This window comes from Tasmannia lanceolata, unplaced genomic scaffold (genome assembly GCF_043159265.1).
Source record: "Tasmannia lanceolata isolate RefF3 unplaced genomic scaffold, GAP_Taslan_0.1 ptg000015l, whole genome shotgun sequence".
NCBI classification, from domain to species: domain Eukaryota; kingdom Viridiplantae; phylum Streptophyta; class Magnoliopsida; order Canellales; family Winteraceae; genus Tasmannia; species Tasmannia lanceolata.
Window position 1 is genome coordinate 4,391,771 of NW_027518692.1, and position 72,089 is coordinate 4,463,859.

At 38.3% G+C, this 72,089-nt stretch overlaps 2 protein-coding genes, 1 long non-coding RNA gene and 1 pseudogene across 4 annotated transcripts in view; all 4 read right to left on the reverse strand.

The window, feature by feature from the left end:
* The window catches only part of LOC143845582 (indole-3-pyruvate monooxygenase YUCCA2-like), a 3,442-nt pseudogene extending 1,199 nt beyond the window's left edge, over nucleotides 1-2,243 (reverse strand). The window contains exons 1-3 of the transcript XR_013234479.1: nucleotides 1,169-2,243; nucleotides 156-404; nucleotides 1-61 (exon numbers count right to left, since the gene is read on the reverse strand). The exon at nucleotides 1-61 is cut by the window's left edge and continues 62 nt beyond it. The product of XR_013234479.1 is annotated as an indole-3-pyruvate monooxygenase YUCCA2-like (transcript). The remainder of the gene's footprint in view (nucleotides 62-155; nucleotides 405-1,168) is intronic.
* Nucleotides 2,244-39,101: 36,858 nt separating this feature from the next.
* Nucleotides 39,102-40,681, reverse strand: LOC143891658 (uncharacterized). Its single transcript, XM_077396202.1, has 6 exons — nucleotides 40,565-40,681; nucleotides 40,034-40,138; nucleotides 39,662-39,940; nucleotides 39,520-39,594; nucleotides 39,208-39,432; nucleotides 39,102-39,125 (listed from the first exon to the last, which is right to left on the reverse strand). The coding sequence occupies exons 1-6, from the start codon at nucleotides 40,679-40,681 to the stop codon at nucleotides 39,102-39,104; spliced, it is 825 nt and encodes a 274-aa protein (XP_077252317.1).
* A 586-nt stretch (nucleotides 40,682-41,267) lies between these two features.
* Nucleotides 41,268-44,177, reverse strand: LOC143891659 (uncharacterized). Its single transcript, XM_077396203.1, has 5 exons — nucleotides 43,217-44,177; nucleotides 42,674-43,109; nucleotides 42,286-42,585; nucleotides 42,096-42,195; nucleotides 41,268-42,011 (listed from the first exon to the last, which is right to left on the reverse strand). The coding sequence occupies exons 1-5, from the start codon at nucleotides 44,175-44,177 to the stop codon at nucleotides 41,268-41,270; spliced, it is 2,541 nt and encodes an 846-aa protein (XP_077252318.1).
* A 33-nt stretch (nucleotides 44,178-44,210) lies between these two features.
* Nucleotides 44,211-49,387, reverse strand: LOC143892905 (uncharacterized). The gene is made up of 6 exons (XR_013255654.1): nucleotides 48,208-49,387; nucleotides 48,042-48,116; nucleotides 47,881-47,950; nucleotides 46,039-46,140; nucleotides 45,179-45,217; nucleotides 44,211-45,080 (listed from the first exon to the last, which is right to left on the reverse strand). It is a non-coding gene; the product is annotated as an uncharacterized LOC143892905 (long non-coding RNA).
* Nucleotides 49,388-72,089: the final 22,702 nt, after the last annotated feature.

Sequence of the window (72,089 nt, forward strand, 5' to 3'; positions counted from 1 at the left end):
CTATCCTCCCATTTACAAACTCAGCTCCTCCCTCTGTTAGCCTCTTTATAGCGGGCAATACCTGACATATTGAACAAGCGCTTTTCGTTAGTTCAAATGACAAAAGGGGACAGATCAAATGATATAACAAGAGAAGAGATGATTCTATGACAGACTTTAATCTCTCTGGCCCGGATCTTTGCGAGGGTTCCTACATCCAAAACAGGTGTCTTTCCAGTGAGGTTCTTGAGCTCAAGTGGGCCCAGCCGAGGCCGGTCAAGCCCTAGCTGAGCCGTGTCACCAAGCATCAACCACGAAATGAGTAGTAGCAATCGATCCACCATTCTAATAGGGAACCACTTGAGCAACCACATGGACAGCCCAAAAGTAGATCTCCCAAGCATCTCTCGAGGCAAAACGTGCACCTACAATCAGGAAAAAGTAAAGGAGTATGATAATGATGCCCACTCCCTTCTTCTATCCAATGATGTAATGGGAATAGCCACATCCATGTTCTTCCCCAAGTGTGAGCTATCGTTTCCTGTTATATATATTTATAATTTGGACGAGTTCATATAAAAAGTTCTTTAATCATCTTACCAAGAAAAGAAGGAAAAGAAAGAAAAACTTCGCGTGCCGACCAAGCCCAAGAAAGTAATGGAACAGAGGAGGAAAATAGCAGCTGACGGTGCTGAAACTAACTTCTTGCAGTTAAAACCGTCGCAAAAAGAAGGGTCGAAATAAGAACTGTCAAAGTACACTGAGTAAATCCGTATCAAATTTAAGTAGAAACCCAGTTTTTTTGTTTATGCCCATGATCTTATTATAGACAGAAAAAACTGTATTGTTGGAATCCAGAGACCAAAAAAATCCTGGTTGGTTTTTGTACATATTTCTGTGAGGAAGAGAGAGTATGACATATCGTATTTCTTCTTTTTTTATTTTCTTCTACATATTTCTGGGATTTTTCCACTGCGAAATCCTTGCTGGGTTTTATTCATATTTTGGAACAATTTTGTTCGAATGGCTCATATTTTGGAAACATTAGAAGAGGGAAAAAAATATGTTTTCTTCAGATAATATGGAATTTGTGATTGAACATATATAACCATATGGAGAGAGAGAGAGAGAGAGAGAGAGAGAGAGAGAGAGAGAGAGAGAGAGAGAGAGAGAGAGAGATGGTTTATACCTTGTCTCTAACAACAACGGATGGACGAGCATTGTGATTGCAAAGATCAAGGCAAACTTCCATGCCGGAATTTCCACATCCAACCACCAAAACCTCCTTCCCATGGAAGGCGTCTCCACACTTATACAAGCTTGTGTGAACAACAGGCCCAATAAAATCACCAAAACCATCAATCTCTGGCCTCACCTCCTCAGCATTCTCCCCAGTCGCCACAATTAACCATCGACAAACACACTCCTTTTCCTCATTCTTCACTCCCATCGTTTTTACCGTCCAGAGCCGTAGCGTCCGATCATACTCGGCACTCTCTACCGATTCATTGAAGGTCGGTTCTATCTCAAAGTGCTTTGCATATTCCTCTAGGTAAGCAATTAACTCCTCCTTTGTTGGGTACATTGGGAAGGATTGAGGGAAGGGCATGAGTGGTAGCTCACAGAATTGCTTAGGAAGATGGAGTCGAAGGCGATCGTAAGTCTTGAGTTGCCACAGCGAGGCTATGCAATTGGCCCTTTCAAGGATCATGCTTGGGACACCTCTTTCTTTTAGGCACGCTGCAGCCGCTAGGCCAGAAGGTCCTGCACCAACAATTAGAGGGCCGGGCACATACATACACCTCACTGTTTTCAACATCCGTTTACCCAAAGGATCATGAATGCTTTTGCCTTCAATTTCTTTCAGAGAGTCCATGAACGGAAGAGAAGATATTGAGATGAGTGTAACTTAATTTCTACCTGATTTCAGTCATAAAAATCAAAAGAAGGTAAGCTAAGCTAGTCGTTCTTGGAGCTGATGGTAGTCATGAAATAGAACCTAACGGCTAACGCATGAAAGATTCTAAGCCCAGTTTTATAGGAAGGAGATTATGGAGAGTTTTGAGTCTCTCTTATCTAAATAGGATTAGGCTGAAAATATGTGGCTCCTGATTTGGTGGGGAGGATTAAGGAGCCTTATCCAAATTGGAGAACGGGTTTCTTTCTCTCTATCTCTTTGTTTCTCCAGGTGAGGAGGGAGCGGAGAGAAAGAGAGAATGGTAAAGGAGGCAGAGAGAAACGGGGAGAGATTGTGAAGAAATGGGATTTGTATTCCTTTTGCCAAGGGCCCTTGCCAATTCAATTCAATATATATATATATATATGGAGGTAGTAAGTGGAAATGCTAGTGGGGCATATCTATATAGTTATTAATAACAAGTAGTATCAAACAGCTCCAGAGAGAGAGAGAGAGAGAGAGAGAGGTTCTGCTCTAATTTGGATTTCAAGAGAGATATAACTGTGACATGTTTTGCTAATGCTTTTCAGAGATTTTGGTCATATTGTTTTCCCACGTGAGTTTTGGATTTTAGAGAGGGTATGGAGATTTGATTTGGTAAGTTGGATTTAAATGGAGAGTCAAAACCCTCACAACATATGGCTTTTATTATTTCGAAATGATAGAGAGAGAGAGAGACCTTCAATGGTTTAGATATCTTGTATTTGTTTATAAATTATTGAACCTTATGGCTAGCTATACGGGAACTATATAATATTCTTTTTTGGTAGGGCATTTAATGATAAAATAAGATACATTGATCGGTCCCAACATAACATCCAATATTGCCCTATTTTTTTTCTTCCGACCATCCATTTCTATTCAACTTCTCAGAAACATTTCGACTAGTGCATTTCCCAATATTTTTCCATTATATGTAAAGAAAATTGTATATTCGCCCCCTTTTCCTACTTAGGAAAGACCCCTAGCCTAAATCAATATTCGGAAATACAACAGAGGTTAGGGGTGTCAATGGATAAACATTGGATCGGATCACCTGTGTCTTAGTCCTGATCCATTCAAGGATCGGATTCAAAGTGTTACTCTGATCCTAATTCCCATGTCTAGGTCATGATCCATTTCAAATAAGACCGTTCATCGCAGTATCCTACTAGCTCCTACTTACATTTTACAAAATTAAAAGAGGGTGAGGAAGGGCGAGTGTCAGCGTGAGTAGTAGCTACGAGAGTTAGCGGCAGTGGTGGCAACACAATGGGCTGGGGACTTAAGGTCAATGGTAGAGAAGAGAAGAGGGTGACTCAAGACTGGTGTGATAGGGGTGTCAAAGGATCGAGATAGTCTGATGGACTATCCGAGTCCGAAGTTAAATGGACAGGACCACTTCTAGGAACCATGGGCATATTTTGGATCCTGATCATAGGATCCGAAAAAATTACCGATCAGATCCAAACAACTAATAAATGCCTGCGAGACCATCCGAAATCCGATATTATTATATTATTTTACAAAAATACCATTCACTTTTATAACATTAAGTATTATTTCAAAGGTATTTTAGTAAAAATAAGCCATATTTATTTTTCGAGCGATTTTTATTTTCACTATTTTGTCATTCATCTATCTCAAGTCCCGAGTCAGCCTCTTCTTTTCCTTCTCTAACCATTGACTTTTGTCTCTAATCTGCTGCGTCATCTCTGCTGAAACTTGCCCTTACCCTCGCCCTCTTTTCAGAATTTTAACTGTGTACAACGTAAGTATGACATACTAGGACGGTCCGAAAGTATGACATACTAGGACGGTCCGATTTGAAATGGATCGTGACTGAGACATGGGAAGTAGGATCTGAAGAACACTCCGATTCCGATCCGTCTGATAAGGGATTTGAATGGATCGTGACGGAGAAGTAGATGGATCCCATCCAATGGGGATCCGTTGACACCGCTATTGAGAGATGAACGAAACAAATGCTAAAAGTAGAAATTGTTCAAAAAATGCATGACTTATTTTTACTAAAATACCCCTGAAAAAATAACTAAAAGTTATAAAAGATTGGAGGGTATTTTCATAAAATATTATACTAAATCGGATTTAGGACTGTCTCATCGGCTTTTCTTAGTTGTTTGGATCCGAACGGTAATAGTTTGGGATCTTACCATAGTGTCACGAATTAAGTCCATTGATCCTTATAATGTGTCCTGATCCTTTCCGTTAAAATTTGGATTCGGATTGTCGATCGGACATCTGGTTCCATTGACACCCCTACGCGAGGTGGCTGACCCTAGTAAGAAGAGGAGGCTAATATATCACTTCCCTATATAATGGTTCATATGAAAATTTATATGTTGGGTGGCTGTTCATGGGTTTGCCAAGAAAATCTTGTCCACAGGCTGATTCTAACCCTCCAATTTGTGAAGGTATAAATTGGACGACACATCCTTCACGGATCGAAGGGTTAAGGTCATCCTATGGAGAAGAATTTTCGAACACATCCTAGCTATGTCACGGCCCAACAAATGAATGGTTTAGATCACACAAGCAATTCGGGCCCACTGTAATTTTGGGCAACCCGTGCATGCACGACCTGTCTGCCATATAGAATCTCTTTAAAAGCATAAGAAAAACAAAGAAACCAATACAGCTTCATCCGAGCAGATGGAGAAGACTATGGACAGTGTTGATAAAATCCGCGGGGCAAATCCGATCCGATCATGCACAAATTAAACAGAAAAGTGAAATAAACTAGCAAGCCACAAGATGAATACCAATATTTTACGTGGTTCGGAAAAGCCTACTCTGCGGGCAAGAAATATGATCTCCATATTAGAAGGGTCGTATAACCCAAGGGCAAAATTGCTATGCACAGCGGAATCTAATCGCATAGTATAGTAATTATTTTTCAATTTCGCCCTTAGCCCAGGATTTCTAGGAACAAGATTATATTTTGGTGATAAAATAAAAAGATAAAATCATACCTTTAAAGAAGTTACCACGAAGAAAATCTTATGCTTGATCTACTCCCCGAATCGTCACGAGCGAACTCTTCTTCGCGAATGCCGCAAGTTGATCCGATGGGATCCGTTGATTTTGCACAACAAATAATACAACATTTGTTCTACTTTTTGTAAACTGCTCCAAATCAGTTCTTTGGATGGGCAATCCAATAGTAGAGGATGGAGCTTTAAAGGTGATTAACTAGAAGTAATGGAGATGGAGAAAGAGAGAGAGGCTTTTCACTTATGAGAGAGTGAAATTCCAAGGGTGGTCCCTAGTACGGCAACTATGAGGAGTGAGAATTAATTAGGTTTCTAACAAGTTTTAATCTTTTGAAAACTCAAACCTAAATTGGAAATTAGATCAAAATGAAATTCAAGCACAAAAGTTAAATCTAGAGGTGCAATGCAAAGTAAAGAGCTAGAGTTCAAGAGAGAGTGCACCCGAGATTTAAAGTGGTTCGGTCCTCAAAACGCGAGGCCTACTCCACTCCACCAACAAAGACCCGTTGATGGCTTCACTAAGAGATCTTCTTAACTTCGGCGAAGATCGGTGCCGATTACAAATTCCGATCACCTTTAACCTTGGTGGCAATCCTCACCACGGAGAGTGGGCTACGCTTCTCCGAACACTCGCCCGAATACAATTTATTGAATAAGAAAGAAAGAACAAAAATCCCTCACAAGGGTTTACAACTTTGCAGAAGATGTACAAATATAGCCTATAGATCCGAATCCTAATCTTAGATGATGAGAAGCATAAACAAGTTTGATTCACTCTAAGGATGTTCAAGTAGGTTTTTAGAGTGTTAGGATTGATGATTGTAATGTTTGGAATGCCCATATATATAGGAAAACCAAAATATGACCATTCAATGGCATTGTGGTAATTCCAGCAAAATTCCCAACGGCCATTTTTCCGACCGTTGTAGTGTTCTCAGAGTTCCGAGAAAAAATCTCGGAGTTCCGGGAATTCAAACATAAGATGAAAAAATGTCACTGGACCATTTCTCGGAGTTCCGAGAAAAACTCTCGGAGTTCCGAGAAGCCTATGTCTGAGCAGATTTTCATTTCTGTTTTTGGGCTTCCAACTTAACACCAAGATGGGATTGCTATGAGGGTTCCAAGGTGTTGGAACTCCACAAATACAATCACTTATATTTTTAGGGTGTGTGTTTATTTACTTAATTATGCCTTTCAAATCTAAAACTAAGATTGGATCTTAATACAATCTAATATAACTTGATCTTCAATGGATTCTTCAAGTCTTCATTTGTCTTGGATTTTGATGTCTTTGGCCTTCATGAAGTGGTCCAATGAGTGCTTCTTGGCCTCAATCTAAGCAATGTTGTCTTAGCACCAATGTGATCTACAACTTAGACAATCAAACACATTAGTGATCATAAATCACTTGTGTATTGGAATCATCAAAATAAGATGGGAATGCCAAGGTGGAAACCATTGGGCTTACAGAGAGTTTCCAAAAATAATACTTCTCCCCAAAAACAAACATCCAACTCTTTAAATAAATTTAGAGTTTTTGTTTGTTTTGCCTTTTTTAAAACCTATAATATCTCACTTAGATATTATCCAACAAAAGTTGCAAGTTTTTAAAACTTGTAAAAACTTAAAACCCCCAATGTTTTTAACGATTTTGGCATGCCCAATATAAGCGTGTAGCTTTTTCCTATAAAATTCGTTTACAAATAAAACTCCTAAAATATCTCCTATAAGATCTCCCATCTTTATCTCCAAGGAAAGAAGTTTCCTCTTACAACTAGTATTCCTTTTTATTTTGTTTTTTATAATAATATCTTTTCTATCTAACCCTTAATAGTTGGACAAAATTCCAAATTTTAAGGGCACTTTGAGTAACAATCTCCCACTTGCCCTGAACATGGAATTTTGTCCAATAGGGTTAAATTCAAATACTTGTTTAATTCTTCTAATTAACTAAACGATTCCCATCCAATGGGAATAAAGCTCCATCTAAACATTATATAGCATCTTTAATACCCTTTTAGTTAACACTTAACCAATTTGGTATCCCAATCTATCCCATAGTGTATATACACTATGATATCGTTTCCCTTTGCATCAAATCTAACAAAACAAGTTCGTTTGTGCAATCAAATAAATGTGGGACCATATCTAATAGGTACACTTGGTCATTTGAGTTGTGAGTGGGATCGTTGCAGGGATCCAATGGTCAATCCTGCAGAACCCAATGAAGAGTCCCACTGTGATCCTTTTCCTTAGTTCGAAAACCACAATCGCATTGAGTCTGTGGCCTCCATCGAGACGTAACCCTGAAGATGCCTGTCAAATCATCTTACCCTTAATCACATCCAATATGTGCAAGTCCTTTCTCCGTTCTCCATCTACCGAGTTGAGTCCTACGGGGGGGTGGACATACACTACCCCCTGGCCCACTCATGGTATACCTTTCAGTCAAGCAGCTTAGGCCCGCAAATGCATTTACTAAAACCATTCAAAATATTTTCATAAAAACATTTGATAAAACATCTATCAAATCCACCTGGCCTGATATTTTATAGGCTTACTGCTCTGACCATAACTGTAGATGGTACCCTCATGTATATAAGGCGGAGAATTCCTTGTCGGGTATCACTATTAGTCTCATAGGTTTGTCAACGATTCCAGTACCACCTTCAAATGATTCCTAAGAGAACCATTGTAAGATGGAACAAGATAATGGGACCGGCCTACAGACCAATAAGATCCCTCAAGTCAAAGGACATGTAAAGGGTCATGTCTGGTGGAATAGCCTTACTATCTCCTATCCACAGGCTATTCTAATGACATCCAGTTCAGAGCACCATCTCAATCGTCGCTCTCACTCTTCTTGCTTAGGGTCCACTACCCAAGTGACTGAGATAAGTCACCTCACGACACGTGCATGTCAGCAAGACCGGTGCTGGTTGTGTACAGGGGGAGATGTCCAATCCCCACCTCAACCAGGAACTTTTAAGGTTTGTAAAGAACCGGAATTCTATATCTCCCTAGGATCTGTGAATCCTTGAGCATGGTATTCCTACTTTGCTACCTAAGGACTAATATATGTAAAACAAGCACATCTCACATACTAACAAAATAACACCCAAAGATGTCATGAAATAATTCTTTATTAATAAAAATGCAAGGTACAATGGAATTTAAAGTAATCTCCCACTGACTTTAGATCCATTCTTTATCTAAGACCCATTCCCACTACATACTTGTCAAACACATTTTGACTAAGGGACTTTGTGAAAAGGTCTGCCACGTTATCTGTTGAAGCCACCTTCGCTATGGAAACATCTCCTCTGTCTATGATCTCCCGTATCACATGATACTTCCGAAGGACATGCTTAGAATTTTGATGAGACCTTGGTTCCTTAGCTTGAGCAATAGCCCCGCTGTTATCACAATACAGCGTAATTGGTCTCTCAACAGAGGGAACGACGCCAAGGTCATCCGAAAACTTCTGTAGCCATACTGCCTCTTTTGCCGCTTCACTAGCAACGATATCTTCTGCTTCAGTGGTAAAATCTGCTGAGGTGTCTTCTTTACAACTCCTCCAAGATATCACTCCACTAGCCAAAGTAAAAACAAAGCCTAAAGAAAACTTCATGTCATCAACGTCAGACTGAAAGTCCGCGTCGGTAAAGCCAAAAACGACTAACTCGTCTGCCACATAAACCAAACAATAATGTTTGGTTCTCCTAAGGTATTGGAAAATATGTTTAACCGCCATCCAAAGCTCAGGACCTGGGTCTGACTAATATTTGCTAACCACACTTACAAAATGACAGATATTTGTCCTTGTACATAACATGGCGTACATAAGACTTCCCACAGCCAAAGCATAGGGAATTTTATTCATCATTTGCTTGTCCTCAGATGTCGTTGGAGACATCTTCTTGGATAGCTTGATTCCATGCCTAAAAGGGATTAATCCCTTCTTGGAATCTGCATATTAAACCTTGCCAATATCTTATCTACGTAAGCCTCCTGTGATAGCCCAAGTTTCCTACCTTTTCGGTCCCTAAAAAATTTAAGTCATAATATATAAGAAGCTTCACCCAGATCTTTCATTGCAAATGTACTAGAAAGCCATAACTTTGTGTTAGACAACATTCCTACATCATCCACGTATAAACCAAAAAGGTTACGGCACTCCCATTGACCTTCTTATATAGACAAGCCTCATCAACATTTTGAGAGAAGCCAAACTCTTTGACCGCTTGATCAAAACGATGACTCCAACTACGAGATGCTTGCTTTAATCCATAAATGGATCTCTGCAATTTGCACACTTTTTTATTATCCTCTCCAGCAACCTCAAAACCCTCTGGCTGGACCATATAAATATCTTCCTGAATGTTTCCATTCAAGAAGGTGGTTTTGACGTCCATCTGCCAGATTTCATAATCATAATGTGCAGCGATAGCTAACAAAATCCCGATGGACTTTAACATAGCTACAGACGAGAAGGTTTCCTCATAATCAATTCCAGCCTTTTGAGTATAGCCCTTTGCCACAAGCCGTGCCTTGTAGGTCTCTACCTTTTCATCAGGGCCTTTCTTCCTCTAGAAGATCCATTTGCATCCAATGGGCTTAATACCCTCTGGTGGATCGACTAGAGTCCAGACCTTGTTGGAATACATAGAGTCCATTTCATATTTCATAGCATCTAACCATTTGCTCGCATTGATGTCTAACATCGCCTCTCTATAGTTAAAGGGATCTGTTCCTTCCATGTTTGGATTAATTTTCTCACCCAGATAGAGATATCTACGGGGTCTTCTGATCTCTCTAATACTATGTCGAAGTGTCGGAGTAAGCTCATTAGTTCTTGCTTAGTTTTCTCATATCTCTCTATTGGATTATCATATTGCTCTTCCAAGGCAATCCTCTCCATCTCACCTGCATCTTGGATGAACTCTTTTTCCAAGAATGCGGCATTCCGGCCTACAACACAAATTTGTTCTCCAGGGTTATAAAACCAATAACCCTTTGTTTCCTTAGGATATCCAATAAAGAGACACATTTCGGTTCGAGTCTTTAACTTGTCAGCACTTATCTTTTTAACATGGACAGGACAACCCCATATCCTCATGTGATTCAATAAGGGTTTTCTACCCGTCCATAACTGATATGGAGTCATTAGTACCGACTTAGTTGAGACTCGATTAAGGATATAGAGCGCTGTTTCTAAGGCATACCCCCAAAGAAATAGCAGTGCCTTGGCAATACTCATCATGGATCGAACCATGTCTAATAAAGTTTGATTCCTTCTTTCTTACACACCATTCAACTCGGGTGTGGCAGGTGAAGTCCATTGAGACGTTATTCCATGTTCTTTCAAGTAGTCCTTAACCCATCCGAGAGATACTCTCCTCCCCTATCAGAGCGAGGAGTCTTGATTTTCTTATTTAACTGGTTTTCTACTTCATTCTTGAACTCCTTGAACTTTTCAAGGGTCTCAGACTTACGTCGCATTAGATTCAGATATCCGTACCTTGAATGGTCATCCGTGAAAGTCACAAAGTAGATAAACCCTCCTCTCGCAGGATGAGAAAGGGGTCCACAAACATCCGTATGTATTATCTCCAACACACTTTTGCTTCTTCCACTCTTGCCTTTTAAAGGAATTTTGGTCATTTTGCCCTGTAGACGTGATTCACAAGTTGGAAAGGGTTCCACTTGAATAGAATCCAATGGACCATCTTTCACTAACCTCGTGATCTGCTCTATGCCAATATGACCTAATCGAAGATGCCGAAGTTGAGTTGGAATTGCTGTGTCTCTTGCCCTTTTGAGGTTCAGAACATCAACGCTTGGAACACTCTCAATGTTACTCACATTCTCTTTGGCGTTACAAACCATCTAGTAATGCACCTTCCACAATAATAGAATTTTCCTTTTTAATAAAAACTGAACTTTTACTAAAATCTACTAAATATCCATCTGAAATAAGTTTAGAAACAGAAATCAAATTTCTTCTTATAGAAGGCAAATAAAGACAATCTTTTAATAGTAAGTATCCCCTAGAAAATACCAAATAGTAATCACCCACAGCCTGAAGTGCAACAATTGCATCAGTTCCAACCTGTAGGTTGTGTTCGCCATCAGTCAGCCTTCTGCTTATCCTTAGCCCCTGCAAAACATTGCAGATGAGTGAGGTCGCACCAGTATCTACACAACAGGAAAAAGCAGGACTAATCATATTGGTTTCAGCAACAAAAAACTTGCTACATACCTTGAGAAGGCTTGTCGCCCTCCTTGCTAGCTAAGTAGCTCCTGCAGTTCCGCTTCTAATGTCCAGGTTTGCCACAATGGAAGCATGCAGTTGCTTTTGGTTGACTTTTTCTTGAAAGTTTTCTTATTCTTAACCACTGGAGCCTTTTCCTTGGAGGCTTGGCCTTTTCCGCTTCTTTTTCCTTTACCTTTCGGTATGGAGACTGAAGGTACATTATCTTCAGCTATGAAGACACTCTTCTTTTTTACCTTCTTCAGATCTTCAGTTGACTGGAGTTGGTTTAACAGCTCAGTCAATGTCATTGTTAACTTGTTCATATGATAGGTCATCACAAACTCGTTGAATGACCTTGGTAGGGAAGGAAGAACAATGTCTATCTGCGTTTCTGCATCCATGATGGCCCCCAAGATGTCGAGTTCATTAAGAAAACCCATCATCTTTAACATATGGTCCCTGACCGGGGTTCTCTCTACCATCTCAGTGGATACCAGGCCCTTTATCGCAATCAGCTTGGCTGTGCGATTCTTCTCTCCAAATAATTCTTTTAGATTACGCATTATTTCTATGGCTGTAGCCATTCCAACATATTGCTGTTGCAGCACATTGGACATGGAGCCAAGGATATAACACTTAGCCATTTCATTATCGTCAGTCCATTTCATTATCATCAGTCCATTTCTGCCTCCTGTCCCTTTCAGCCTGTGGGGCATCAACAGTCTTTTCAGGTTCAGTAGTGGTAAGAACCCAGTAAACTTTTGCAGCTGTTAAAACCAGCCTCAAATTTCTTTTTCAGTCAATGTAATTAGGGCCGGTTAACTTATTATCTTCTAGGATTCTAGCTAGTGGGTTGAAGGAAGCCATTGATCTACATTCAATGAAAAAGAGAGACACACATTAGCAAGACTACCAAATTTAAGTTCATTAATTTCATGACAAATTTCCATCGGATCTGGGTTTTCGATCTACGATGGTACCACCCATTGTACGTCTCATTCACGGGTCCCCCAACCCCGTGAATCAAGAAAAATCAGTGATCTCTCCAATGGGTATCTGAAACTAATCCAAATCTTTGAATAAGTGGATTCTTGAAATTCCACTTAGCAACCCAAGAGGGGGTGAATTGGGTTTCTTTTCTAATTTTAAGATTTTTGAAAACTTAGATTGCACTAGTTTTAGATTGAATAGGAAATCCAAAATAGTATTCAAAGCAATAGTGAAAACTTACCACACAAGAAGAGGAGAAGAGGCAAATAAGCTTTGACACAAAGATTTTTATAGTGGTTCGGTCTTAGCTCAAGACCTACTCCACTCTTCTCAAGTTACTTTCCTTGAGGATTCCACTATCTTCTCCAAGGAACTTAAATACGGCGTTCCTTCCGCCTTGTACAAATCGAGCTCCACGCTCCAAGGGTCTTCTACGGCGCCCTTTGTGCCAAATACAAAGAAGATGAAATGAAAAAGCTTGCTTGCCTCTAGATAGGCTAATTTAAGGTAAAGCTCACTCACTCTCACAAGAACAAGATTGAACAAGTGAAGGTCCTAAGGTCTCTCAAGAATAATCTAAGGTAAATGGCACAAGAGAGAGATGGAGAGTGAAGATCTTCAAGAGAAGGAGAACAAATGGCTTTTTGTGCTCTTGAAATCTTTGTAATGTCCTTAGGTGAAAAACCCAAGAGTCCCTAGGTTCATATAAATAGAGGGGACAAAAAACACAAAATTTTTGCACCCCAACGGTCGTCTCGGACTCCGGGCTCGGAGCTCCGAGCAGCTATTTTTTTGAACCTGGAACAATTCTCGTAGCTCCGAGAAAATTCTCGGAGTTCCGAGAAGCCTACGGCCAGCAGATTTTCCTTATATTTTTGCTGATTTTGTTTGGGCTTTTGGAACTTTGATTTTTCAAGATAAATGGAGTGTCATGAGGGTCCAACAATGTTGAGACACCACTATGAACATTCACAAACCCAATAAATTCTATCTAGGTTGATTTTAACTCTCCTTTGTGCCATAGACCTAGACTAAACATTGAGGACCATTTACATTCTAAATTTACTTGGTCTTCAATCTTGTTGGCACCTTGTAGAGGCTTTGACATGTCTTCACTCAACTCCATTGATGCTTGAGTTGATTTGCCATTCTTGTGCTTGAGTTCAACCTCGAGTTCAACCTTGAGTTCAACCTTGTCATGCACTCTTGAGGATGGTACACTGTGAACATTATAACTTTGCCAATGGAAATCATTAGTGCATAAAACCTTTAAAACAAATTTAGTTTGTTAATCATCAAAACAATTCAATAGGAGTACTTGTTGAACCCTTGGGCTAACAATCTCCCCCTTTTTGATGATGACAAACATAATTTGTTTTAGGGTAGGAGCTCCCCCTTTAGGGATGAATAAAACACTTTGGGCTCCCCCTAAGAGTTTGATTTAATTGAACATTTAAGGGATTACTTTAAGGATGAAAATTTGATTGCAAAATTTTATGCATAGAGCTTTGCTCCCCCTTAATATATGCATTGGGAGCTCAAATATTCTCCCCCTTTTGTCATCACCAAAAAGGTGGAACAAAAGGAGTGAGGGTAGGTGAGAGCAAATGAACAAGTAACGTGAAATGCGATAGAGAGAGTAAGCATAATACAAGGTATGCAAGCAAAAAGAATGAAACATAGAGATATATATAGAGGATGTGAAATGGCATACAGAAAAGTGCATACAATCAGTCAGCGTACATAGCATTCATGACACAGCATAATGGCGACAGATGTAGATAAACCTAATACATCCCAAAAAAAAAAGGTCCATACAACCAGCGTATAGTCCAAATACTATCGATACAAAACAGAAACAGATAGATACACCGAATAGAAATAGAAATCTGAGCATCAGAGAACTCGAGCCATCTACTGAGGCGGAGGAGGCGGTGGCTGATGAGAAGAGCTGCCCGGCGCCTGGCCCCACTGGTCACCGGAGAGGTAGCGATAATAAGCGGCCCACTGCTCATCAACGTGGGTAGTCATGGTCTGGAAGCGAGCAGAGATCTCAGAGTCAACATGGGTAGATAGCTGTGCAAATTGTGAGGCCATGGATCGTTCAATAGCCTCCTGCATCTGAGCCAAATCTTGGCGAGTGCAGTATGAAGATGTATCCTGTGATGGCTGCGGGGCCGGTGCAGCCTGAGCATCGGCTTCATAGCCGCCTTCAGCGGCAGGAACAACGTCAACCGCTACTTGATTCAAAGCCATGCGGTTAAAGGTCTGCTCATCAAACGGGGCAGTCGGAGTCATGGTCAGTTCACCATCCAAGGTGATGCCAAAGTGACGGAAGACACGGGTGAGGACCATGCCATAGGGCAACGAAGAGCGGTAGCGGCCAGGGGTCTGAAACATGAAGCGGAACATGATGTACGACAGACAAAGCTGGCGGCCCTCAAGGATGCTATAGATAAGATAGGCCTCTAAGGGTCTGAGGGCTTCACGCATCCCAGCACGAGGGATGAAGATGTGGTACATGAAATTGTGAAGCATGCGCGCTACTGGTATGAGGTCGCCGGATTGGACGGGCATATTTGAGTGGTAGCGCCGCGTGATCCGACCATAGACCGTGTCATGATCGATATCATCAAGTGAATGTGTCCCATCTTCCGGCCAGAAATAGTGGGTAAGGCCATCAGAGCTGATCCCAAGAAGAGTGGCAAAGGTGTGATAGTTGAGTTTGATAACTGTTTTCTTGATTTTGGATTCAATTTTGAAGAAGGAAGGAGAAATTGTGAGATTGGCGTAGAAGAGACGCACCAATCGAGGGTATACTGGTTCATTGAGGTGTAGGATGGATGTCCAGTGAAGGGCATCAAATTTGGCCTGTAAGTCAAAATTTTGAAGGACAGGAGGATCAATGTACCTGCCGGTGAGGATGCCCCTAGTGCCGATGTCGGCCCAGAGTTTCTTGGCTTTATCCCCAGTAAAAAATGAGTTAGGCACAACCTCAGCCGCTACAGCCTTTCCCTTTGCCTTCTTCCGAGAAGGCCCTTCTTCCTTGGGAACTTCTTCAGGAAAGTATTCAGGGTCTGCAGCTTGGGAGGAGCCTCCAATGTTGAGATTTTTGGTTTTGGGAGGCATTGTGAGAAGAAATGTGAGTGGAGAGATAGCCCTAAAATGAAGGAAAATAAGAGAAATAGAGAGAAATAGAGAGTAATAGAGAAAAATAGAGAAATAGAGAAGGATAATGGTTTAAAAACAAGGAAATAGCCCTAGAATGGAAGAAAATAGAAGAAGGGGAGAAAGGAAGAAGAAAAAAAAACGAAAAAGGGAGAAATTCTAGGGTTTGAAGAAGAAAAATGGTTTGGTAGGAAGAAGAGAGTTAAAGGAAATGGTTTGAAGGAGGAAAAGGGGTTGTGGAAGGAGAAAAAGGAAGAAAAAGAACGAAAATGGAGGTAGGATTTTAGGAGAAAGGGAAGGAAGAGGGAAAGGGGAGATGAGAAAATGTAAAAATGAACCAGATCCAGGGGTTTTAACGCTCCTGGACCGATTCTCGGAGCTCCGAGAAATAGTCTCGGAGTTCCGAGAACACACGCACTTTTTGATTTTTCTACTGTCCGATTCTCGGAGTTCCGAGAACACACGCAATTTTTTATTTTTCTACTGTCCGATTCTCGGAGTTCCGAGAAATTTTCTCGGAGTTCCGAGAAATTTTCTCGGAGTTCCGAGAAGCCTGGAAGAAATCTCGGAGTTCCGAGAAATTTTCTCGGAGTTCCGAGAAACGCTCCAGAGCCCTCTGTTCATTTCCTCGGAGTTCCGAGACAAAATCTCGGAGTTCCGAGATTTTTTTTTTTTTATTATTATTATTTTTTTTGAATTGAATGGGAGGAGAACATAGTTACATGTGATATTTTGAATTGCAAGTTAACCATGATCCAATGCATGAACACACAGATGACTTTCCGAGGGTTTTGATGATGGCGCAAGGCCAAAGTTTTAAGTATCTTAATTTAGGGTGATGGTACCGACTCCCCCTTGAAATGAAGTGGGCTATGGGTACCAATTGAGTGATTTTTAGAGTTAGGGTTGGATCATCAAAAACCATGTAGTCAAAATCAAAATATGAGATATAGATATACAAAGATAATTATGTCTTCTATTCATGCTTCATGTGTAAACTCTTTCATTTGATCTAGACTCCAAATGTTGAGTCCACTCCTAAGGTCACAAAATCGATCCTCATTAAGGGGTTTTGTGAAGATATCCGCCAATTGTTCATTGGTGTGGATGTACTTAATTTCAATATCCCCTTTTTGAGAATGATCTCTTAAGAAATGATGCCTTACCTCTATGTGCTTAGTCCTAGAATGTTGAATTGGATTTTTTGTCAAGTTGATGGCGCTTGTATTATCACAATGGATTGGAACATTACTAAATGCAAGATTATAGTCCATGAGAGTGTTCTTCATCCATAGGATTTGTGCACAACAAGCGCCGGCCGCAATGTATTCTGCTTCGGTTGTAGACAAGGCTACCGAGTTTTGTTTTTTGCTAAACCAGGACACTAGAGACCTTCCTAGAAATTGACAAGTGCCACTTGTGCTTTTTCTATCAATTCTACAACCGGCAAAGTCGGCATCCGAAAATCCTACTAGGTTGAATTCATTCGATCGTTCATACCATAATCCTAAAGAAGGAGTTCCTTTGAGATATTTGAATATCCTCTTAACGGCACTCAAGTGAGACTCTTTAGGACCAGATTGAAACCTAGCACAAATGCACACACTAAACATTATATCGGGCCGACTAGTGGTCAAATATAATAGAGTACCTATCATTCCTCTAAACTTTTTCTCATCAACCGGTTTCCCACTTTCATCTTTTTCTAATTTGGTGGAAGTGCTCATAGGGGTTGGCTTGATTTGGGAGCTATCCATGCCAAATTTCTTAAGGAGTTCCTTAGTATACTTCTCTTGGTTGATGAAAATTCCATTTTTACATTGTTTGATTTGAAGTCCTAGGAAATAGGTAAGCTCTCCCATCATACTCATCTCAAACTCTTTTTGCATGGATTGTGCGAATTCTTCACACATCTTATCATTGGTAGCACCAAATATTGTATCATCTACATAGACTTGAACAATAAGCATATCTTTTCCTTTTCTTTTAATGAACAAGGTTTTGTCAACCGTGCCCATTTGAAAGCCACTCTCTAATAGGAAGGAGCTAAGCCTCTCATACCAAGCTCTAGGAGCTTGCTTTAGACCATACAAGGCTTTGTCCAACCTATATACGTGATTAGGGTATTTGAAATCCTCAAAACCGGGAGGTTGTTCAACATAAACTTCCTCCATAATATACCCATTTAGGAATGCACTCTTCACATCCATTTGATACAACTTAAAGTTTTTATGGGATGCAAATGCAAGTAGCATCCTTATGGCTTCCAATCTAGCAACCGGAGCAAAGGTCTCATCATAATCGATATCTTCCTCTTGGTTGTAACCTTGGGCTACCAATCTAGCTTTATTCCTTTGAATATCTCCATGCTCATCGAGTTTGTTTCTAAACACCCATTTAGTCCCAATAACCGGGTGATCACTAGGCCTAGGAACTAACCTCCATACTTGGTTTCTCTTAAATTGGTTTAGTTCCTCATTCATAGCAATCATCCAAAATTCATCCTTTTCAGCTTCTTTTATGGACTTGGGTTCTATTTGGGAGATAAAGGCCATGTTGGCACAAACATTCTTATAGTGAGATCTTGTCTTAACTCCTTGTGAGGTTTCACCTATGATTTGAGTAGAGGGGTGACTAGACATGATTCTACTATGTTTAGGAAGACTTTCTACTTCAAGTTCTTCTATAGGTTGACCTTCTAAATTAAGATTTTCTAAGGGTTGGACAATGGACTCTACTTGACTAAGAGGCTCTAGAAGATTGACACCATCATCATCTTCATTAATGACATTCGGAGGTTCAAATGACTCGTCAAATTTGACATGCACGGATTCTTCCACAATTTGAGTTCTTTTGTTATAGACTCTATAAGCTTTACTATGGGTTGAATAGCCTAAGAAGATGCCTTCATCGGATTTTGAATCAAACTTATGCAAGGTGCCTTTCATGTTTAATATAAAACATTTACAACCAAAAACTTTGAAATAGCTAACTTTGGGGGGTGTTCCACTCCATAGTTCATAAGGTGTTTTGTTAAGGTAAGGTCTAATGAGCACTCTATTTAAAATATAGCAAGCCGAGTGAACGGCTTCCGCCCAAAAGTTTCTTGGAACATTGTGCTCATTTAACATGGTTCTAGCCATTTCAATAATAGATCTATTTTTCCTTTCAACTACCCCATTTTGTTGGGGAGTTCTTGGAGCCGAGAAATTGTGCTTGATTCCATTTTCATTGCAAAAGGTATCAAACTCAAAGTTCTCAAACTCGGTTCCATGATCACTTCTAATTTCATTTATGAAAACCCCTTGTTCATTTTGAATTCGCTTGCACAAGTTGACAAATTTCTTGAAGGTTTCATCTTTACTAGTTAAGAATAATACCCAAGTGAATCTAGAGTAGTCATCAACAATCACATATACATATCTACTTCCTCCTCTACTACTAGTCTTCATGGGACCAAATAGGTCCATGTGAAGGAGTTGGAGTGGACAAGAGGTAGATAATACACTTATGGGTTTAAAAGAGTTTTTAGCATGTTTTCCATGAATGCAAGCACTACAAACTTTATCTCTAATGTATTTGAGTTTAGGTAACTCTCTCACAAGATTCTTAAAAGATAATCTTGAAATTAAATCCATATGAGCATGACCAAGTCTCCTATGCCATAACCAAGGGTTATCATCCATGGCGGAGAGACATTGGATGTTTTGATTTTCAAGGTCTTCTAATGCTAATGAATACATATTGCCATCCCTATATGCAACAAATTCAACTTCATTATTCTTGGAATTCAAAATTTTACATCTATCTTTTTCAAAAAGAACTTTGTGACCAAGATCACATAGTTGACTAATGCTTATCAAATTAAATGAAAGACCGTCAACGAGCAAGACATGTTCAACCTTAATGTCCTTAATTTTAATGGTACATTCACCGAGGATTTTGCTTCTTGTATCATCCCCAAAGGTGACATTTCCTTGATCACTCATGGTGACAAAGGCGAACTTGCTTACATCTCCCGTCATGTGCCTTGAGCAACCGCTATCCAAAAACCACTTGTCCTTTGAGGGTTTTCCTTTCAAGCACACCTACAAGAATCAAAGCTCATGTTGAAGTTTTAGGTACCCAATTTTTCTTGGGTCCTTCAAGGTTAGCAACATCATAAAGCTCATTCTTTTTAACCCACACAAATTTTGTTGCTTTTGATTTCTTAACATTGCATGCAAACCTTAAGTGTCCTATTCTACCACAATAGTGACAAGTGGGAATTAAGGCACTAGTGTTAGCATGGATGTAGGAGAAATTTCCTATAGCTTTATTTTTTAATGAGGCTTTTCCTTTAGAAAAGGGTTGGTAACCAAGACCATTTTTTTTTAGAGAGACAAGCTTATTTTCAAGAATTTCATCTAGTTTATTTTTGCCACATGAGAATTTTTTAAATGTTAAATCAAGTTCTTTGCATTTCAAAATAAGTTTCTCATTTTCTTCTTTTAAGCTTTTGTTTTCAAAGATTAATTTGTCTACTTCTTCATTCAAAGCTTTGTTTTCCAAAATCAATTTTTCACTTGTATTGGTTTGCAAATCGAATTCCTTTTTCAAGAATCCAAAATCCCTAGTGATATTTTGTAAGGATTTTTTCATTGTTTTGTTTTTTGCGAGTTGTAAATCCAAATTTTCATGAAGTTTTTCACAAGCAAAAATTAGTTCATCATTAGAGAATTCATGAGACATATCATCAACATCATTTACCTCGGATAAGGAGATATCTTGTGTTACATCGGCGAGTCCCATGAAGCAAAGGTCATCTTCATCCTTTCCGTTGGATTCATTTCCGGATGAAGCACTCCCTTCATCCCAAGCCGCCGCACACAAAGCCTTTTTGCCATGTCTTCTATTCTTCCTATCCTTGTCATTGTTGTTGATGAGTGGGCAATTTGGCCGTATATGACCAACCTTGTTGCACTTATAGCATCTCATCTCCTCTTTGTTTGAGGGCCTATTTCTTCCTTGGCTAGAGTTGCCTCCTTTCTTGAATTTGAGAAATTTCTTGAATCTCTTGGTGAAGAGAGCAAGATCATCTTGTGTGTCTTCTTCACTCTCTTCCTCTTCACTCTCAACTCTTGCTTTGAAAGCTATTCCTTTCCTTTTTGTATCTTCCTTTTGTTTGTTTAAGGTTTCTCTTCCTTTTAAAATCATTTCATAAGTTATTAAGGAACCTATTAAGTCTTCTAAGCCCATTTTTGATACGTCTTTTGCTTCTTCAATGGCGGTGACCTTGGGATCCCAATCTTTAGGTAAAGACCTAAGTATTTTGGTAACTAAGTCCTTGCTAGACAATTGTTTACCTAAGGATCTCAACCCATTTGTTATGTTTGTGAACCTAGTATGCATTTCGGCAATGGTTTCATTTGGGTCCATCATGAATAGCTCATACTCTCTAAAGAGAAGATTCATCTTGGACTCTTTCACTTGATTTGTCCCTTCATGAGCTACCTCTAGCATATCCCAAATCTCCTTAGCGGTTTCAAGAGTAGAAACTCGATTGAACTCCTCGGGAGATAAGGCACAAATCAAGGCATTCATTGCTTTTGCATTGATAGTGGATTCTCTTCTTTCATTTTCATCCCATAGTTCCATATCAACACTAGGTTCATTATATCCATTTTGGATACTTCTCCAAACATCAAAATCCAAAGATTTTAAAAACACTCTCATTCTAGCTTTCCAATATGGATAGTTTGAGCTATTGAAGAAGGGAGGTCTAGTGGTGGATTGCCCCTCATTGCTATGAGAAAAGGTTGCCATTTGAATCTTTCCCTTGTAGGTTTTCAAAGAGAATTCCTATGTAAGAGCCTATGCTCTGATACCAAGTGAAATTCCACTTAGCAACCCAAGAGGGGGTGAATTGGGTTTCTTTTCTAATTTTAAGATTTTTGAAAACTTAGATTGCACTAGTTTTAGATTGAATAGGAAATCCAAAATAGTATTCAAAGCAATAGTGAAAACTTACCACACAAGAAGAGGAGAAGAGGCAAAGAAGCTTTGACACAAAGATTTTTATAGTGGTTCGGTCTTAGCTCAAGACCTACTCCACTCTTCTCAAGTTACTTTCCTTGAGGATTCCACTATCTTCTCCAAGGAACTTAAATACGGCGTTCCTTCCGCCTTGTACAAATCGAGCTCCACGCTCCAAGGGTCTTCTACGGCGCCCTTTGTGCCAAATACAAAGAAGATGAAATGAAAAAGCTTGCTTGCCTCTAGATAGGCTAATTTAAGGTAAAGCTCACTCACTCTCACAAGAACAAGATTGAACAAGTGAAGGTCCTAAGGTCTCTCAAGAATAATCTAAGGTAAATGGCACAAGAGAGAGATGGAGAGTGAAGATCTTCAAGAGAAGGAGAACAAATGGCTTTTTGTGCTCTTGAAATCTTTGTAATGTCCTTAGGTGAAAAACCCAAGAGTCCCTAGGTTCATATAAATAGAGGGGACAAAAAACACAAAATTTTCGCACCCCAACGGTCGTCTCGGACTCCGGGCTCGGAGCTCCGAGCGGCTATTTTTTTGAACCTGGAACAATTCTCGGAGCTCCGAGAATTTTCTCGGAGTTCCGAGCTCGGAGCTCCGAGAAGCCTACGGCCAGCAGATTTTCCTTATATTTTTGCTGATTTTGTTTGGGCTTTTGGAACTTTGATTTTTCAAGATAAATGGAGTGTCATGAGGGTCCAACAATGTTGAGACACCACTATGAACATTCACAAACCCAATAAATTCTATCTAGGTTGATTTTAACTCTCCTTTGTGCCATAGACCTAGACTAAACATTGAGGACCATTTACATTCTAAATTTACTTGGTCTTCAATCTTGTTGGCACCTTGTAGAGGCTTTGACATGTCTTCACTCAACTCCATTGATGCTTGAGTTGATTTGCCATTCTTGTGCTTGAGTTCAACCTCGAGTTCAACCTTGAGTTCAACCTTGTCATGCACTCTTGAGGATGGTACACTGTGAACATTATAACTTTGCCAATGGAAATCATTAGTGCATAAAACCTTTAAAACAAATTTAGTTTGTTAATCATCAAAACAATTCAATAGGAGTACTTGTTGAACCCTTGGGCTAACAATTCTTCTAATCCATTATGTCTCACATAACACCCGATTTACTTTTTGGCCTCTAAGCATCGCGGTATGTTTATTCTTTGGGCATCAATACCCTTTGCTTGGTTAAGTTGGACCTACTGCGGCAAAAAACCATGAAATCTACAAAGGCTTTTACTTTGGCATGTGACATTTGTATTTTCACACATTCCTTTTATCCCCAGGAATCTAACGGTTACTCTAGTCAAGGGAATGGAATCGGCTTCTGCTTTGGTATGTGACCGTTCTATTCTCTTGACTAGCCAACCACTAGATGGCTATGGAAGGCCATGGAGTTTAATTCTTTCAATTTGAACTCCATTTATCAACTTAATATCATGATGAGCGTATTTTTTTAGTGGGAGTGTAAATATAACATTACTTGCATGTTTTAAGCAAACAACCATCCAATGGAATAAAACATGCACATTAAACAAGCATAAAGCAATCATAAGGCATCCATCACATGAACACATCCATCCAAACCATAGGCTCAATTTGGTATTTGGGTTATAGGGAACTCCCACTAACCTTATTACAATAAGGGTATCCCCACAACTCAACGGTACCAAACCGAGGGTGAATTTTGGGCAACTTAGTGTTTTTGCACTAGGGATATTTGCCAACCTCAAGGCGAATCATCCAAAGGGGCAAAACTCAGATATATGCCTTATCACATAAGTCCATGTAAATCAGCAACATTGATGTATAATTCCGTCCTTGGTCGAATCAAGAGCCGCCATCATCTGCCAGACCATCTGAAGCATCTCCATGCCACAGTTGATTTGATCCGTCGCCGGCCTCCAAATCAACGATCCGATCATCAACTGAGCTTATTTGAACATGAAATAAACTACCCTAGTGTCCTATACTAGCCTAAGTAATCTATACATCATGATCAAATCTCCATGGGAAACCAGTTGTCCGCACAACTGCCCAGAGGGAGTATAACAACTAAATAAAATTAAAATTAATACATTGCGGACAATATGTGGAACAATCACGAATGAGAAGATAAAATCACTTTCACATCAACACATAAAATCATAAAACAACTTATGCTTGTAGTGCACAAGTCCGTCCAAACTCCCTTTCTGCCCAATATTCACCTTAAGCGATTATTTCACACTTTGAATAGGTTGATTAATTTTTAATTAATATGCAACCAATCTGATTTCCGTTAGAATCATCATGAAATAATTTTATATGATATAATAAATCACCATAAAAAGTTTTGGGTGAAAACAAGATCGTTTGATAGGAAAAATAAAAATTCGTCCTCTGCCGGGGACATAATCCGGATAACATGACATTTCGGATAATTTTGAGTGGGATTCAATTATCCGAAAGACCTATCTTGGTTCTGATCATGGTACAAACTCCCCAAGACATTGCTTAAAAAATTCATGCCTGGGTTACAGGTTTTTCAAACTTGTTTAGGGTGAAAATCAAAAATCGGTTTTGATTTTCGCACCAAAATTTCAGCAATTCTAGTAAATTAAATGCAACTTCAAAAAATCATATCTCCCAATCCGCCCGTCGGATTTTGATCATTCTTGATGCGTTGGATTCTTATTCGAGTGTACTATCCAACCATGTAAAGCGATCATCTGAAAAATCTAGCAATTAGATCAGATCCGCTGTTTTCTAAAAATAGTCTTATGTCTATTAAAATTACATAATGACTAGGAACCTCAGATAGCCAGGATAAACGTCCGGGCTCACAGCGGGTAACCGCATGATCTATCTTTGGTTCGTTAGCCTTCTAATATATTCTCTAGTTTGCTCTTAAACCACTTGTTAGAAGGGTCATATAACCCCAGGGCAAAATTGTTATGCGCAGCGGAATCTAATCGCATGATACAATAATTAATTTTCAATTTCGCCCTTAGCCCAGGATTTCTAGGAACTAGATTATATTTTGGTGATGAAATAAATAGATAAAATCCTACCTTTAAAGAGTTTACGACGAAGAAAATCGTCTGCTTGATCTACTCCCCGAATCGTCACAAACGAACTCTTCCTTGCGAACGCCACAAATTGATCCAATGGGATCCGTTGATTTTGCACAAGAAATAGAACAACCTTTGTTCTACTTTTTGTAAACTGATCCAAATCAGTTCTTTGGATGGAAAATCCAATAGTAGAGGATGGAGCTTTAAAGGAGATTAACTAGAAGTAATGGAAAGGGAGAAAGAGAGAGAGGTTTTTCACTTATGGGAGAGTTTCCAAAAACAATACTTCTCCCCAAAAACAAACGTCCAACTCTTTGAATAAATTTAGAGTTTTTGTTTGTTTTGCCTTTTTTAAAACCTATAATATCTCACTTAGATATTATCTAACAAAAGTTGCAAGTTTTTAAAACTTGTAAAAACTTAAGCCCCCCAACGTTTTTAACGAGTTTGGCATGCCCAATATAAGCGTGTAGCTTTTTCCAATAAAATTCTTTTACAAATAAAACTCCTACAATAACTCCTATAAGATCTCCCATCTTTATCTCCAAGGAAAGAAGTTTCCTCATACAATCCTTTTTATTTTGTTTTTTATAATAATATCTTTTCTATCTAACCCTTAATAGTTGGAAGAAATTCCAAATTTTTAGGGCACTTTGACTAACACTCCACTATGAGAAAAATAATATACAAGGATTACAATGGATTTGACCCAAACTCACAAACCCTACCCTTTGTTATGTACCTAAATCGCTTCGCAACAGGTTGATCTTATTAGAGGGAAGATCTGCCTCTTGACCCACTTCGAGGGAAGGGTCGTTCCTCCTTTCTATGCAAAACCATAATTTTGGGGATAAATTTCTTCATTTCTCAAGAAAGCCTAAGTACAAGTTATTTGTAGAAAATCCGTAATCTAGATAATCCTTATCATTAAGAGTCCTATTTATCTCAAACAACTACAAACCAAATCCTACAAACTAATAAATCTAAACTAATTTATTCCAGCACAAGTGGAACCCATAAGGGCACGTAACATTCCTACCCTCTTGGAATTAACCTTGTCCTCAAGGTTGGATATTGCGGACCAATTTGTGAAAAATCAAATCTTGTACATTTTTCGAAAGTCTTTTTCCGCCTCCATTCTTTTCTTCTTCTCTTTTTCTTACGATTAATCATCATTCTGCACGTCATCGCCGAGGATTGCGGTAGCTCTATCTTCAAATCGATCTCATCGTGCCGTTCATCAAAGCACCTTCATTGTGTCCTTTTGGAATGATTGGAACATTGACACACAGATGGCCACCGACAAATTAGCATAAATAAGATTCAATGCATCTATTCACAATCTCGGTCTGTCCATCAGTTTGTGGGTGGTAGACCGTGCTCATATGAAGATTTGTACCTTGGAGCTTAAAATTGAAATACAAGTAGGGCAACCCAAGAGGGGGGGGGTGAATTGGTTAATTTAAAATTTTTGCCTAAAGTAAAAGGGTGAGTGAGATTAATCCTAGATTATTCTAACCCTTATTCAAATATGCGTAGTTGAAAATGAAGAATGAGATATTACCAATTAATGCAATTTATATCTAGCCCTTGTTAATATAGATTAAAAATAAATACAAAGGGAAAGAAGTTACCAATCACCAAGTGCAAGGAAAGAAGAAGAATATGCAAACCACAAGAAACACAAGATTTATAGTGGTTCGGTCTATCAACAAGACCTACTCCACTCTTCCAAGTTTGTCTCCTTGGGTACTCCACTAATGGTGAGATTCCACACCTCGAATCTCCGAGCCATACAAATACTTCTCCACTTCCGAGGGAACAAACCCTCTTTGCGCAACGCCTCCGAGGGGACACACCCTCTTAGCTCCTGATTCACCTTTGTTACAGGGTTGAATCGTAGACCCTCTCATAATATCAAGATTCACCTTTCTTATCGGGCCGAATCGGAGACCCTCAATACAAATGAAGAACAATAATGAAAAACTCTTAATGCCTCTTGATAGGCGGATTATAAACATGGTAGCTCACAAATCTCTCCAAAAGAATAAGCAAATGAAAAAGCCCTATGGAGATCCTCTTAATAAATGCAAATGCACAAATTAAAGCATAGAGAAGAGGAGAAAACTAAAAATCTTAGATTTGAAAGTTTAAGGCTCAAATAGATTTGAAATGATTTGCCAAAAGCTTGTTTAATTGGTCTTAGATAGGGTATATATAGCTCATTTGAAAATATGAGAGTTTGGGGGCAATATGGTAAAAAACTGGGTTGAAAAAGTCAAGCTGCGCAAGCCCCAACGGCTAGTTTTTCAGACCGTGGCGGTCGACTGAGGTATTGTGGTCGCCCGCCTCTATTGGGCGCCTATTTTTATTTTCAAATTTCTTACTGCCACGGTCGTTGATGGCTTCACTATTTGATCTTCTTAACCTTGGCGAAGATCGGTGCCAATTACAATTGCTTTAACCTTGGTGGCAATCCTCACCACGGAGAAAAAGGGCTCCGCTTCTCCGAATACTCGCCCGAATACAAATCTTGAAAGATGAAAGAAAGAACTAAAAGATCCCTTCACAAGGGTTACAAAAGATGTACAATTGAGAGCCTATGATCCAAATCCTAGAGTTGGTGATGAGAGGCACAATTGAAGCTTGATTCACTCTTGGGTATTCAAATGAAGTTTAAGAGTGTTAGGATTGATGATTTGTATGATTAGAACACCCATATTTATAGGAAAAACAAAATATGACCGTTCAGTGGCATTACGGTAATTCCAGCAAAATTCCAAACGGCTCTTTTTCAGACCGTTGGAGTGTTCTCGGAGTTCCGAGAATATTTCTCGGAGTTCCGAGAAGCCACACAGAAATTGGAAAAAGTCTACTGGACCATTTCTCGGAGTTCCGAGAATAATTCTCGGAGTTCCGAGAATTCTCGGAGTTCCGAGAAAACCTCTCGGAGTTCCGAGAAGCCTATGCAGAGCAGATTTTCAATTCTGTTTTTGGGCTTCCAGTTCTCAACCAAGATGGGATTGCTATGAGGGTTCCAAGGTGTTGGAACTCCACAAATACAATCACTTGTCTATTTAGGGTGTGTGAGATTACCTTAATTATGCCTCTAAAAACCTAATCTAGGTTTGGATCAATTACATTAAAAAATGGTCTTCAATATTAATTTCTTCATGTCTTCAAGTCTTCATGACTTCTTGCTTGATGACTTTGGCCTTCCAATTAGTGGTCCAATGTGGGCTTCTTGGCCTTCAATCCAAGCATCCTTGATCTTACTTTATCAAGATCTACAACTTAGACAAACAAACACATTAGTGATAAATGATCACTTGTGTATTGGAATCATCAAAACAAGATGGGAATGCCAAGGTAAAAACCATTGGGCTTACAATCTCCCCCTTTTTGATGATGACAAGCACAAGAGATTTACAAATCAAAGCATATACTCTTTTCACATTTTTCTTACACTAGAGACTTTACTCTAGATTCTTCTCCCCCTTTGTCATCAACAAAAAGAAGGGGTAAGAAAAACAAGGGTTTCAAAATTTACAATTTTAAAGCTCCCCCTTTTTCAAAGAAAAATTCAATTTTAACTCCCCCTAGTTAAAATAATTTTACAATACAAGAGGGGTTATCAAACAAAACATACAAATGAAATATATTCAATTTTAAGTTCAAAAACCCCTAATCTACACAATATGAATATCATCATATGGGGGTTTTGGGAACCCAAGATTTCTTGGTCCCACATCTAGCCCTACTCTTGGATGCACATTGGAATTGGTAATGACCATTCATTCCACAAAAATGGCATCTAACAAGAGGGTTAGATACACTAGTCCTATCATGTTTAGAATGTTGAGGTCTAAGACTAGTTTTACTTAGGATTATGTCAATAATTTTATTTCCATTTAGAAATCCATGTAAACATAATCTAAGTCTTTCATTTTCATTATGAAGATGGGATGTTTGAACTAAAAGCTCATTTCTTTCATCTTCATAAGAATTGGAGGAGCTTGCCATATTTTGAAATTTTAAAAGTTGGCAAGTTTTCTCATCCAAGCTACCCTTAAGGGTATTAATCTCAAGTTTATGATTTTCAAGTGTAACTTGTTCTTGAGATATGGAAGAAGATAAATCACTTTTCAAAAATTCAAGTTCTTTTTCTAACTTTAAAATGGATTTTTTAAGAACTTTGTTTTTGGAAATTTGGGTATGCAAGGTTTCACATAATTCATCATAAGGTATGCTATCACTTTTACTACTAGATGAAGAATATGAGGGGTTAGAGTTTACCTCAACTTCATGGGTGATTGTCATGAAGCAAAGATCATCTTTTTTATTTTCTTCCCCTTCACTTGAGCTTTTGCCCGATGTGCTTAACGCATCCCAACCGGCGGCAAGAGCCTTATGCTTCTTCCAATCCTTCTTACCCTTGTACTTAGAGGAAGTTGATTTTAGAAGTGGACAATCCGGTCTTTTGTGTCCAATCTTCTTGCAATTGAAGCATCTTAAGGCTCTTTCAACATCACTTTCCTCTTTCTTCTTCTTATCTTTCTTATGCTTCTTTCTCCACAAGCTCTTGAATCTTCGTAAGGCTTCTTCTTCGTCACTATCCGCTTCACTTGATGAGTCTTCCTTGGAAGCCTTGAGTGCTAGGGATCTAAATTCCCTCTCCTTCTCCTTTGGCTTCTTTTCCTCTTGTCGGCTAGTAAGGAGCATCTCATGGGTGATGAGAGATCCTACAAGCTCCTCTATGGTTAGCGTCTTGAGATTTTTTGACTCTTGAATCGCGGTCACCTTTGGATCCCAATGGGGAGGAAGAGACCTAAGTAACTTACTCACAAGCTCATCGTTAGGATAAGATTTACCAAGATTAGCTAGTTCGTTAGAAATAATAGAAAAACGAGTATACATTTCCGAAATACTCTCGTTTGGACTCATTCTAAATATTTCATACTTGCTCTTTAACAAGTTTATTTTGGAATCCTTGACTTGTGATGTTCCCTCATGGGTAGTTGCAAGGGTATCCCAAATAGTCTTGGCGGAATCAAAAAGAGCAACTCTATTAAACTCCTCGGTAGCTAAGGCACAAAACAAGGAATTTATTGCTTTGTAGTTCAAATTTGCTTGCCTTTTTTCTACCACATTCCATTCTTCAAAAGGTATGGAAGGTACATTGTATCCATTTTCAACAATGTACCAAAGTTCCACATCTATCGAAAGAAGATAGATGCGCATCCTTGTTTTCCAATGTCCATAGTTTGACCCATTGAAGAAAGGAGGTCTAGTTGTGGAATGGCCTTCCGGAAGTCCGGTTCCAATTTGGTGTGCCATTTCACAATTAGAAGTTGCCAAATAAAATCTTTCCCTAGTTAGATTTTGAAATAACTTTCACAAAAATTTTTAAAATCTTTTAAGAGCCAAGGCTCTGATACCAAGTGAAAATCCGATATAGGGGGTCCCAAGTTATAATAGAAATGGCAACTATGAGGAGGGAGAATACGGTTGTTTAAGAAAACTAGAATTTACCAATTTGAAAAACTTAAACCGATTAAGAGATCAAAAACAATATTTTAAGCATACAAGTTAAATCTAATGGTGCAATGCAAATGAAAGAGCAAGGAGATAGAAAGAGTGCACCCGAGATTTAAAGTGGTTCGGTCCTCAAACTCGAGGCCTACTCCACTCCACCAACCAAACCCGTTGATGGCTTCACTATTTGATCTTCTTAACCTTGGCGAAGATCGGTGCCAATTACAATTGCTTTAACCTTGGTGGCAATCCTCACCACGGAGAAAAAGGGCTCCGCTTCTCCGAATACTCGCCCGAATACAAATCTTGAAAGATGAAAGAAAGAACTAAAAGATCCCTTCACAAGGGTTACAAAAGATGTACAATTGAGAGCCTATGATCCAAATCCTAGAGTTGGTGATGAGAGGCACAATTGAAGCTTGATTCACTCTTGGGTATTCAAATGAAGTTTAAGAGTGTTAGGATTGATGATTTGTATGATTAGAACACCCATATTTATAGGAAAAACAAAATATGACCGTTCAGTGGCATTACGGTAATTCCAGCAAAATTCCAAACGGCTCTTTTTCAGACCGTTGGAGTGTTCTCGGAGTTCCGAGAATATTTCTCGGAGTTCCGAGAATATTTCTCGGAGTTCCGAGAATTCTCGGAGTTCCGAGAAAAAATCTCGGAGTTCCGAGAAGCCACACAGAAATTGGAAAAAGTCTACTGGACCATTTCTCGGAGTTCCGAGAATAATTCTCGGAGTTCCGAGAAAACCTCTCGGAGTTCCGAGAAGCCTATGCATAGCAGATTTTCAATTCTGTTTTTGGGCTTCCAGTTCTCAACCAAGATGGGATTGCTATGAGGGTTCCAAGGTGTTGGAACTCCACAAATACAATCACTTGTCTATTTAGGGTGTGTGAGATTACCTTAATTATGCCTCTAAAAACCTAATCTAGGTTTGGATCAATTACATTAAAAAATGGTCTTCAATATTAATTTCTTCATGTCTTCAAGTCTTCATGACTTCTTGCTTGATGACTTTGGCCTTCCAATTAGTGGTCCAATGTGGGCTTCTTGGCCTTCAATCCAAGCATCCTTGATCTTACTTTATCAAGATCTACAACTTAGACAAACAAACACATTAGTGATAAATGATCACTTGTGTATTGGAATCATCAAAACAAGATGGGAATGCCAAGGTAAAAACCATTGGGCTTACAACCGAGCATATCACGGCCGCCCGGCGAGGGCTTTCTGGACTTTATATTTTTTTCTCCAGAAACCTATCCGTGGTCTCCCGGCCCTATGGCGGTCGACCGGCCCGACCATGCTGGATTGCCTCTGGATTTCCAGAAGCACATCCGCTGTCGCCCGAGATGCCCCGGTCGACCGGCCCACTAAGTTACGGCAGGTGCTGGATTTCCAGGCACCTTACCGCATCGGTCGAGGTAGCCAGGTCGACCGGTCCTGTTTGAAAATTTAGTTTTAAATATTAAAATTCAAGAGACTTGGGCCATGGTCTTTGGGCTTTTGTCCAAGATTTTCAAATACATTTTGGGGAGTGTGGATGTTTTCTAAAGATATCAAATTTGTTTTAAGAAAACCATTTTGAAAACCTTTGAAAGTGCAAGCATACATTTAAATAAGAGGACTCCAACATAATCTAAAAGTGTATAACCTTTAGTCTTCTTGGATTGCTTGGCTCCTCAGCACTTTCTTGGACATCCTTGACTTGTGAGTGAACTCTTCCACATTCTTCAGGTCTTGTGACTTCCTCCATTCTTTGAACATCTTCAATGGTCCATGAGGTGGTCACCATGCTGGTTCATCTCCAAGCTTCTTCTGGCACTTGCAGCATGCTTGAGGGATCTTTGACTTGAGCTCTTGACTTGAACATCTTCCAAGGATGATGTATCTAATGTATGTGCAAGCTCCTTGGTTCATTGTGTATGTGGATCCGCAAGCTATTTGTTGAGTTGTGTTGTGTAATGGCGATATGACATGTAAAGTTCCTGTCTAAAGCACAACACTACAAAGCAACACATTAGTCCGTAAAGACTAATCAATTTGGGTTTGCTAGCATCAAAACAACAAGGAAAAGGTGAATGGTTGAACCCATGGGAATCCTTAGGCTAACATTCTCCTCCCTTTTGATAATGGCAAAGTAAATTGATTAGGAGGTAGGTGATATTAAACTAATAAATGAATAAGCATAAAATTATATAAACAATAAAGCAATGCTCCCCCTCACTATATGCACAAATATAATATAACAATATAAATCAAGTTATGCATATAGAATATGAACTACCTAATCAATTCCAAAATTCTTTCGCTTTTGGCAATTAAAGTTCAAATCATAGTGCCATGATTACTCCCCCTATCTACTTATCATGAATATGAGATTATAAAAGTGAAAGATGCATGATAAGAGAAATCAAACATAAAGATATAGAATGGCAATGTGAAACATTCCTATGTTTGTGAATGAGCAAAGGTAAAGGGTGTATACTACAAAATACTTCTATAGCCCATGAAACTAATGATGATATGACATTGACGCTCATTTAAAGCTTATCATAAAGATTAAAAAAGGAAAATCAAGCATAGTGAATGATCAACAGTTTTTTTTTATTTGAATCTATAAGATTTACATTTTAGTGCAACTAATGGCGCAATGGACATGTGAGCATATCACTATAGCCCATATAAAGATGAGAGTAAGACAATTAGGCTCTCCCCCTAAGTATTTGTCATTGGCCTTAGATAAAATCTATCCGGCAAGGCATGACAATACAAACTGGCTATAAATGTGACAGTGAGAACATAACCAATGAAACTTATCATGGAAAGTGATGTATTTAACTTCAAAAGCACATGATAAGATAATGAATTCATAGGCAATGGGATTATCAACTCAAGCACTATCCTATGAATGGGAGTTCTAGAGAATTTTTAGAAATTTAACTCTAGAACAAGATACTTATCATTGAAAAAGATGATACCATATGAGTCCATCCAAGATAAGTCAAAAGCCTTAGATAATGTGACACTGAGGCTCAGGCTCTAGGATTTTGTCATAACTGAGAGATGGTCTAAAATGAAAGTATAAGACAAGTCCCAACTATACCACAAATGGAGCAATAGTGCTCCAAATGGTAGTACTTATCATATGGAATATAATACTCATATCAAAGACATATAATTAGACAGAGAAGGACAAGTATTACATGTATAGCTCCCCCTTTGTTAGAGACTCATACAGAGTATGAATCCAAAGGGCTTTCCAATACAGGGCCACCAAGGATTTGTGAAGTGAATAATTGAAAAGCCAACCCTTGGGCTACAAATACATGTTTGCAAAGGATACTCAAATGATATCAAGTGAGGTAGTGAGAAATCCTAGCAACACATGCTCCCCCTAACTATGTGCATATAATATATATATATATATATATATATATATATATATATACACACACACATATATATATATATATGTGTAAATATCAATTCAATGTACATATAGTTAATACCATGGTTAAGATGCTGGCAAGAAGCCAAAGTAATTAGATGCATTAATTAAAGGTGAGGGTACTGTTTCCTTCTTAACAAGTAAGAAGGCTAAAAGCACCAATTGAGTAGCTTTTAACTTTAAAGTTTCACATTTTTACCATGTAGCTAATACAACACAAGGGGAATATCACACACATATATAGAGTGCTATACACATAGACAATTATTCACATACCAAGGATAACTAATGATGACAAGAATTTAAGAATCTATCCTAGGAAAAGCATCTCTATCCTGTTGTGAGGACAACTAGATCTTTTTAATTTTCTTATAGAAGCAAGCAAGTTGTTATCTTTTAGGGAATGCTCATTTCCATTTTTATTTTCATGTTCCTTATTAGCTTGTTAGATGTATTTTGATGGATTTAAAATTAATTGAATGATTAAGCATGATTTTCAAAACACATATATTCTCAATTTTTCTCTTTTAAAGCCAATTTTATACATTTCTCATATTTAGCACAGTTATGGCATTTTTTAGTCATAATCTCATGATTTTGATGATGTTCACAGCAATAGGATCATGAGATACAAGTTTGAGTATTTGATGGAAATATTTTAAAATAACTCAAACTTATAATGATCTAGCTTGGGAATCTTTCACTATGTTATACATAGATCACATATTTAGGCATAATGTGTATATACAGATATATCATTTTAAATCACATGCCTCTCATTAATTGGGTTTTAATGATCATAACATTTTATGATTCCACTTTAGTTTTAAGTTCACAAAACTAGAATGGTTCAAGTTTTAATCACTTTGTGAACTTATCAATGTCGTATATATAATGTAGATGTTCAAACATGAAACACACTCCATAGTGACAATGTATTCGAATGTGCACACTTTGAGATTTTAACTAGATTTTTATTTGTCTAGTGCACATAAGTTGGTTGTGAAGGGTTTTAAGATGATTAAAGTTTCTTAGCACTTCACATCCTGTCATCAAATTTCACTTGTTTGTTTATTTGAGGTTCAACTTAGAGTTCTTTTCAACAAGTGATTCTCTCATACAGTTTGCATGTCAAAGATAAATGACAAGTTAAGGTTATGGACATGCTACATATGACTTAGTTCAATCATGAGTCCTTCATTGAATTATGTTGCACTTGCAACTTTCCTTATCAAGAATGAGACATGTTCTTAAGGGCCAAGGATTTTCATGAATAATCATGGAAGAAAGAAACTGAAATACAGGTGTGACAACCCAAGAGGGGGGTGAATTGGTCAATTAAAAATTTGGGGGTTAATTAAATGGACTATTAAAATTAATTTACTAATTAAGCAATTATTAATCTAACCCTTGTTCAAATATTCAAGATAATGAAATTTAGGGTTTAGATATTACTTTAAGCCTATTTGCTCTAACCCTTGTTTTAATAAAACATAAATACAAGAAGGGGTTAGAGTTTACCAAACACCACAATGTGTAAAGGAAAGAATGAGAGAAAGCATCCACAAGGCACAAGATTTATAATGGTTCGGTCTATCACAAGACCTACTCCACTCTTCCAAGTTTTACCTCTTTGGGGCGCTCCACTTAAATCTGAGATTCTTCAAAGGGCGAATCTCGAAGCCGTACACCCGACTCCTCCAACTCCAAAGGGAACAAATCCTTTTTCGCACGAAGCCTTGATGAAGGATCACACCCTCTTACAATGTTTTCTCCTTTCTTAACGGGCCGAAGAGTAGACCCTCACAACGTCTTCACCTTTGTTACCGGGCCAAAGAGAAGACCCTCAAATACAAATGAAGAAAGTGAAAAATAAAAGAACTCTCTTGCCTCTTGATAGGCGGATTACAAATTTGATAGCTCACAAACACTCCAAGGAAGATAAAATGTAAAGCCTATGATGTTCCTCTTGATAGAATGTAAAAATCAAGTTGAAAGAGGTTTAGCTTTTGATAAGAAACTTTTTGCTCAAGAAAAATGGGATTTGATCTTTGTAAAATGTTCAAAAGCTTATAGAAATAGGTTTTAATCGTGTATATATAGTGTATTTGAAAATATGACCGTTTGGGGTAAAACTGTAAATAACTGGCTTGAAAAAGTCAAGCACAAAACCCCCAACGGCTAGTTTGCCAGACCGTCGCGGTCGACCGAGCTACCGCGGTCGCCCGCCGCTTTCGAGCGCCCTTTTATATTTTCAAATTTCTTACCGCCGCGGTCGATCGGCCACATGGCGGTCGCCCGACGAGGTCAACCTGTTTGCTCAAAAATTTAGCACAAAAACCTATCTCGGTCGACCGACCCACGGCGGTCGCCTTCTCAATCCCATGATGGATTGTTCTGTTTCAAACAGAACAAATTCCGCGGTCGCCCGGCTTGACCCGGTCGACTGGCCTGATAAATTTCGAGATGTTCTGGAATTTCAGGTACTATCCCGCGGTCGCCCGGCATAGCCCGATCGACCGGCCCTATGTAAAATTCCATTTTTAACTTTAAAGATCAGGGGCTTTTGGGCTATGGTCATTGGGCTAAAGTCCTAGGTTTTCAAACAAATTTTAGGGTGCGTTAATGGTTTTCAAAGATATAAAAAGTTAAGTCTAAACACCATTTGAAAACCTTTTGAAAGTGTATTTTTACATAAAATCAAGAGGACTCTATATACATTCTAAAAATGAATACCATGAGTCTTCTTGGAATGTATCAGCTCCTTTGCAGGACTTCTTCGGCTTAAGTGAACATCTTTGTAAGCCCAAGGGTTGCCATGGGTTCAATCATTCACCTTTATCTTCTTGTTTTGATACTAGCAAACCCAAATTGATTACTCCTTATGGACTAATGTGTTGGCTTGTAGTGTTGTGCCTTAGACAGAAATTTCACATGTCAATCGTCATTACACAACTCACTCAACTCAACACATTGCTTGCAGATCAACATGCACAATGGACCAAAGAGCTTGTACACACATGGGAGAGATCATCCTAGGAAGATATTCAAGTCAAGAGCTCAAGTCAAAGATCCCACGTTGCCTAGCTCAGTGCCAGTAGAAGCTTGGAATTCAACTAGCATTGGTGGCCTTCTCATGCAACATTGAAGATGTCCAAAAAATGGAGGAAGCCACATGATTCGAAGAAAGTTGAAGAGTTCTCTCGCGAGTCGAAGATGTCCAAGGAAGTTCAAAGGAGCCAAGCAATCCGAGAAGACTCAAGGTTACATCATTTTAGATTGTATTTGGAGTCCTCTTGCACTTTCAAAGGTTTTCAAAATGGTTTTCATAACAAAATTGACATCTTTGAAAACCACCCACACAACCAAAAATGTGTTTGAAAGCCTTGGACAAAATTTCAAAGACCATGGCCCGAAGCCCCTAAGTTGTCAAAGTTAAAATGGAATTTCAAACAGGGTCAGTCGACCGGGGCTTCCCGGGCGACCGCGGAAGCAAGGATGGAAATCCAGCACTTGCATTCCAATAGCAGGCCGGTCGACCGAGATAAGCCGGGCGACAGCGGAGGTGTACCTGGAAAGCCAGGAACAATCCGCCATGGTTGGGCCGGTCCACCTCCATAGGTCCGATCGACCGCGGATAGGAAACTGAACAAAATATAAAAGTCCAGGTAGCCATCGCCGGGCGACCGCCATGGGCCGGTCGACCGCGACGATAGAAATTTGAAATTTAAAAAGGTTTGCCCAATAGGGGCGGACAACAGCTGTAGCCCGGTCGACCGCGCCGGTCTGGCAAAAGAGTCATTGGGGCTTGCGCAGGTTGACTTTTTCAACCCAGTTTTTACGATTTTACCCCCCAAACAGTCATATCTTTCCATTGGCTATTTAAACCCTATCCTAGACCAACTAAGCCACTTTTTACAAGATCATTTCATATCCTTGTGAGCTTAAATTTGAAAATCCAAGGTTGTTTCAAAAATCCACTTCTATGCTTTGATTTGTGATTTTACATTAAACAAGCGGCACTCCTTATGACTTTTTATTTGTTATCATTTGGAGTGATTGGTGAGCTATTCATTGTATTATTTGCCTATTTAGAGGCTTGAGAGAGCTTAAACTTCTTCCATTATTCATTGTAGTCGCGAAGAGGAGCTTTTCCCTTTGAGGCGGCACTACAAAAAAAAAAGACATTTAGCGGCTGTCAATACCGCCACTATACCCTACCATTACCGCCCGTATATTATATAGCGGCGGATAAACGCCCACCATTGAACACGGAGTCGGTGTAGGCCTATTCAAGAAACAGCGGCGGTATAAACCGCTTCTATAGATCGCGATGCCTCACTAGCCAGATGCCTTAAGGGTCATGGCTGCCTCTATAGTGGTGGTCATGACCAACGCTGTTTAATAAACACAGGCGGTTTAGACCGCCGCTGCTTCTAAACACGGAGTCGGTGTAGGCCTATTCAAGAAACAGCGGCGGTTTAGACCTCCTCTATAGTTCTCGACCCCTCACAAGCCGAGGTCATGGTCGCATCGATAGTGGCGGTCATGACCGACGCTGGTTAGTAAACAGAGGCGGTTTAGACCGCCGCGGTATGTTTTTTTCTTTTTTTTTTGGAATCCAGTTTCAATGTTTGGAAAACTCCCAACAAAGGTGGTATATAAAAACCTGTCACCTGTTTACAATTCAACATTCTCACATTCCAACTTATATTGAATACAATTTAGGCCAACCACATTTAAAAAAATATAGCAACTTTCTCAAACTACAACATTCCATTTTCATTAAAACATCTTTCAACTAATAACATTCAAATTTCAAACCATAACATCAGTCAACACCTGTTAATAAGTCAAACCATACACCACAGTATCACAGTCAATAAAAGCACCATCTACAAAGTAAGTCTTGTGAACGTCACACCATCTGACTATACAAGATAAAATTGTTTAAGCCTTGAGGAGTGGAAACTCTTTCAACGCCACCATGTGTCTGCAAGTCTTGCGAATAATCCATTTCAACAGCTTGTAGGAATAACAATGCATCTCCTTTTTATCCAATCGAGCAGTTCTTCCAACCCTACCATAATAATGAACAAGTATCAACCCGTTAACAAGGAAATTGAATTTATGTACTATATATGCACACAAAGAATGCAAAGAAAGAATTTATGTACATGACATGAATAATGCAATAGGCTAGGTTAATACTTGTCTTTGCCTTAGTCATTTTGTGTATGTGCGTTTTTTTTTTTCAAACAGTAGGCTTGTGACAGCTGATTCATAGCTTTTGACAAGCCATACGCTCGTAATGTTCATGATGGTGATAAAAATTGGATGATCAGCTCATGAGTACTTCTACATTTGTCTTGAATCATTTCGTTAGACGTGGTTTATGTCAGATGAAAGTTAGATTATTGAACCTCTTTAGCTCATGCCATTCCCTTTATAATCGAATTTATAGAACAATCAAACAGCAGGAAGACATTTAATTTGATAAAATGACTTAACTGAAAACAACCCTTGTCTGACTATCCGATATCTTAACTGAAAACAACCCTTGTCTGACTTTATTGGGTTGACTTCAACAATAGATAAACTAGTGCTAAAAAAAACAAAGAAATAAATTAGAAAATCATATAATACTTACAATATTAAAGAAGATAATGACTCAAGTGCTCTGAACGAATTTAACCTATAAACAGAAATAAGAAACAAATTAGAAGGCTTCAATAAACATTTAATTATTCACAAATAAATACAAGTCATTAACTTACCAAGGAGGAAGGCCATGCGACAGATGATCCAATGGCATCCATGATAGTCCTAACTGCTCCGTATGGCCTCAACAAATCATGATCCATCTCCAATGCAACATGGACTAAGACCTCGGAGGATCCCACTCCCAATCGTATCCCATCAACTAATGTCATCGGATCCTGGGACTGAAGAAGGCCCCGCGCCACTTCAACATCAGGGTTTTTAAAGCTCATCAAGACAACCTTACAAACAGAGATTCTTAATTAATACTTTGAAATACAAAGTCAAAAACTGGCAATACTTACATGGAAACATAAACAACTTTTTACCTCAGGATAGGATTGAACTGCATGACTCGTAGTTGACGGGGCCTGTGGCTGTGATGGAGCCGTGCCGGCTTGAGCCTAGGATATAATAATATGTGTATATTATTCAATAACTTAATCAAATCATACATAAGTAAGATATTACCTGCTGGCTCTGATTGTAATTAGACAAGAAGTCGTTGAACCGTTGACTAAGGTCTTTCACCACAGTCGCAAGAGATGTATTTGCTTGTACGACCAGTCTTCGGGATCCCAACCGAGTGGTTGATGTGTCGAAAACCTCACTCGGGATTGCGCCTAACCCATAAGTCCACACTCGTCCACGCCTCTCTGCACCCACTACCTGGGCAAAGTTGTCACCTCTAATACCCGTAATATTCGTGGAACACTCGGGATGCTGACTCTCATGCTCCTCAAGCTGGCGCTAAAAAGAGAAAAAGGAAAAAGAAAGAAAAGTAAGTGTAAAGCCCATTTTCAAATAACATATGAAATTTGAAGGATAAATACTTATACATACAATCAGAGCCCCAACGGCATCGTTTACGACCTCCCCATGTTTATTTCTATGGGTAATCTTGAAGAATTCTGCGCGGCTGAGCTCCCTGCCCTCATTTAGAACTTTCTGTCTCAACAAATATCAAGCCAATTACTATTAGTATATAAACATCATGAATGAAAACTAAACGTCGTGAAAGTACCTTCTCCTTCCGTAATCGAGCAAAACTCTTTGTTCCAGCCGTGTGCACAATCTTTTGCTTTGCACGATTTTGATTGTTTGTCTGACATCATGCCTGGAACGTTATATGGTGAGAAACAAAGCTATATCCAAAATAAAACATATAAAAACTAATTAATATTGTAACTTATGATTCCTTCGTCCGAGCCCCAATAGTCACATTGGTTCTTATATTGTGACTCCATGACCCTATCGTCAGTGCATGAGAGTTCTTTGTCATAATATCGACGCTTCAAATAACTTTTCCAATCTCTCCATTTTTTGTCAAGGGAGATAAACACCCAGAACTTGTTAGTGTCGTCGAGATCATACCTTTCCTGCATTATAGGTCTCATCCATCTGCCTCCAATTAGGCACATCTATCGGCAATTTTTTGCCTTTTCTTGCTAAGGTGCCCAAGTAAGAGGTAAGAGGTAAGACTTTTGCCATTATCATCTTCAGGCTGCCCTAGGTCATTACACTCCACCCTCCTCCTCTGGCCCTCACGGTTTGCCCAAAGCTCTTTCATGTAAGTCGGGCCTCTAGTCCTCTTTGATGAGGATGGCACACTCTGGGGATGGCACACTCTGGGCCTGGGACTGGGGCTCCTGAGATTGGGCCTGGGACTGGGGCTCCTGAGACATCATGTAGTGGATGATCCTGGGATTGGCCCTATGAATGAAGATGTTGTGTCTGGCACTGGCTAGACTGGGGCTGCTGTTTCTGTGATGAGGCTCTAGCCTTTCTCGCCATATTTTTATGAAGTCGAAGTTAATGTGAAAATGATTGACAGTTGAAAACATTAGTTTATTCCTATTAGCATGCATCAATAAGCAGCTTAGAAAAGTAAATCAATCATACTACACAAGATAAACTAGTAATGACATTCGAAAAATAAACTAATAGGAGTGCATCAATAAATAGACTTCAAACTTACATGTATCGTACTACACATGACAAACTAGTGATATGCAATTAAAAAAAAAAGAGATGAAATTTAAATTCAACTTACAACATATTCGATTCACATTTAATATTAATCAGTATCGCTTGTATCGATATCAACTAAGTCATTGTCATCCTCATCCTCGTCGTCTGACTCTGTATCACTTTCTTTATCTTCATGGATTGCTTGGGTCAATGTTTCCAACGATTCATCAATTTCAGTCCCATCTATATCTGTATGTTCACAGCTATCAATGTCTTCCAAATTTTGGAGTCCCGCCACCTCGGCCTGGACTAACTCCTCCTCATTTTCCCCATGCACATCATACAAGTCCCTAGGTTTCATCTTGATAACCACGTGCCAATCTTTGTTGATGGGGCGTTCTTGCACGTAGAATACCTGCTCAGCTTGAGATGCGAAGATGAAAGGCTCATCTTTATAAATATGGCGTGACATATTTACAATTGTAAAACCAAAGTCATCTATTTTTAATCCCCTATCAGGAGAGAAAACATCAAACCAATCACATTTGAACATCAACGCCTTGAGGTGTCCGTAATAGTCAACTTCGACGATATCTGTCAAAACACCGTAATAATTAACATCTCCTGCTATTGGACTCTGATCACTAGCAGTTGAAAAACTTCTTGTGGTTGCAGTGACAATGACTCCACTATTTTGAGTTTTCCTTCTTTGTTCACGTTTCTTTGTGTGAAAGCGGAAACCTTTAATAAGATACCCCATGTATTTCGTAACAATAGTTGATGGACCACCAGCTAGCCATCTAACTTTCTCTGAGAGCTGCTCACTTCGTGACTGATGCAACTCATGAATCTATTCAACATATGAAAATGATTAGCAAAGAGCGTGTCTACTAAATAAACTTGAAAAGTGGATTAAGGTTTGTATCAAACTTACATGTGTCCTAAACCAATCAGAAAATTTTTTGTTGTGATTTTGTTCTATATCCATTGGTCTAGCACGAGGATGTAGATTCTGAATATGCTTAAAGTGTTCTCTGCGTATGAATTAAAGTATGTAAGAGTAAAGATTTTCCAAGGTTTTTCATAATAGACTAAATTAAGATAGTGTAGTTGACTTACGAAACGGAGCGACTGCGTGACAGTTGAAGAGAACATATCGATGTGCCTGTTCAATTGTGGCTCGATCTAGGGGGCGGGTCTTACCCTCGCCTAGAGGGCGTCCTGTCGTTGAGAACATAGAGAATCCTTCCTCTATTTCACATTGTACATCTTCGTCATTCCTTAGTGGTCGATTCAACTTCGATTCGACACCTTCAAGATATCTCGAACAAAACGTCAAGCATTCTTTTGCAAGATAACCGTCTGCAATAGATCCCTCGACATAATTTCTATTGCGCACGTATGACTTTAATGTGAAAAGGAACCTACACAAACATTACATGTATTACTTTTACTAGTACAAATATGGAAACAACCTAACATGATTAATAAATTTTGAGCAGATTCGCATACCTCTCGACGGGGTACATCCATCGGTACTGTACTGGTCCAGCTATCCTCGCCTCATCCGCTAAGTGAATAGGCAAATGCACCATAATATCAAAGAAGGCCGGTGGGAAGATCTTTTCCATATGGCAAAGTGTTAGTGTGATCCTATCTTTCAGGTTCTTTAGATCGTTCGCATTGATGACTTTTGCACATAACTCTCTGAAGAAGTTACATAGTTCAATTAATACAGAGCTGACGTTCTTAGGCAATGATGAGCGTATAGTTAACGGAAGTAATTGCTGCATTAGAACATGACAGTCATGGCTCTTCAATCCTGAAATCTTTCGCTCCTTAATGTGCACACGCCGCGAGATATTAGACGAATAACCATCTGGAACTTTGACTTCCTTCAAGATGTTGCAAAAAACTTCTTTCTCCTTTGAAGACATCGTGAAGCATGCTGGGGCAAGTATATTTTGTTCCTTGCATTAGTTTTCGGGTGAAGAGCTCTTCTTAGTTTCATTTTCTGTAAATCTAGACGTGCTTTTAAATTGTCCTTTGTTTTACCTTCAATATTCAATAACGTCCCAATTACTGAGTCGCATACATTCTTCTCAATATGCATGACATCTAGATTATGGCGTAGTAAGAGTGATTCCCAGTAGGGCAGACTGAAGAATATACTTTTTTTCTTCCAATTATGTTCCTTAGGAGTCTTCTTATTGACAGTAGAATTCGCATTGTTTGAGGGATTCTCCTCACATCCCTCTAGATTCTCCTCACATTCCTTGGGATTCTCCTCACGCCCTCTCTTCTTCCCACGGGTATTTAGCTTCTTCTTACTAATATCTGGCTTCTCCACATTGTTATCTTTTTTCTTGCCTAATGTGACGTTAATGTCTTGTAATTGATCTAGTACCTGACACCCTGTTAGTGGTTTTGGAGTGGACCTGTCTTCTACTATGCCATCAAAACTCCACTTCTCCAGCCGAAAACTATGATTGGAGGGTAAGAATCGTCGATGACCCATGTAACACTGTTTCCATCCAAATTTCAAACGGCGAGAACATGTGTCCTTATTGCAAGAAGGACAAGCAAGTTTTCCTTTGGTGCTCCATCCGGACAAGTTAGCATATGCAGGAAAGTCACTTATTGTCCACAACAATGCGGCATGCATTCGAAATGTCTCATTTCTCGATGCGTCGTAAGTTTGCAAACCATCATCCCATAATTCTTTCAACTCTTCTATCAAAGGTTGCAGATACACATCTATGTCATTTCCAGGTGCAGATGAACCGGGAATAAGCAACGAGAGTATCATATATGGTTGCTTCATGCACATCCATTGGGGCAAGTTATATGGAAAGAGAACAACGGGCCACGTGCTGTGAGCAATACTCATCGTCCTAAAGGGATTGAAGCCGTCACTTGCCAACCCAAGTCTAACATTGCGAGGATCAGAAGAAAACTCAGGGTATTTGCAATCTAAAGTTCGCCATGCTGAGGAGTCTGCAGGATGCCTTAACATCCCGTCTTTCGTACGGCTGACATCATGCCACGACATAAAAGAAGCTGTTTTCTTTGACATGTATAGCCTCTGCAACCTAGGTTTCAATGGAAAGTGACGCAAAATCGTCGCAGAAACTTTTTGGTCTCCTTTTGATGATTGGCCTCTATCATTGTTTAAAATTTCTCCAGTTGATTTCCACCTTGAAGCCCCACATATGTGACATTTCGAATCATTGGCTGCCTCCTTCCAGTACAACATGCAATCGTTGGGACATGCATCTATTTTATTGTAATGGAGACCTAAATCCCTAATAATCTTCTTCGTTTCATAAAAGGACTTTGGCAACGATTCACCCTCAGGAAGTGCCTCTTTCAACAATTCGAGCAACATAGAGAATGATTTGTTGCTCCATTCATTGAGACACTTTAAGTGGAATAGCCGAACAACGAAGGTCAATTTTGTGAACTTGCACCCGGGATACAATTCGTGCTCAGCGTCTTGTAATAAACTGTAAAATTTCTGTGCATCTGCTTCAGGAACCTCTCTAGTAGCAACTGCTGGACCAACCCCATCATTTGTTGGATCGTCCCCATGATCTCCTGGCTCGACCACATCAGCGGGATTCGACATTCGGTATACGTCATGCAAAAAATCATGCATACCATCTTGTGTACTCGGTTCATCATGATGGGAGCGATCATTATCCCTCGCAGCAATCGAAGACCCTTCCCCGTGGAAATACCATCGTGTGTATCCTTGAAGCATCCCATTCCATAATAAATGATCCTAAGCCTCGTCCTGATCAACCACCCTAACAAGGACACATTTATTACATGGGCATGATATCTTGTTCTCACGACGTGTATTGGCAAATGCGAACTTATAAACTCCTTAACCCCTTCTTCGTATGCTGGGTGATCCCTATTCCATCCAAAGGAGACCACACGTGAGGCAACTTAAAGTAATTCATCAATAGAATCCATGTATGTTTGGAAAAAAAAGCGTACTGAGATTTGTACCTGTCCAGTTGCATCCAACTTCGATCCATTACTAATTTCCTAATTTAAGAAATTGAAGGATTAGATGACTTTTTGCCATTTCAAAAAAAAAAAACAAAGATGACTTTTTATTTCGGAAGTGAGGTCAATAAAGTGGTTCTATGTCTTTCCTAAAGTATGTAATTTATGAAAGTGAAACCATATCTTTTTTTTTAAAAGTGAAACCATATCAATTTCTCTTTAATATAAAAGTCAGATCAATAAAGTGTTTCTCTGTCCATTTAAAACAGCCCTATATGAAAGGACTGTTCATAAAATGAATTCTCTTCAACTGTCTAAAGAATTACAGTTCAATATAAGATTCTACTGTAGTTTTCATTGCCGTATATTGCCATCACAAAGAATCTGCCCAATTGTGTTTGGATTAAGCTTCTAGAAGGGCTTCTAGAAGAGCTAGATTTTAGTCAGAGACACGGAGGGCTAGTAACTCCATGTAATGCCGCGAATTGCAACAAAAAAAGAAAACCAAGAGCTGGGGTGGAACTAAAATTTGCTAGGGCATGAGAATTCAAGCAACCAGACCCATATAAAAGCTCTCTAGCATCAGTATAAATGGTGCAAATACATAGAATAAAAGACACCAACCACCATATTCTCAACAACAAAGGGAATTTCTCACATGCCTTGAATTTACAATGAATGGTGAAAAGGCTCATAACAAACCAAGCTAAGCATTGTACCAATGGCAAGTAAAGAACAGACAAAGACCAATTCTCAACATGATCCTCTCTCCATAAACCAAAAGCTTCAAAACCTATAACCAATACTTGCAAAAGCAGGACATAGAAGCAACATAAAGCAATCTTGTAACCCTTACCGACCTCGATTGATCGACGGCTATCATTGCCCGAGTTCTTGAGATGAATTTTGTTGGCTCTCTTTGAAAATTGAAACCCTCCAAACACAAGTAAATATTTTCCTCGCTGAGATGAAAAAGAAGATCAGAACAGAGAGACCTAAATGGATTGAAACTACAATACGTTCTAACAAAGGAAGGGCATTAAAGTCACTCAAAAGGGTATTGAGAATTGAGAGGGAAAAACCCATTAGTATTCAGCAGATGAAAATTTAAAAAAATGGCTTTGTGATTCGATTTCAGCAAAGATGAGCTCAAAAGATTGAATTCTTTGATGAGCATTTCACCATCTGTTGTGGGTTTTCTGAGGAAAGTACTAAAATAATGACAGGTTGCAAAATAAAGCTATGGAATTGCCACCACAATAACACATTGCACAAGAAAACAAATAGGTTTGAAAAAAAAAGAGAAAACCCCCAAAAGATTTATGGGTTTTTCTCCCTTTTATCTCTAAGCAGTTCAGAAAGAGACAAGAGGGAAAGTTGTGAATCGAAATCAGAGATTTATGGCTATTTTTTTCTAACCTGGGTATTCTATCCAATGGTATGTGAGCCGGTGCAGATTGCCGAGGCGATTCTGCACTACTGAGAAAGAATTTTGAGTATGTTTTTGTCAGACAAACAAAACAAGGAAAAATGGGGTTTTTTGGTTTACTCGTAGGCTTTGCTGTCACACCTCACACGCACAAACTCTTTTCTTTCTCAGTCTTTGGGTTTTTGTACCATGTGGGTTAGAAACTCAAATGGTCTTTTGCTTCATGGGGAGATGAATTAAATGCAGGTGGGCTTTGGGGTTTTTAATGGAACAAAAATCAAACCAAGATAGGGAATTTCTTTGTTTTTTCAGGGATAGCACTGTTTAGTGAGCAGCGAATAGATGGATCTCTATATATAAATATAGTGATCCATTCTCGTATTCTGTTTCAAGAAATTAAATATAGATGAAGGATTTGTTAAAAAATCTGGACAAGTGGTATCCAATGTGAGCACTTTCTGAAAAAGTTGTGAATCTTGAAAGAATATACCATTAGGTGCTCAATTTCAATTTGAAGGCTCTGTTCAAATTTTTCCATCTTTCCAACTTGTTTGGACTCCTCAAGTTAAAATCTGATGGCTTGAGCCAAAATAGATTTGAGAGGTTGTTAGTGTCTGTTTCAACCATAAAGAAGGAGTCTCTCAGTCCGTGACTCTGACTAAAATGTAGTTGCTTTACTCATGTTTGATGTGAGAAAAAATGGATTTACTTCATGTCATCCGAGTTGGGAAGTAAGAGAGTGGCCTGCATTTGCAGACAATGGTCATTTTTAGGGATGCAACCAATACCCTTGATTGGATAAGATAGTTCCAGACATCTCGCATTCATATAGTCATCATAGACAAGTTCTTATCCGTAGCATGCCTATTCCCAATGTTCAACATTTGCTTCATTGTTAATCTAATGGCAATCTGACACACATACTTGAGTCCTCTGTTTGAAAGGTCATAAGCTTTTTTTGTTTGATATATTGCATTTTTTTTTCAATAATAAATGGTTATGATTAGAGATTTCGTAGGGGAGTGTTACGCAAAGTAGCCCTCCGATAAGAGTTATAAACTTAACTTCTATGGCAGATGTAAACTTTCAAAGAACTGCTTCTGCAAAACTATTGATTCTTTTGGTTTAGTCTTTTAACGTGCTGAGGGTGAATATTTTAGAAATTACCCTAATTCGAGACACAAATGCCTTAAAATAAAAAAACCTAAATGAGTGTGAGATGAAAACATAAGAAAAATATAATGAAATGCAAAGAAAAAAGAGAATATCATACCTGGAAAAGAAGGGAAAAGGTAGGTAGTCGAACCCTAATGCGATTGTCCCAAACGGATTCACACAAATGCCTTAGAATAAAAAAAAACTCAAATGAGTGTCACATGTAGAAAAAAATAATAAAAATGGAATGAAATGCAAAGAAAGAAGAGAAGATCATACCTGGAAAAAGAGAGAAATGGCAGATGGCTAAACCCTCACCCGATTCTCCCTAACTGATTCACACTAATTAAATGCCTTAAAATAAAAATAAAAAACCCAAATGATTGTCACATGTAAAAAAACAATATAAATAGAATTAACTGCAAGAAAGAAGAGAAGATTGTACCTACAAAAAAGGGGAAAGTGGAGATGACCGAATCCTAATCTGATTGACACAAATTCATTAAAATCAAAGACCCAAATCAGTGTGAAATGAAGAAAAAATACAATAAAGAAGAGTGGATAGTACCTGAAAAGATAGGGAAAGGGGAGAATCAAATGAACAACTAACTCATCTCTCAAAACATATCAAATGAACATGTAACTGAAGATCACTGAGATTTTGCAAATGCCTAGACACAAAATACAGACCCTAGATTATATGAATCGAGTAGTAAAATAAAAAGCTAACGATTTATATGATTGATGATCAAAACACCCTAAAATCCCTTAAAAAAACCCTAAAATCTCATGAAGAAACCCATAATCCTCAATACAAATTACAAGAAACTACATCTATGCTCTAATAATCAAAATCTCCAAAAAAGCCCAAAAAATTGATAAGAATCGGCATCAAAACCCACTAAAAATCCCCTAGAAAACCCATAAAAATGCAATGAAAAAATCCACACAATCCAGCTTATATCCCCAAGAAACACCCCCAATTCTCCCAAATCGATTCACATAAATGCCTTAAAAAACCCTAATAAGTGTTGAATGAAGAGAAGAAAAGATACCTGAAAATAAATAGATTGCAATGCTAAGAGAGGAGACAAGATACCTAGGAAAAAGAGGGAGTGTAGATGACTGAACCCTAACCAGATTAACACAAAAAACACTTACATGATTGTCAAATGAATAAAGAAAGATAAAATGAAATATGAAGAGAGAAGATCCAACCAAACCCTAACGAGATACCTCCTCCACTTCTTCTTCTTCTTGGTCTCGAAACCCTAGCAAAAGCAAGAGCTCTCCCTGTTTCCCCTCCCCCAAAATATCCATAAATCAGAGAGAGAGAGATCAACGAAGAATGAAGATAGCTCTCCCATGTTTTTCCCGCTTTTCAACCGTTGAGAAGGTAGAGATTGATGTGGGAGAGAAAAGAGGGATAAAGGAGAACGGTTTCGCGCACGCCGGAGGGAAAAGGGAGTGTTTGGCGCAGGAGGGAAAAGGGGTTGTTTCGACTTTCGATGTCATTTTAGCCAACACATGTAGAGGCGTGTTTAATCGCCTCAGTAGAGTTTCCACGAAATCTTCGACGCGGGTTCACCCAAATATACCATATACGGGGTGTTTTCAATTGTGCGCCTCTACATGTCCGCCCCTATTAATCAGTTTTGTTGTAGTGCGGAGGGATCACTACCTTGGAGGCATGTTGCGAAGAAGAATTACTACCTTGGAGGCGGTTTGCAAAGAGGTATGATTTCTTTGGAGGCGGTTTGCGAAAAGGCGTGATTTCCTTAAAGGCGGTATTGCGAAGAGGGGATTGCTTCTTGGAGGCGGTTTGTAAAAAGGGGGTTTGTTCCCTTGAAGGAATTGATTGTAAAAGCGCAGAGATTCGGCGTGCGGAATCTCAAATAGTGAAAGAAAATCACAAGAAAAGACCAAGTACTCGAGTAGTGGAGTAGGTCTGTTTGTGACCGAACCACTATACATGATCGCGTCGTCTCCTATCTTTTTCCTCCTTCTTCTTGTGGTGATTGGTAATATCTAACCTTCCTTTATGTTTATAATTATTTGAACAAGGGTTAGATTTAAACTTGGAATGCTTTACAAAAGCCTAATTAAATTTATAATTGCTAATTGTTAAAATTAGTTTTAACATTACACATAATTAGGGCAAAAATTTTAATAACCCAATTCACCCCCTCTTGTGTTGCCTATTGGGATTTCAATTAGTGTCAGAGCTAAGGCTCTTACATAGGCTTTCATTGAAAACCTTCAAGAGAAAAGATACAAGGCAACCAATGGATTCTAGACTTCCTATGTTTGATGGTTCGGATTATGGATCGTGGTCAATTCGTATTATGACCTATATTAAAAGTCTAGAGTTTGGTGTGTGGCAAACCATAGAAAAGGGAGTCATTTTTCCTTACACTAGAAAATTCACTGAAAAAGTCACCAAACAATTTACTTTGCATTCAAAAGCTCTAATTGCATTGTGTTGTGCCTTAAGCACTAATGTTTATGATATTGTTTCATCATGTAAAAGTGCTAAGGAAGTTTCAAATAAGCTTAAAGAACATTATAATAACCTCAACACTTGCAAAGTTGTCTCACTATTAACTAAGATTGATGTACAAGAACGTGAGAAACTCAGAACTAAATATTTAGAGCTTAACAAGGAGTTAATAGAAACAAAAAGGACTTATTGATTAAGAAAATCTAGAAGAACACAAGATAAAAGAGGTTAAATTACTTGAGTTAAACAAAGGTCTACTTAATGCAAACCATGAGCTCAATGAAAAATATAAATACTTGAAGGAAGATGAAGAAGAGTTAAGAACTAACTCATCTCATGAAATTGAATAACTAGAAGATAAGGTAGAGGAAATGAAGTTGGAAAAAGAAAAGTTTAGGCTAGAAAACATAAAGCTACAAGAAGAGAACAAGAATGTGCTTAACCATAATCACTCTTGTAGTTCATGCCATCCCTCTACCCATGACCATTCATGCTATTATTGTGGTAGAGTTGGACACTACAAATCTAAATGCAGATTTAGGTTTGTAAGGTCAAACAAGTTTGTTTGGATAAGAAAAGATACACTCCCAAGAGAAAACTTGATTGGAACCAAGGTAATTTGGGTTCCAAAGTCCCCTACTCAAAATATTCATTGAATATGTTAATCTTAGGGGTTGTGCTTATCTATAAAATCATATGCATTCTTTATAGATACTACACCTCAATATTGCAATCATTTTATCTAGATTACATGAGCTTGAGTGGTTATATCTTTTGTAATTTTTTATGCTAGATGCTATATTTTAAAGTAGATTGATCTCTTTGCATCTAGTTGTTTGTGCTTCAATGCTTAAATCATTTCAAAATGAATTATAGATACACATATACTCATCTTGCTCGATTTTTATGTATCTATAATGTAATGTTCATACCATTCGTGACATGATACACCATCCTTGATTAATCTTAGAAACTTATGTCATTGTACCTAGAAGATTACCCTCACTTATTATGGTATGACCATGTATTTTGGTCTAAGTGTTTTGTATCTCACTTGAAACTTAGTCATGCACTTAGTACCACCATTGACCCATAGGATTTGCTCAATTGGTTCAAGATAAGATTCTAGGCTTATGTTTGGCTAGCAAAGCTAAGACACAGAATGTAAAACTTAAACTTAAAATGCGAAAAATAAGTAAAAAAATGGGTCTAAAGTTAAAACTTGATGAATTTCCAAACTCCTAGTCAAAACCATAAGAAATTCACAAGAATGAGTTCATTAGTCCAAAGTGTCTCTCACTAATGAAATACTCTTGAACATCATTGGATTGCAACATCCCCTCTAACCTAGAGTGTCACAATTGTTAAGGGAAGTTACAAATGCAACTTAGTTCATTGAAGGAATCATGATCCATTCTGATTGGACTAAGTCATATATAGTATGTCCATAAGCTTGACAATTCATCCATGACATGCAAATTATATGAGAAAATTACTTGTTGAAAATAACTCTAAAATGAACTTAAGGCATTCAAACAAGTGAAAATGAACTCATTAGTATATGTGAAGTGATAAAAATCTTCAATCATCTTAAAACCCTTCACACCAACCTAGGTGCACTAGAAGAATGAAAATTTAGGTAAATTCTTTAAGTGTGCACATTAAAACACATGGTCAATATGGAGTACATATGATGTTTGTGCAATATAGCATCTATATGACCTTGACTTATTCACAAGAAGTAATTAAGCTTGAATCATTCTAGTCTTGTGAACTTAAAACTCAAGTGGAATTATTAAAAGAAATGATTATTAAAATCCACTTAAAGAGAGACATGTGATCTAAGATAATGTATATATATACATACTATGCCTATATATGTGATCTACGTATATCATAGTACAGACTCCCAAATTAGATCAGTATACTTTTGAGCTATTTGAAAACATTTCCATCATTCACTCAAACTTATATCTCATGAGTTCATTGCAAAGTACGCATATCATCAAAATCATGAGATTAAACCTAAAAAGCCAAATGTATGCTAAAAAATGAGATATGCAGATAATTGGCTTTAAAAGAAGAAAATTAAAATGAAATGTGTTTTGAAAATCACACTTAATCATTTAATTGAACTTAATTCATCAAAACACATCTAACAAGCTATTAGGGAACATAAAATAAAAATAAAAATGAACATTTCCTAAATAATTGAAAATTAGTTTGTCCCTATAGGAAAACTTAAAAGAACTAGTTGTCTTCACAATAGTATAGAGTTTCTTATCCTAGGATAAATATTTAAATACTTGTTATCATTAGCTATCCTTGGTATATGTATCATTGTCTATTTGTATAGCACTCTATGTATTTTCCTCTTGTATAGTATTAGCTACATGGTAAGATGTTAAACCTTAAAGTTAAAAGCTACTCAATTGGTGCTTTTAGCCTACTTACTAGTTAAGAAGGAGACTGTATCTTCACATTAATTAAAACATCTAATTACTTTGGACTCTAGCCAACATCTCAACCATGATAAGTCATATGTGCTTTCAATTGTTATGTATATATATATATATATGCTTATATATTATATGCAGATAGTTAGAGAGAGCATGTGTTGCTAGGATATCTCACTATCTCATTTGATATCATCTAAATGTCCTTCGCAAACATGTAGTGTAGCCCAAGGGTTGTTTTTCAACAATTCACTTTTCATTCACTTGGTGACTCTGTGTTGGACAGCCCTTTGGATTCATACTTTGTATGAGTCTCTAACAATAGGGGGAGTTATATATGAAATATCTGTCCTTCATATCTTATCATATGTGTTTAATATGGGTATTACATTATATATGATAGGTACACCCATTTGGAGACCTATTTCTCTATTTGTGGTATGTTTGGGTCTTGTTTGGTACTTTCTTTCTGAGATCATCTCTGATTTTCAACAAGTACCTTTAGCCTAAGTTGTAGTGTCATGTGCTTTTAGGCTTGAGACTAATCTTGGATGGACTCATATGGTATCATCTCTTCCAATGATAAGTATCTTGTTCTAGAGTTCAATTTTGAAAACTCTCTAGAACTCCCATTCGTAGGATAGTGCTTGAGTTGATTATCTCATTGCCTATGAATTTCCTCTTATCATGTGCCTTTGAAGGTAAATACATCATTCTTCATGATAAGATCAAGTGGTTATGCTTTAAACTCATACCTATAGCCATTTTGTATTGTCATGCCTTGCCTTATAGGTTTTTCCAAAGGCCAATGACAAATACTTAGGGGGAGATCCAAATTGTCTCATTTGTATACTTATATGGACCATTATAATATGCTCACAATGTCCATTCCCCCATTTGTTGTACTTTAAATGTAAATCTTATAGATTCACAAAAAAAAAAAAAAAAACTGCTTGTCATGCACTCTTTTTGCTAAAACCTTTTGATGAGCATTAGAGGAGCGCTTACTTTGCTATATCATCATTAGTTACATGGGTCATAGAAGTAACCTATAGTATTTTGACACCCTCTACCTATGCCCATCCATATAGCTCTACTTGAGACCAAACATAGGAATGTTCTACAATGCATTCTTATATCTCTATGTTTGATTGCTCTTATCATGCATATTTCACTTGAATCATCTCATATCCATGATAAGTAGATAGGGGGAGTCAAAATGGCAGTATATTTTTGAACTTTAACAAGTAAAATCTTTTCTTTTTGCTGCTGTCAAAAGGGGGAGAATTTTGTGAATTGATTAGGCAGTCTATACTCTATATGCATTGTTTGCTTTCTTGTAGCATATTATAGTTATGCATATAGTGAGGGGGAGCTACGCTCTAGTGTTATATCAATTTATGCTTATTTATCTATCATTTTGATATTTCTTGCCTCCTAATCAATTTTTGTTTGCCATCATAAAAAAGGGGGAGAATGTAAGCCCAAGGGTTCCCATGGGTTCAATCATTCACCTTTACCATCTTATTTTGATGCTAGCAAACCCAAATTGATTAGTCTTTATGGACTAATGTGTTGACTTGTAGTGTTGTGCCTTAGACAGGAATTTCACATGTCAATCGCCATTACACAACTCACTCAACTCAACACATCGCTTGCGGATCAACATGCACAATGGATCAAAGAGCTTGTACACACATGGGAGAGATCATCCTCTGAAGATATTCAAGTCAAGAGCTCAAGTCAAAGATCCCACGTTGCCTACCTCAGTGCCAGTAGAAGCTTGGAGTTGAACTAGCATTGGTGGCCTTCTCATGCAACATTGAAGATGTCAAAGAGATGGAGGAAGCCACATAATTCGAAGAAAGTTGAAGAGTTCACTCGCGAGTCGAAGATGTCCAAGGAAGTGCAAAGGAGCCAAGCAATCCGAGAAGACTCAAGGTTACATCATTTTAGATTGTATTTGGAGTCCTCTTGGTTTATGTATTTGCACTTTCAAAGGTTTTAAAAATGGTTTTGATAACAAAATTGACATATTTGAAAACCACCCACACAACCAAAAATGTGTTTGAAAATCTTGGACAAAAGCCCAAAGCCCCTAAGTTTTCAAAGTTAAAATGGAATTTCAAACAGGGCCGGTTGTAGACACCCCCATTTTGTTCCGCTTTAATCAATGAAGATGTTAGTGTTTTTCTATCGGTTTTTCAGTGTTTTCCCTTTCTATGCCCGTTTCTTATATTATCTCGATATTTTCGGTCAGTTCCACCGCGTTTTCCATCTTTTCCAGCAAGTATTGAGAAAGAGTGTTCATGAAGTTCCGAATGAGAGGAGTTTGTACGAATTTCGTGGCCTTACAATTGTGATTCGGGTTGAACAAGTGAGCCAACACAATATTCGATTAGAAAAAGTTCAAATTCCAAGAAAGTTCTAGTTTTGTCTGAGCCCACCAATAATAAATTCTGAAAATTATTCTAGAGGAATTCAGTCACTCAAGTGGGGCTCGTTCTTGGTAATTATTAAATCTTATTGGAATCCGGCAAATGCAAGTGGGGGCCACTCACTGATCTTATTATATAGAATCACATCAAGAGTTGGATATTAAAGAGAATAAATTTGAATAAAATTAGTTCATTTGGTGCAGTTACAAAGGTTCGAAAAATCAAAATTTTGAAGGAATAATTGATCGGCGAGGTAGTGGGGCCCACTATACATTTAGTGTTTATCATATTAGGATGATCCAAATCATTCTTGAAAATGATTTTGAAGCTGTGGATTGTCAAATTGATGGTTGAGATTATTCTAATTAGAATTAATTTTGTGGCACAACCCATTTATGAGGAGCTCACCAAATGGACGGTTTAAGATCATCCAATGGGAGAGACTTAGGGGGCGTGTTTGATTTACAAATTGAGGCCCCAAATTACATTGTCGGCCCTATCAAATGGATGGCTCAAATCGGCCCATAGAAATGATTTGTGGATACAAGCGATTTATATTTTGGATCATAAATTGAGTGGTTCAAATCATCTAGTTTAATGGATTAAAAAGAGCGCCCACTAGAGTGTGAAAACATCAAATTATGGAATTGGTTTAGTGAGCCCAAATACATGTTTCGGTACAAGGGAGAACATGAGCTCGACCACGCTCATAAGTGGAGTCCATTAGCCTACATGGCATTATTGTTGCTCATCTTGGGTTCTATCCATAGCGTGAACGGGTTGCTAGTTTGGTTTGCATGCAAAGAGTAATAAAAGCCCTATATACACCATGCATGCAATATCATTATGAGCCTCATTCCTAGCTCAAATAATATATTAAATTTAAAGAGGACTTACGTGTGGAGAAGGAATACATGTTCGGCCAGCTCTATGTGGTACCCATCAATGTCTGGTTGAGATCATTCTAGTGTGAATTATTTTGAGGTATAACTTATTTGAAGGGTACCCTGCCGTTCAGACGGTCTAGATCATATTATGGAGATAATTTGCGGGCGCAACCAATGGACATTGTGTTCCATAAAATGGATAGTGTATATCATCTTATGGAAATGATTTGGGGACGACAATTTTGTGCCACGGCCCACCAAATGCATGGTTGGATCGTCCTATGGAAACCAATTTGGGGGACTTTGGACGAATGTGGCATGGAGGTAGTTTTGTCATTTGAAGAAAAAGGGTCGAAAACAGCCATTGTACTAAAAAGAAAAAGAGGTAACTTACCCAATTACTTAAAGTCCACATTTGGCCACTTATAGCAATGGGACATTAAGAATTTTTGGAGGTTGTCTTTACCAATTTGGGTTAAAATTAAGAGGTTTGTATAAAGATTTTGGGTTGCGCAATTTAAGGGAACCATGTTCGGTCACAAAGAAAAAGGACGAAAGGATCTCACGTTTTTACACGGCAAAATCTCACATGAGTAAACATGCTTTTTCCACCATGAGATATTTGTGGGACCCACTCCCTTTTGAGAAACTCGCTATTGTTAGCGCTTGGGAATTGCCTCTCTCATTTTTTTTTATTATAAAAAAGGGCAACCCATCTTTTTCTTAAAAGGCAAGCAAACTAATTTTGGGGAAGAATTCTTAAAAAGAGCCACTCACGTGTAGAAGAGGGAAAGAATTTTGGGCAATTTTCTTCATTCTTTAAGATATTTTAAACAAGCACAAAAGCAAGTCAATGAAAAAAAATGGAAACAAGCCAAAGAAGAGAAGGCTCATATTAGAAACTTCTAAAATTATGCAATCCTAGGCCTTTTGCCTATAAAATGAAAACCAAACCAAAGGATAATGGCTCTTAGAAAAAATTCGACCCTTCTTCTCTTTCTCCTCTAAATGATATTTGCACTCCTTGTGTCCCAACATCAATAGAAGAAATCCAACCGACACTCTTTGGGGGGGGGAATGATCTCACGTTATTTACTGAGAATTTCAAAGCGTCATCAAAGGGGTTTCCAGAGCGTATAAAAGGGTGCAACAAAGCGTATACCTCGGATTTACGCACCCTAGAGACAAGGAGCGGGATTAACGGTAGGTTCTTTCAGCTTTGTAAAATCAAAAGTAGAAAAGCATGTTTAGGGCCATTTCATCTTTGTTTTCTTCATGATTTTCGTAAAAGCTACCATGTATGATTTTGATGGGTCAAGTTTATTTAATTATCAATTTTGGTAAAAAAAAGGAATCGTTATATGAGAAAATTGGGCGTTTAACCAATTGATATCTAGTGGCTTTTGAATCATTTTTTTTTACAAAGTGAGTGTTTTAAAACCAAGGATTTTTCGTGAAGCTATGTTTTCTGAGATTTAATGTGGTTAAAATAACACCAAAAATCTAAAAATTCTGGTATATTTCATTTGTCTTGGTGGCTCAAAAATTCGTTCAAAAAATACCCGGAAATAGGATTTTCGTGGTTCTAAAAATCGTTCGTATAACAAAATAATTTGAAACTGATTAAAATTTGGTTTTCAGTAGATTTTTAATGTCTAAATATCATACAAAAAGTTTCAAAAGATTTGGACTTTATTTATTATTTTTACTGGAATTGTTTTGATAAAATCATTGATTTTCATATATATGGACATATCATTAAATGAACTCCTTAAAAGCTGAATTTGGTAACAAAATGAACTGATCCGACAGAATCATACTGTGAATTTATCAGAAATTTTGGCCATATTTTAATATTTTTTATTGATTTATAATTGCTCTGACCAGAACATCAATATATCTGTTAAAAATAGATAATTATTGAAATAATGTCTGAATGTTTTCTCATAATTTTATATTTGTCCGCGAATAGTCTAGTAAAAGTTTGGTTGGATTTGGAATTAATTTGCTATATTTGTTAGTGTGATGTCATCAATCTGACCCAAAAGTGTAAAATCAATTAAAAATAGACCTTCAATCTTTAAAATCATGAGGAATTAAAACGGAATATATTTTTCAAGAAAACATCATATCCTAAAGTTTCTGGAACAGATAAATTAATTAGCTATAGGCTTCTTTGAAAAATCATTAATCTGATCCAATTGTGATAAATTCATTTAAAAATCCAAAATAATTCAAAGCACCTTGAAAATTTTCAGAGAATTCTAACTTTTCATAATGTATTCAATCATTAAGTTATCTGAAACAGAAATCTTAGGAGTCTTAGATTTCCTTTGTAAAATGGCCATGCTAGGATAATTTAGATGCCGAGATCGTAACCATAAAATCGTATACTAATTGCGATCAATCCAGCATAATTAGAGTGTGTAAATTATAGTATGTTATTGGCTCCGAGGTCCACTGTCTACGGAAATCCTGAGAAATATGCCAGGCAATAAGATACTATAACTTACGTGCTAAAATTATACAAGGGTTGAGAGCACGATTCCCTTCCGTGGTAGCGATTCAAGGCTGAAGTTTTCGAACCATAGAGCCTTTGGTATTCCTTAGATGTTTAGGAATCGAAGATCCTTGAAATCTTAAAATCATTAATTTCAAGAAATTGAATCAATTTATCTCAAGTCTTCGGAACCGTTGGATTGCGGTTTCCATCGTAAGAACCATTAGAACCCCATTTAGGAACACTTGAGTCATGTCGTGTCCTAGGTTTTAGGGAGTCCTAGAGTTAGGGAGTTCAGACTCATCACGACCGATTGCTATTATTAGCAATTGAGTCATAGATCTAGTTACACTACTCACCCAATTTTTTCCTAGGACAAGCATAGTTACCTAGGATGTAGTTTAACTTGCATTAGTCTAAGGGACAACTTGCACTTAGATAGGATCATATAGTATCTTAGATGAAGTCCTAGGATAACAAAATCTTCAACTTAAATTAAATAACTTCTCTTAAAACTGTTGAAACACTCAATTTAGTCTAGAGCGGGGTCCTAGATGAGTTAGGCATAAGTAGCTTAGTTTGGGTGCACCGAACTACGTCGACTCTGATCCCAGTGAGGCTTGGGTACGTAGGCAGCTTGGATGCTTGATGGCATACCAATCACGAGTCGGCCCCACACACAAATGGTGGGGTTTTGTATATAAGTTTTCTTATAAATTCTTAATTAAAATATGTAGGATTTCCCTCAAATTAGCATTTTAGAAGAACTTTCACTTAGATTGAATTCAAACAAATTAAGAAATCAAGATACACATTTAGGAATTACATTGAAATTAAATCTTAGGATGCATGTCACATAGTTCTCACATTAATGTAGAGTTAGATGAGCCATTTAAAAGAAATTCAAAAGAGTTAATTTTTGAAATTGAAGACCGATTATGGCAGGAATGGTGTATGTGGTGGTAACTCCCCATACCTTCCATTCTCGTAACCAGGTAACGAGTCTAGATTTCTGGTCAATTATGGGTCCTAGATTCCTCATCTAGGTGGCGACTCTGTCACTCTCTTTTGTGTGGAATTCGGATTGCCTTAGTGAGCCCAAGTTCATGGAAAAGATGAATTAAATCACACCTTGCTAGGCTCGGCGGCTTACCCCTGCCCTTATGGGTACTGGGTTGCATGTTTGTTTGGACCATATGGCTTGGTTGCTGTCTGCTTGGTTGGGTAATTAAAATCAATAATAAAAAGCACACGCCATTCGCGTGGGTACGAGAGACCAAGAGAGAGCGTGGCGGCTCGCGCCTCACCCCTCTCGCGGGATCGGGTCCCACAGTTTGGCGACTCTGCTGGGGACCACCTAACTTCATTAAAGTTTCAAAAGATAACTTATTTGAATTTAATTTAACTGGCTCATAGAAACTCTATCTCTTATATACTTATTAGATTAGTTTGTATGTTTTATTTTCTCATAACATTTTACTCAAATTTAATCTAACAAAACCTGAAGGCATCATAGATTGCGCAAACTTATTGCACACACTTACATCACTTGCATCTAAACCCTTGCATCTAAACCCTTGCATCTCACATGCACATACATCCTATTTTAGGAACCCGGAGTGTTATCTAGCATGGTTGACGGGGATTTCATCACCTGGTGCCTCTGTGCTAGAGAAGCATTCCACTCTTAGCCTAGTACCTTTATGGTGCGTAAACGGATCTCTTGTTCACGTACTGATACGCCGGACACTGGTACAGTATATTAAGCACGGATTCACGCTAAGGGAACTCTTCGCCTGACCCCTAGATTACCCCACACATGCATGTAGTATACGAACACACGTGCATCACGTGTGTGAGCCTAGTTTAGGATATCCTACCCATTTGTGTCTAGATTAGGCCGTAGTCCATCTTCCAATGGCTACGATCGGTCCTTAGGTACACAAACAAAGTCATGAGTCGAGATCCTCTCTCCACTCCGTTAGATTAGGATTAGGATTGATGCCTTCAGGTAACCCTTGTCAAAATGTAAAAAGATTAAAAAACTTTTCCTTTGGGGTTAGGATATAAATCCCATCTTTCCTAAGATCTCATAGGATTAGTCATTCTTGATCTACCCGTTGAAAGTAATCTTATGTAATCTTTTGATCAGGTGTCTTTCATTCATACGATTCGATCATGTCTTCATACTTCCTTTAAACTGGCAGGAACATGTCCCAATCTCATGTTTATGTAATCTTGATCCTTCTTGTATCCTTTCTCTTGGCTTACAGGCACCATGTCTACTTGTAAAATTCTCGATTGGATCCGTGGTACATTAAAGGAATCACACATCTATGCCATAAGTGAGCAAGAGAAAAATCTCTTTGGCTACATAGCAACCATTAAGCTCGATTGGGGATTACTCTATGCCGCATCAGAGTGTTGGGATCCCGATCATCATGTCTTCCGTTTTGGCAACCAAGAAATGTGTCCCACTTTTCAAGAATTGTGTGCCTTGTTGGAATATCCTGTGGATGGCCCTCTGGTAAAGCCATCCTGTGTGCCGGATTATCGTCCTTTGTTCCTTCGCTTAATGAATAATCCAGATGAATCCATAGACTCTTTCATAAAAGGCCAAGAAGTATCCATGCAGCAACTGATCGACATTTACCCTCCTATTGGACACATTGGTGTTGTTGATATTCAAAAGGCCCGACGTCGCGCTTTGAGATTCTGCTCCTTTGCTAGGTTCCTCACTGTCCAGCCTTCTCGCTGGGCGTTAGCTGTTCTTTTGGATCTCGTTGATCAAATGGATCGTGGCGCCAATCCAATTCCTACTATACTTGCAGAAACCTTCAATGGGTTAGATGATATGGCTCGCCTTCGTGCTAGCTCAGATCCAGGTCATTATGTTCGCTCTTTCAATGGGTCCTGCTTAGGATGTCCTGCACTACTCCAGGTGTGGTTGTGCCACAAGCTAAAAATTGCAGCTCCTGTCCACTTTGATCATACATTGTATACCTTTAGCGAGTGGCGTCATGATGTTTCCTTCGATCATAAAAGCGATTGGGCTGATTGGTTAAGTTCTCGCCAACAAGATCAGATTTGTTGGCAAATTCCTGAAATCCAAGAAGCTGTCTTTAACACTAGAGAAGCTAACTACGTTCGCTTTCTTGGTCTAAAAAAGACTTCCTTTTATGTTCCTGCTAGGATTCTGCGTCAGTATGGAAGTGAGCAATCTATTGTCCCTCCCCTTCGTCATTTTTATACGCCTGAGGATCTCAAGCCCAAGATCGTCAGAGCCGTTTCATTTGCTTGGGATGCCAAAATCATCAAACCTTTAAAGGAGTCAGTTGAGGAAGATTATCATCCGAAGAAAAAGTCTACAAAAAATGTTTAGTCTTTTTAGTCCTGTCAGTTTCTCTGTGATTTAATAAGAGTGAACTATGTGCTCAAGCTTTAATGATTGATCAATAAAGTTCATCTTTCTCTCTCATTATCCTGGTCTATGTATGTATCATTGTCTGCTTCCTTCTGTGATTTTAAAATATGTCTTTCAAATATTTCAGGGCAGTAACACCATAGCTAAGCCTACTACTCTTTGGGTTCGGATTTCTTCACGGTTGGAGAGGAAATCTGTCTCTCCACCACATTCTCTGAGGACCCCGTCATCTGCTTCTTTCTCACCCTCATCCTCGCCCATGGCAGAAAACCAAGATAATCCTCCACCCGTTGTTGTTACCGATACTCTCACCTTAATTCTCCAACAACTTCAAGAGCTCAAAGAGGAGAACCGAGTTATCAATGCTCAGCTTTCTGAGAATTGGGGCCGTCATCTTCCAAAGATAAAGGGCCTATGCACCATACAGCTACTTCAGCAGCACCTGCCCAGCCAGTGTTCATCCCTATCCCTGATAACACCGAAGAAGACTTAGAAAAAGAACACTACAGCGAGGACTGCAGTAAGCCTTCTCAGTCCATGGTTGATAAGACAGTTATGGAGAAATTAGAAAGTCTTACCAGGAAATTTCAAGACATCTAGCTTCAGGACCACGGTGGTTTCAACCCAAGTGATCTTACATTGTTTCCAGAAATCCGTCTCCCTGCCAATTTTCAAATGTCAAATTTTGATAAATATGATGGTGTGGGTTGTCCAATCACCCATTTACAGATGTTTACCATCATGTGTCAGCCTCAAGGCTTATCTCCTGAGCAGATGGCTCAATTGTTCCCTGTTTCACTTACTAAAGTTGCTAGGAGATGGTTCATGGTCCTAGACAAAATCCGTTATAAGACATGGAAGGACATTGGTGAACAATTCATTAAACAGTTCAAATACGATGATGGGTCAGAAATCACTAGAAAAGATTTGGAGAGAACCAAGCAAGACTCAAAGGAATCTTTTCTAACCTTTGTGAAAAGATGGAGGAGACTAGCAGCGCAAATGATGGAGCGCCCTTCTGAGGAAGAGCAGGTTCAAATAATTATGAAGAATATTTCCCCCCAACTCCAGTATCACATGTCTTTACAGTATTATCCGGATTTCAAACATTTCATCGTGGCAGGCACCCAAATAGAGGAGGCTATGGCTCAAGGAGTATTTAACCGAAGTAACCCGAATACCAGAGAATTCAGGAAGCCTCCATTAGCTGAAATTAATAACCTTTCTCGCTCCAAGCCTCAGCCTCCAAAACCTTAGAACCCCATGGTGATGGACTATACCCAACCTACTGCCGCACCACGCCCACAGGCCCAGACAGAATTTACCCCTCTCCCTCTTCCACAATCTGAGATACTCAAGGAGTGTCTAGCCTCAGGTCGCATAACCCTACCCGACAATAGGGCTCCTCCCAATCCTTTGCCAGCAAATTGGCGAACAGATCAACACTGCGAATACCATAGAAATTTCGGCCATCTCACTGATAATTGCATTGCCCTAAAATTCAGAATCCAGAGGTTGGTCGACAATAAAGGCCTTGTGTTCGAGCCAAAACCCAATGCTACCAATAACCCATTACCTGGTCATGCAAACCCGGCTGCTGCTGTCAATGCTATAACCATAGGAGACCCAAATTTTGATCCTCTCACTCTTATCTGTGCCTTAGAACCTACCTTTGAACGTCTGGGTCAGATCCTTTTGAAGAAGAAGAAGATACAGACGGTGAAGATGTTCTAGTGGCTGCTATCTTGATGTGAACCAGCCTTCGCCGAGCCTCCAAAGCTAGACAGTTGCAGCAGTTAAAGTTTTAGTCATTTACTATTTTATGATTGAGTCAGTCATCATGGTCAGTATAATTGTTGAGTCTGGCCTTACAGTTCAAGGTCAATGCCTAGTCCAGGCAAGTTATTTTTGCTTTTATTTTTATTTAAAGTTGTGAATCCTGAGCATGTTCAGGATAGGTCGTCAGATGTAATAACTTTCTCTTTAAATAAAATTTCAGTCCCAATAGTTCATTTGTGTCTGTTTCTTAAGTATGCTTCTGATCTTAAAGTAAGACTCCTTCCTCAAATGAGGACAAAATTGACGAAACTCCACTTGAGTCACAACAATTACTTGAACAAGAGGAGGAGCGCCAATCCCAGCCTTTCAAAGATGAAATTGAAGTGGTAAACACTGTCACTGAAACTTTGATTCAGTGAATGCCGATTGAAAATACATTACCCTCTGAAGATTGTGAGGAATTGATAAACCTATTTCGAGAATAAAGAGATTGTCCAGTAAGCGCTACCATTAATGCCAGGAGAAAAACCCAGATAGAAGGTTCAAGAAAGAATGAAGTGAATATCACATGCTATACAAGGGGCATTGATTCAAAACAACTTCCATATCTCCAGTCAATGGGCCTGGTCACAGGTTTCACCAGTGACAATGTAAAGCCATCAAATTCAATATGAAAAGTGCAAGAACAATCATCTCAGAGCGATCATCAAAATATCAAGGGCCACCGATTCAAGGATGAAATGATGTCCAAAAACCAGTATGCACCCTCAAAGTCAAATTATTTATCAATATCCAGAAGGAAGAAGAATCATTCTCTCTTACCGGGAAATGCCGTCAAACTCCGTAAAAAATAATAATAATAATAATCAGTACCAGAGGGACTCTAGTAACCTAGATCGATTCCTAATATGAACATCGGAAGGCCTCATTTGGCCGAATAAATCTCAAAATCATAACCCAACGTCAAAAGAATATCGGTTTGCAAACCCTTCGAGCCTGAATGAAATTTTCTTGAAAACCCATCAAACTAGGGGCATCCGCCCCGAACTACGCGAGACCTGATCCCTACACTGGGGTACATAGGCAGCTCGGTTAAACCGAGTTCGGTCGATTAAAAAAAAAAAGAAATTCAATCGTTCCTGAAAAAAAGAAAAGAGGGACAAGTTCCAAAAGAAGAGAAGTCAATCATTCCAGAAAGAAAGAAAAAAAAGAAAAATCAATTAACCTTCAAACAATTTATCTTCAAACTAGGGGCATTCGCCCTGAACTACGCACGACCTGATTCATACCCTGGGATACGTAGGCAACCTGTTCACAGGTTCGGTCGAAATCTTTGTTGAACCTTAAGCCATTCTTTGAAAAGCCCTATCCTACCTATAAAGTCCTTCCGGTGTTCAGAATTAATGATCTAGGTCCCGAAACACAAAAAGTGAAGAAGAAAAAAAAGAACGGAGTTTGAAGATCTGCTAGACTGAAAACCTGAAAGGGCAGTCTAGGCAAAATTTAAGATCATTCCCCTGCTAAGATGAAAACCCGAAAGGGCGGCTTAGGCAAAAGCTAAGGGGATAGCCTGCTGGATCGAAAACCTAGAAAGGTGGTTCAGGCAAAAGTTAAGGCTAACACGGTCCACCAAGTTAAAAACTCAGAAGAGGTGACTTGGTCACGGTAAAAGAATCATTATAAGAAGGCTACAGCCGGTATCAAGACTGAAGATCAACAGAAGTTCAGGCAATTTAAAGTGCCATCCTCAAAACTGGGGGCATTGAAACTAAGCAATCTTAGGAGTCATAATTAAATCCTTGAGGCATTACTGTTTTAAAAAAAAAAAGTCCAGTGTTTACCAATTGAGAAACTATTCCTCGAAAGGATAGACTTACCAAACAAAATATTAACTAAGTCAGAAGCATCACTCTATTTGTCAGTATAATCAGTCAATCTTTGTTATTCTAAGTTCACTCCTTCAGAGCTCCTCAATCCTTTGAGTAGTGCATTTTATCTAAGTTTTCTCTTTAGAAAGAGTCAATTGTCGTCCTTATGTCCAAATGATGCAACTGTCTTGGTGAAGGAGGCCCGGCCTCGTCAGCTCCCTGCGATTGTATGAAAGAGCTCGAGAATCTAGTCAAACATCTTCATTTTAAAGAAGATCAACTCAGAAGAATTCAGAAGTAGAAACATCAGAAAGCCCAGTTCTAGTAAGAAGATCATACCCCAGGAAGGCACCTTAAGCTTGGAAGAACCTCAGATGCAATGGTGGTTGAGCCAATTTCTCAGAAAGATGAACCATTAAAATTCAGAATTTCCTTCCGGTTAGTTAAATACTATCCTGATCAAGAAATGTTTATCTAAACACCTGTCAAGAGGCAAATCTCACTTTTCCATGTTAGTATCCAAGAGAGCCGTTGTTCCAGATTACCAATTTCAAGTATTTAGATCAATGTTTCAGTTATCAAAATCCCCACAAGACAAGACCAACAGTCTCTTTGCGAAAAATCTTGGTGAAGCTTCAAGAAAGTGTTCCTAAACCATTCTCGTTAGTCATGCTTCTTCGTTCCTGAGGTTTGTCGTCTCATCATTCGTCAAAGTCTTAGTTTCCAATATCTTTATTAGGCACGATCTCTATTATTCCTGATTTCATTGAGTTTAAAAAATCTAAAATTCATCAAATCCAATCTTACGTCAAATTCAAATTCATGAAAAATCTCTAAATTCTTCGTTGTGTTGAATTCATCAATAGAAGCTATCTCGTTTCTTTGAGCCCGTATGGAAACGGTGTCTCATTTTCCGAGTCTGTTTGGGAATGGTCTCTTATCTTCTTCGAACCCGTTTGGGAACAGTGCCTCATTTTTCGAATCCATTTGGGAATAGTTTCAACGGTGTCTCATTTTCAAAGTCCATTTGTGAATGGTCTCATATCCTCCTTGAGCCCGTTTGTGAACGGTGTCTCATTTTTCGGATCAATTTGTGAATGGTCTCTTATCCTCTTTGAGCCTATTTGTGAACAGTGTCTCATTTTCTGAGTCCATTTGTGAATGGTCTTTTATCCTCTTTGAGCCCTTTTGTGAATGGTGTCTCATTTTCTGAATCCATTTGTGAATGGTCTCTTATCCTCTTTGAGCCCGTTTGTGAACGGTGTCTCATTTTCTGAGTTCATTTGTGAATGGTCTCTTATCCTCTTTGAGCCTTTTTGTAAACGGTGTCTCATTTTCAAAGTCCATTTGTGAATGGTCTCATATTCTCCTTGAGCCCGTTTGTGAACGGTGTCTCATTTTTCGAGTCAATTTGTGAATGGTCTCTTATCCTCTTTGAGCCCGTTTGTGAACGGTGTCTCATTCTCCGAGTCCATTTGTGAATGGTCTCTTATCCTCTTTGAGCCCGTTTGTGAACGGTGTCTCATTTTCTGAGTCCATTTGTGAATGATCTCTTATCCTCTTTGAGCCCGTTTGTGAACGGTGTCTCATTTTCTGAGTCCATTTGTGAATGATCTCTTATCCTCCTTGAGCCCGCTTGTGAACGGTGTCTCATTTTCTTCTAAAAACCGTTTGAGAACGATCTTTATCCCTTCTCTTCAGAATCCATTCGAAAATAATATCTCATTCTCTCATTGCCCGTTTGTGAACGGCGCTGCATCGTAATTATCTTTCACTCTGAGTTGCGTAATTTTTGCACATCAAAGTGAATCTGATTCTCCGTTATTCTGAACTACCACCTTGTGGTGTTTAGAATAAATGATCGTTAATAGCATTCTAATTCTAGGACTTCATCTAGGGTCTTGCATTAGGTTAGGTTGCATGCATTCGCATCTATGTTGCATTTTGTCTAGAGAATCCTTTGTTGACAAAACATTGCACAAAATGGTGTTGTCACTTTTGCTTTGGTATTCAATGACTATGTCATTTCTACCAAATAGGGGCATCTGTAAACACCCTCATTTTGTTCCGCTTTAATCAATGAAGAGGTTAGTGTTTTTCTATCGGTTTTTCAGTGTTTTCCCTTTCTATGTCCGTTTCTTATATTATCTCGATCTTTTCGGTCAGTTCCACCGCGTTTCCATCTTTTCCAGCAAGTATTGAGAAAGAGTGTTTATGAAGTTCCGAATGAGAGGAGTTTGTACGAATTTCGTGGCCTTACAATTGTGATTCGGGTTGAACAAGTAAGCCGACATGATATTCAATTAGAAAAAGTTCACATTCCAAGAAAGTTCTAGTTTTGTCTGAGCCCACCAATAATAAATTCTGAAAATTATTCTAGAGGAATTCGGTCACTCAAGTGGGGCTCGTTCTTGGTAATTATTAAATCTTATTGGAATCCGGCAAATGCAAGTGGGGGCCACTCACTGATCTTATTATATAGAATCACACCAAGAGTTGGATATTAAAGAGAATAAATTTGAATAAATTTAGTTCATTTGGTGCGGTCACAAAGGTTCGGAAAATCAAAATTTTGAAGGAATAATTGATCGGCGAGGTAGTGAGGCCCACTATACATTTAGTGTTTATCATATTAGGATGATCCAAACCATTCTTGAAAATGATTTTGAAGTTGTGGATTGTCAAATTGATGGTTGAGATTATTTTAATTAGAATTAATTTTGTGGCACAACCCATTTATGGGGAGCTCACCAAATGGACGGTTTAAGATCATCCAATGGAAGAGACTTAGGGGGCGTGTCTGATTTACAAATTGAGGCCCCAAATTACATTGTCGGCCCTATCAAATGGATGGCTCAAATCGGCCCATAGAAATGATTTGTGGATACAAGCGATTTATATTTTGGATCATAAATTGAGTGGTTCAAATCATCTAGTTTAATGGATTAAAAAGAGCGCCCACTAGAGTGTGAAAACCTCAAATTATGGAATTGGTTTAGTGAGCCCAAATACATGTTTCGGTACAAGGGAGAACATGAGCTCGGCCACGCTCATAAGTGGAGTCTATTAGCCTACATGGCATTATTGTTGCTCATCTTGGGTTCTATCCATAGCGTGAACAGGTTGCTAGTTTGGTTTGCATGCAAAGAGTAATAAAAGCCCTATATACACCATGCATGCAATATCATTATGAGCCTCATTCCTAGCTCAAATAATATATTAAATTTAAAGAGGACTTACGTGTGGAGAAGGAATACATATTCGGCCAGCTCTATGTGGTACTCATCAATGTATGGTTGAGATCATTCTAGTGTGAATTATTTTGAGGTATAACTTATTTGAAGGGTACCCCACCGTTCGGACGGTCTAGATCATATTATGGAGATAATTTGCGGGCGCAACCAATGGACATTGTGTTCCATAAAATGGACAGTGTATATCATCTTATGGAAATGATTTGGGGACGACAATTTTGTGCCACGGCCCACCAAATGCATGGTTGGATCGTCCTATGGAAACCAATTTGGGGGACTATGGACGAATGTGGCAGGGAGGTAGTTTTGTCATTTGAAGAAAAAGGGTCCAAAACAGCCATTGTACTAAAAAGAAAAAGAGGTAACTTACCCAATTACTTAAAGTCCACATTTGGCCACTTATAGCAATGGGACGCTAAGAATTTTTGGAGGTTGTCTTTACCAATTTGTGTTAAAATTAAGAGGTTTGTAGAAATATTTTGGGTTGCGCAATTTAAGGGAACCCATGTTCGGTCACAAAGAAAAAGGAAGAAAGGATCTCACGTTTTTACACAGCAAAATCTCATATGAGTAAACATGCTTTTTCCACCATGAGATATTTGTGGGACCCACTCCCTTTTGAGAAACTCGCTACTGTTAGCGCTTGGGAATTGCCTCTCTCATTTTTTTTTATTATAAAAAAGGGCATGCCATCTTTTTCTTAAAAGGCAAGCAAACTAATTTTGGGGAAGAATTCTAAAAAAGAGCCACTCACGTGTAGAAGAGGGAAAGAATTTTGGGCAATTTTCTTCATTCTTTAAGATATTTTAAACAAGCACAAAAGCAAGTCAATGAAAAAAAATGGAAACAAGCCAAAGAAGAGAAGGCTCACATTAGAAACTTCTAAAATTATGCAATCCTAGGCCTTTTGCCAATAAAATGAAAACCAAACCAAAGGATAATGGCTCTTAGAAAAAATTCGACCCTTCTTCTCTTTCTCCTCTAAATGATATTTGCACTCCTTATGTCCCAACATCAATAGAAGAAATCCAACCGACACTCTTTGGGGGTGGGGAATGATCTCACGTTATTTACTGAGAATTTCAAAGCGTTATCAAAGGGGTTTTCTAGAGCGTATAAAAGAGTGCGACAAAGCGTATACCTCGGATTTACGCACCCTAGAGACAAGGAGCGCGATTAACGGTAGGTTCTTTCATCTTTGTAAAATCAAAAGTAGAAAAGCATGTTTAGGGCCATTTCATCTTTGTTTACTTCGTGATTTTCGTAAAAGCTACCATGTATGATTTTGATGGGTCAAGTTTATTTAATTATCAATTTTGGTAAAAAAAAGGAATCGTTATATGAGAAAATTAGGCGTTTAACCAATTGAGATATCTAGTGGCTTTTGAATCATTTTTTTTTACGAAGTGAGTGTTTTAAAACCAAGGATTTTTTGTGAAGCTATGTTTTCTGAGATTTAATGTGGTTAAAATAACACCAAAAATCTAAAAATTCCGGTAGATTTCATTTGTCTTGCCGGCTCAAAAATTCGTTCAAAAAAACCCGGAAATAGGATTTTCGTGGTTCTAAAAATCGTTCGTATAACAAAAAAATTCGAAACTGATTGAAATTTGGTTTGCAGTAGATTTTTAATGTTTAAATATCATACAAAAAGTTTTAAAAGATTTAGACTTTAGTTATTATTTTTACTGGAATTGTTTTGATAAAATTATTGATTTTCATATATATGAAGGACATATCATTAAATGAACTCCTTAAAAGCTGAATTTGGTAGCAAAATGAACTGACACGTCAGAATCATACTGTGAATTTATCAAAAATTTTGGGCATATTTTAATATTTTTTGTTGATTTATAATTGCTCTGACCAGAACATGAATATATCAGTTAAAAATAGATAATTATTGAAATAATGTCTGAATGTTTTCTCATAATTTTATATTTGTCCGAGAATGGTCTAGTAAAAGTTTGATTGGATTTGGAATTTTTTTTCTATATTTGTTAGTGTGATGTCATCAATCTGACCCAAAAGTGTAAAATCAATTAAAAATGGAATTTCAATCTTTAAAATCATGAAGAATTAAAACAAAATATATTTTTCAAGAAAACATCATATCCTAAAGTTTCTGGAACAGATAACTTAATTAGCTATAGGCTTCTTTGAAAAATCATTAATCTGATCCAATTGTGATAAATTAATTTAAAAATCCAAACTAATTCAAAGCACCTTGAAAATTTTCAGAGAATTCTAACTTTTCATAATGTATTCAATCACTAAGTTATCTGAAACAGAAATCTTAGGAGTCTTAGATTTCCTTTGTAAAATGGCAATGCTAGGATAATTTAGATGCCGAGATCGTAACCATAATTGTATACTAATTGCGTTCAATCCAGCATAATTAGAGTTTGTAAATTATAGTATGTTATTGGCTCCGAGGTCCACTGTCCACGGAAATCCTGAGAAATATGCCAGGCAATAAGATACTATAACTTACGTGCTAAAATTATACAAGGGTTGAGAGCACGATTCCCTTCCGTGGTAGCGATTCAAGGCCGAAGTTTGCGAACCATAGAGCCTTTGGTATTCCTTAGATGTTTAGGAATCGAAGATCCTTGACATCTTAGAATCATTAATTTCAAGAAATTGAATCAATTTATCTCAAGTCTTCGGAACCGTTGGATTGCGGTTTCCATCGTAAGAACCATTAGAACCCCATTTAGGAACACTTACGTCATGTCGTATCCTAGTTTTTAGGGAGTCCTAGAGTTAGGGAGTTCAGCCTCATCACAATCGATTGCTATTATTAGCAATTGAGTCATAGATCTAGTTACACTACTCACCCAATTTTTTCCTAGGACAAGCATAGTTACCTAGGATGTAGGTTAACTTGCATTAGTCTAAGGGACAACTTGCACTTAGATAGGATCATATAGTATCTTAGATGAAGTCCTAGGATAACAAAATCTTCAACTTAAATTAAATAACTTCTCTTAAAACTGTTGAAACTGTCAATTTAGTCTAGAGCGGGGTCCTAGATGAGTTAGGCATAAGTAGCTTAGTTTGGGTGCACCGAACTACGTCGACTCTGATCCCAGTGAGGCTTGGGTACGTAGGGAGCTTGGATGCTTGATGGCATACCAATCACGAGTCGGCCCCACACACAAATGGTGGGGTTTTGTATATTAGTTTTCTTATAAATTCTTTATTAAAATATGTAGGAT

What these genes read in the sequence shown, in the direction of transcription:
- LOC143891658 (XM_077396202.1), bottom strand. Translation starts at nt 40,681, where the DNA reads ATGGCAAAAGTCTTACCTCTTACCTCTTACTTGGGCACCTTAGCAAGA. An exon ending in ATTACAATCAGAGCCAGCAG is followed by an intron (nt 39,595 to 39,661) that starts GTAATATCTTAC and finishes ATTATATCCTAG; the next exon opens with GCTCAAGCCGGCACGGCTCC. An exon ending in TCGCATGGCCTTCCTCCTTG is followed by an intron (nt 39,126 to 39,207) that starts GTAAGTTAATGA and finishes TTCTGTTTATAG; the next exon opens with GTTAAATTCGTTCAGAGCAC.
- LOC143891659 (XM_077396203.1), bottom strand. Translation starts at nt 44,177, where the DNA reads ATGTTAAGGCATCCTGCAGACTCCTCAGCATGGCGAACTTTAGATTGC. An exon ending in GACGTTATTGAATATTGAAG is followed by an intron (nt 43,110 to 43,216) that starts GTAAAACAAAGG and finishes TACTTGCCCCAG; the next exon opens with CATGCTTCACGATGTCTTCA. An exon ending in CTGATTGGTTTAGGACACAT is followed by an intron (nt 42,012 to 42,095) that starts GTAAGTTTGATA and finishes TATGTTGAATAG; the next exon opens with ATTCATGAGTTGCATCAGTC.